General features: G+C 46.1%; 1 protein-coding gene and 1 long non-coding RNA gene across 3 annotated transcripts in view; both read right to left on the bottom strand.

The window, feature by feature from the left end:
* Positions 1–41,916: 41,916 nt before the first annotated feature.
* On the bottom strand, positions 41,917–46,886 carry LOC135739894 (uncharacterized). Its single transcript, XM_065257986.2, has 7 exons — positions 44,353–46,886; positions 44,072–44,246; positions 43,682–43,977; positions 43,432–43,595; positions 43,082–43,336; positions 42,669–42,992; positions 41,917–42,572 (listed from the first exon to the last, which is right to left on the bottom strand). Exons 1-7 carry the CDS (start codon positions 45,083–45,085, stop codon positions 42,306–42,308), a joined length of 2,214 nt encoding a protein of 737 aa, XP_065114058.1. The 5' UTR covers positions 45,086–46,886; the 3' UTR covers positions 41,917–42,305.
* A 24,889-nt stretch (positions 46,887–71,775) lies between these two features.
* LOC135739920 (uncharacterized) overlaps positions 71,776–72,089 on the bottom strand; it is a 1,994-nt gene continuing 1,680 nt past the window's right edge. For both annotated transcript variants that reach the window (XR_010529075.2, XR_010529074.2), the window contains one exon: positions 71,776–72,089. This exon is cut by the window's right edge and continues 228 nt beyond it. This is a non-coding gene — a long non-coding RNA (uncharacterized lncRNA).

Below are 72,089 nucleotides of genomic sequence, written 5' to 3' on the forward strand. Positions count from 1 at the left end.
CCAGCATCCGCATGTCCAGTATCCTAAACTCCAGTATCCTAAACTCCAGTATCCTAAACTCCAGTATCCTAAACTCCAGTATCCTAAACTCCAGTAACCTAAACTCCAGCATCCGCATGTCCAGTATCCTAAACTCCAGTATCCTAAACTCCAGTATCCTAAACTCCAGTATCCTAAACTCCAGTATCCTAAACTCCAGCATCCGCATGTCCAGTATCCTAAACTCCAGTATCCTAAACTCCAGTATCCTAAACTCCAGTATCCTAAACTCCAGCATCCGCATGTCCAGTATCCTAAACTCCAGTATCCTAAACTCCAGTATCCTAAACTCCAGTATCCTAAACTCCAGCATCCGCATGTCCAGTATCCTAAACTCCAGTATCCTAAACTCCAGCATCCGCATGTCCAGTATCCTAAACTCCAGTATCCTAAACTCCAGTATCCTAAACTCCAGCATCCGCATGTCCAGTATCCTAAACTCCAGTATCCTAAACTCCAGTATCCTAAACTCCAGCATCCGCATGTCCAGTATCCTAAACTCCAGTATCCTAAACTCCAGCATCCGCATGTCCAGTATCCTAAACTCCAGTATCCTAAACTCCAGTATCCTAAACTCCAGTATCCTAAACTCCAGTATCCTAAACTCCAGCATCCGCATGTCCAGTATCCTAAACTCTAGCATCCTAAACTCCAGCATCCTAAACTCCAGCATCCTAAACTCCAGCATCCTAAACTCCAGCATCCTAAACTCCAGCATCCGCATATCCAGTATCCTAAACTCCAGCATCCTAAACTCTAGCATCCTAAACTCCAGCATCCGCATGTCCAGTATCCTAAACTCCAGTATCCTAAACTCCAGTATCCTAAACTCCAGCATCCGCATGTCCAGTATCCTAAACTCCAGTATCCTAAACTCCAGTATCCTAAACTCCAGCATCCGCATGTCCAGTATCCTAAACTCCAGTATCCTAAACTCCAGCATCCGCATGTCCAGTATCCTAAACTCCAGTATCCTAAACTCCAGCATCCGCATGTCCAGTATCCTAAACTCCAGTATCCTAAACTCCAGCATCCGCCTGTCCAGTATCCTAAACTCCAGTATCCTAAACTCCAGCATCCTAAACTCCAGTATCCTAAACTCCAGCATCCGCATGTCCAGTATCCTAAACTCCAGCATCCGCCTGTCCAGTATCCTGAACTCCAGTATCCTAAACTCCAGCGTCCGCCTGTCCAGTATCCTAAACTCCAGTATCCTAAACTCCAGCATCCTAAACTCCAGCATCCTAAACTCCAGCATCCGCATGTCCAGTATCCTAAACTCCAGCATCCGCCTGTCCAGTATCCTAATCTCCAGTATCCTAAACTCCAGCGTCCGCCTGTCCAGTATCCTAAACTCCAGTATCCTAAACTCCAGTATCCTAAACTCCAGTATCCTAAACTCCAGCATCCGCATGTCCAGTATCCTAAACTCCAGTATCCTAAACTCCAGCATCCGCATGTCCAGTATCCTAAACTCCAGTATCCTAAACTCCAGCATCCGCATGTCCAGTATCCTAAACTCCAGTATCCTAAACTCCAGCGTCCGCCTGTCCAGTATCCTAAACTCCAGTATCCTAAACTCCAGCATCCTAAACTCCAGTATCCTAAACTCCAGCATCCGCATGTCCAGTATCCTAAACTCCAGCATCCGCCTGTCCAGTATCCTAATCTCCAGTATCCTAAACTCCAGCGTCCGCCTGTCCAGTATCCTAAACTCCAGTATCCTAAACTCCAGTATCCTAAACTCCAGCATCCGCATGTCCAGTATCCTAAACTCCAGTATCCTAAACTCCAGTATCCTAAACTCCAGAATCCGCATGTCCAGTATCCTAAACTCCAGTATCCTAAACTCCAGTATCCTAAACTCCAGCATCCGCATGTCCAGTATCCTAAACTCCAGTATCCTAAACTCCAGCATCCGCATGTCCAGTATCCTAAACTCCAGTATCCTAAACTCCAGCATCCGCCTGTCCAGTATCCTAAACTCCAGTATCCTAAACTCCAGCATCCTAAACTCCAGTATCCTAAACTCCAGCATCCGCATGTCCAGTATCCTAAACTCCAGCATCCGCCTGTCCAGTATCCTAAACTCCAGTATCCTAAACTCCAGCGTCCGCCTGTCCAGTATCCTAAACTCCAGTATCCTAAACTCCAGCATCCTAAACTCCAGCATCCTAAACTCCAGTATCCTAAACTCCAGCATCCTAAACTCCAGTATCCTAAACTCCAGCATCCGCATGTCCAGTATCCTAAACTCCAGCATCCTAAACTCCAGTATCCTAAACTCCAGTATCCTAAACTCCAGCATCCGCATGTCCAGTATCCTAAACTCCAGTATCCTAAACTCCAGTATCCTAAACTCCAGCATCCGCATGTCCAGTATCCTAAACTCCAGTATCCTAAACTCCAGCATCCGCATGTCCAGTATCCTAAACTCCAGTATCCTAAACTCCAGTATCCTAAACTCCAGCATCCGCATGTCCAGTATCCTAAACTCCAGTATCCTAAACTCCAGCATCCTAAACTCCAGCATCCTAAACTCCAGCATCCTAAACTCCAGCATCCTAAACTCCAGCATCCTAAACTCCAGCATCCTAAACTCCAGCATCCGCATATCCAGTATCCTAAACTCCAGCATCCTAAACTCCAATATCCTAAACTCCAGCATCCGCATGTCCAGTATCCTAAACTCCAGTATCCTAAACTCCAGTATCCTAAACTCCAGCATCCGCATGTCCAGTATCCTAAACTCCAGTATCCTAAACTCCAGTATCCTAAACTCCAGCATCCGCATGTCCAGTATCCTAAACTCCAGTATCCTAAACTCCAGCATCCGCATGTCCAGTATCCTAAACTCCAGTATCCTAAACTCCAGCATCCGCATGTCCAGTATCCTAAACTCCAGTATCCTAAACTCCAGCGTCCGCCTGTCCAGTATCCTAAACTCCAGTATCCTAAACTCCAGCATCCTAAACTCCAGTATCCTAAACTCCAGCATCCGCATGTCCAGTATCCTAAACTCCAGCATCCGCCTGTCCAGCATCCTAAACTCCAGTATCCTAAACTCCAGCGTCCGCCTGTCCAGTATCCTAAACTCCAGTATCCTAAACTCCAGCATCCTAAACTCCAGTATCCTAAACTCCAGCATCCGCATGTCCAGTATCCTAAACTCCAGCATCCGCCTGTCCAGTATCCTAATCTCCAGTATCCTAAACTCCAGCGTCCGCCTGTCCAGTATCCTAAACTCCAGTATCCTAAACTCCAGTATCCTAAACTCCAGTATCCTAAACTCCAGCATCCGCACGTCCAGTATCCTAAACTCCAGCATCCTAAACTCCAGTATCCTAAACTCCAGCATACGCATGTCCAGTATCCTAAACTCCAGTATCCTAAACTCCAGCGTCCGCCTGTCCAGTATCCTAAACTCCAGCATCCTAAACTCCAGCATCCTAAACTCCAGTATCCTAAACTCCAGCATCCGCATGTCCAGTATCCTAAACTCCAGCATCCTAAACTCCAGCGTCCGCCTGTCCAGTATCCTAAACTCCAGTATCCTAAACTCCAGCATCCGCATGTCCAGTATCCTAAACTCCAGCATCCTAAACTCCAGCGTCCGTCTGTCCAGTATCCTAAACTCCAGCATCCGCATGTCCAGTATCCTAAACTCCAGTATCCTAAACTCCAGCATCCGCATGTCCAGTATCCTAAACTCCAGTATCCTAAACTCCAGTATCCTAAACTCCAGCGTCCGCCTGTCCAGTATCCTAAACTCCAGTATCCTAAACTCCAGCATCCGCATGTCCAGTATCCTAAACTCCAGCATCCTAAACTCCAGCATCCGCCTGTCCAGTATCCTAAACTCCAGTATCCTAAACTCCAGTATCCTAAACTCCAGTATCCTAAACTCCAGCATCCGCATGTCCAGTATCCTAAACTCCAGTATCCTAAACTCCAGTATCCTAAACTCTAGCATCCGCATGTCCAGTATCCTAAACTCCAGCATCCGCATGTCCAGTATCCTAAACTCCAGTATCCTAAACTCCAGTATCCTAAACTCCAGCATCCGCATGTCCAGTATCCTAAACTCCAGTATCCTAAACTCCAGTATCCTAAACTCCAGTATCCTAAACTCCAGCATCCTAAACTCCAGTATCCTAAACTCCAGCATCCGCATGTCCAGTATCCTAAACTCCAGCATCCGCCTGTCCAGTATCCTAATCTCCAGTATCCTAAACTCCAGCGTCCGCCTGTCCAGTATCCTAAACTCCAGTATCCTAAACTCCAGTATCCTAAACTCCAGTATCCTAAACTCCAGCATCCGCACGTCCAGTATCCTAAACTCCAGTATCCTAAACTCCAGTATCCTAAACTCCAGCATACGCATGTCCAGTATCCTAAACTCCAGTATCCTAAACTCCAGCGTCCGCCTGTCCAGTATCCTAAACTCCAGCATCCTAAACTCCAGCATCCTAAACTCCAGTATCCTAAACTCCAGCATCCGCATGTCCAGTATCCTAAACTCCAGCATCCGCCTGTCCAGTATCCTAAACTCCAGCATCCGCCTGTCCAGTATCCTAAACTCCAGTATCCTAAACTCCAGTATCCTAAACTCCAGTATCCTAAACTCCAGCATCCGCATGTCCAGTATCCTAAACTCCAGTATCCTAAACTCCAGTATCCTAAACTCTAGCATCCGCATGTCCAGTATCCTAAACTCCAGCATCCGCATGTCCAGTATCCTAAACTCCAGTATCCTAAACTCCAGTATCCTAAACTCCAGTATCCTAAACTCCAGCATCCGCATGTCCAGTATCCTAAACTCCAGTATCCTAAACTCCAGTATCCTAAACTCCAGTATCCTAAACTCCAGCATCCTAAACTCCAGCATCCGCATGTCCAGTATCCTAAACTCCAGTATCCTAAAGTCCAGCATCCTAACTCCAGTATCCTAAACTCCAGCATCCGCATGTCCAGTATCCTAAACTCCAGCATCCGCCTGTCCAGTATCCTAAACTCCAGCATCCCCCTGTCCAGTATCCTAAACTCCAGTATCCTAAACTCCAGTATCCTAAACTCCAGTATCCTAAACTCCAGCATCCGCATGTCCAGTATCCTAAACTCCAGTATCATAAACTCCAGTATCCTAAACTCCAGTATCCTAATCTCCAGCATCCGCATGTCCAGTATCCTAAACTCCAGTATCCTAAACTCCAGTATCCTAAACTCCAGTATCCTAAACTCCAGTATCCTAAACTCCAGTATCCGCATGTCCAGCATCCGCATGTCCAGCATCCTAAACTCCAGTATCCCAAACTCCAGTATCCTAAACTCCAGTATCCTAAACTCCAGTATCCTAAACTCCAGTATCCTAAACTCCAGCATCCGCATGTCCAGTATCCTAAACTCCAGTATCCTAAACTCCAGTATCCTAAACTCCAGTATCCTAAACTCCAGTATCCTAAACTCCAGCATCCGCATGTCCAGTATCCTAAACTCCAGTATCCTAAACTCCAGTATCCTAAACTCCAGTATCCTAAACTCCAGTATCCTAAACTCCAGCATCCGCATGTCCAGTATCCTAAACTCCAGTATCCTAAACTCCAGTATCCTAAACTTCAGCATCCGCATGTCCAGTATCCTAAACTCCAGTATCCTAAACTCCAGTATCCTAAACTCCAGCATCCGCATGTCCAGTATCCTAAACTCCAGTATCCTAAACTCCAGCATCCGCATGTCCAGTATCCTAAACTCCAGTATCCTAAACTCCAGTATCCTAAACTCCAGCATCCGCATGTCCAGTATCCTAAACTCCAGTATCCTAAACTCCAGCATCCTAAACTCCAGCATCCTAAACTCCAGCATCCTAAACTCCAGCATCCGCATGTCCAGTATCCTAAACTCCAGCATCCTAAACTCCAGCATCCTAAACTCCAGCATCCGCATGTCCAGTATCCTAAACTCCAGTATCCTAAACTCCAGTATCCTAAACTCCAGCATCCGCATGTCCAGTATCCTAAACTCCAGCATCCGCCTGTCCAGTATCCTAAACTCCAGTATCCTAAACTCCAGCGTCCGCCTGTCCAGTATCCTAAACTCCAGTATCCTAAACTCCAGTATCCTAAACTCCAGTATCCTAAACTCCAGTATCCTAAACTCCAGTATCCTAAACTCCAGCATCCGCATGTCCAGTATCCTAAACTCCAGTATCCTAAACTCCAGCATCCGCATGTCCAGTATCCTAAACTCCAGTATCCTAAACTCCAGCATCCGCATGTCCAGTATCCTAAACTCCAGTATCCTAAACTCCAGCGTCCGCCTGTCCAGTATCCTAAACTCCAGTATCCTAAACTCCAGCATCCGCATGTCCAGTATCCTAAACTCCAGCATCCTAAACTCCAGCGTCCGTCTGTCCAGTATCCTAAACTCCAGTATCCTAAACTCCAGCATCCTAAACTCCAGTATCCTAAACTCCAGCATCCGCATGTCCAGTATCCTAAACTCCAGCATCCGCCTGTCCAGTATCCTAAACTCCAGTATCCTAAACTCCAGCATCCGCATGTCCAGTATCTTAAACTCCAGTATCCTAAACTCCAGTATCCTAAACTCCAGCATCCGCATGTCCAGTATCCTAAACTCCAGTATCCTAAACTCCAGTATCCTAAACTCCAGTATCCTAAACTCCAGCATCCGCATGTCCAGTATCCTAAACTCCAGTATCCTAAACTCCAGTATCCTAAACTCCAGTATCCTAAACTCCAGCATCCGCATGTCCAGTATCCTAAACTCCAGTATCCTAAACTCCAGCGTCCGCCTGTCCAGTATCCTAAACTCCAGTATCCTAAACTCCAGCATCCGCATGTCCAGTATCCTAAACTCCAGCATCCTAAACTCCAGCGTCCGTCTGTCCAGTATCCTAAACTCCAGCATCCGCATGTCCAGTATCCTAAACTCCAGTATCCTAAACTCCAGTATCCTAAACTCCAGTATCCTAAACTCCAGCATCCTAAACTCCAGTATCCTAAACTCCAGCATCCGCATGTCCAGTATCCTAAACTCCAGCATCCGCATGTCCAGTATCCTAATCTCCAGTATCCTAAACTCCAGTGTCCGCCTGTCCAGTATCCTAAACTCCAGTATCCTAAACTCCAGTATCCTAAACTCCAGTATCCTAAACTCCAGCATCCGCACGTCCAGTATCCTAAACTCCAGTATCCTAAACTCCAGTATCCTAAACTCCAGTATCCTAAACTCCAGTATCCTAAACTCCAGCGTCCGCCTGTCCAGTATCCTAAACTCCAGCATCCTAAACTCCAGCATCCTAAACTCCAGTATCCTAAACTCCAGCATCCGCATGTCCAGTATCCTAAACTCCAGCATCCGCCTGTCCAGTATCCTAAACTCCAGCATCCGCCTGTCCAGTATCCTAAACTCCAGTATCTTAAACTCCAGTATCCTAAACTCCAGTATCCTAAACTCCAGTATCCTAAACTCCAGCATCCGCATGTCCAGTATCCTAAACTCCAGTATCCTAAACTCCAGTATCCTAAACTCCAGTATCCTAAACTCCAGCATCCGCATGTCCAGTATCCTAAACTCCAGTATCCTAAACTCCAGTATCCTAAACTCCAGTATCCTAAACTCCAGTATCCTAAACTCCAGTATCCGCATGTCCAGCATCCGCATGTCCAGCATCCTAAACTCCTGTATCCTAAACTCCAGTATCCTAAACTCCAGTATCCTAAACTCCAGCATCCGCATGTCCAGTATCCTAAACTCCAGTATCCTAAACTCCAGTATCCTAAACTCCAGTATCCTAAACTCCAGCATCCGCATGTCCAGTATCCTAAACTCCAGTATCCTAAACTCCAGTATCCTAAACTCCAGTATCCTAAACTCCAGCATCCGCATGTCCAGTATCCTAAACTCCAGTATCCTAAACTCCAGTATCCTAAACTCCAGTATCCTAAACTCCAGTATCCTAAACTCCAGCATCCTAAACTCCAGCATCCGCATGTCCAGTATCCTAAACTCCAGTATCCTAAAGTCCAGCATCCTAACTCCAGTATCCTAAACTCCAGCATCCGCATGTCCAGTATCCTAAACTCCAGCATCCGCCTGTCCAGTATCCTAAACTCCAGCATCCCCCTGTCCAGTATCCTAAACTCCAGTATCCTAAACTCCAGTATCCTAAACTCCAGTATCCTAAACTCCAGCATCCGCATGTCCAGTATCCTAAACTCCAGTATCATAAACTCCAGTATCCTAAACTCCAGCATCCGCATGTCCAGTATCCTAAACTCCAGTATCCTAAACTCCAGCATCCGCATGTCCAGTATCCTAAACTCCAGTATCCTAAACTCCAGTATCCTAAACTCCAGCATCCGCATGTCCAGTATCCTAAACTCCAGTATCCTAAACTCCAGCATCCTAAACTCCAGCATCCTAAACTCCAGCATCCTAAACTCCAGCATCCGCATGTCCAGTATCCTAAACTCCAGCATCCTAAACTCCAGCATCCTAAACTCCAGCATCCGCATGTCCAGTATCCTAAACTCCAGTATCCTAAACTCCAGTATCCTAAACTCCAGCATCCGCATGTCCAGTATCCTAAACTCCAGCATCCGCCTGTCCAGTATCCTAAACTCCAGTATCCTAAACTCCAGCGTCCGCCTGTCCAGTATCCTAAACTCCAGTATCCTAAACTCCAGTATCCTAAACTCCAGTATCCTAAACTCCAGTATCCTAAACTCCAGTATCCTAAACTCCAGCATCCGCATGTCCAGTATCCTAAACTCCAGTATCCTAAACTCCAGCATCCGCATGTCCAGTATCCTAAACTCCAGTATCCTAAACTCCAGTATCCTAAACTCCAGCATCCGCATGTCCAGTATCCTAAACTCCAGTATCCTAAACTCCAGCGTCCGCCTGTCCAGTATCCTAAACTCCAGTATCCTAAACTCCAGCATCCGCATGTCCAGTATCCTAAACTCCAGCATCCTAAACTCCAGCGTCCGTCTGTCCAGTATCCTAAACTCCAGTATCCTAAACTCCAGCATCCTAAACTCCAGTATCCTAAACTCCAGCATCCGCATGTCCAGTATCCTAAACTCCAGCATCCGCCTGTCCAGTATCCTAAACTCCAGTATCCTAAACTCCAGCATCCGCATGTCCAGTATCTTAAACTCCAGTATCCTAAACTCCAGTATCCTAAACTCCAGCATCCGCATGTCCAGTATCCTAAACTCCAGTATCCTAAACTCCAGTATCCTAAACTCCAGTATCCTAAACTCCAGCATCCGCATGTCCAGTATCCTAAACTCCAGTATCCTAAACTCCAGTATCCTAAACTCCAGTATCCTAAACTCCAGCATCCGCATGTCCAGTATCCTAAACTCCAGTATCCTAAACTCCAGCGTCCGCCTGTCCAGTATCCTAAACTCCAGTATCCTAAACTCCAGCATCCGCATGTCCAGTATCCTAAACTCCAGCATCCTAAACTCCAGCGTCCGTCTGTCCAGTATCCTAAACTCCAGCATCCGCATGTCCAGTATCCTAAACTCCAGTATCCTAAACTCCAGTATCCTAAACTCCAGTATCCTAAACTCCAGCATCCTAAACTCCAGTATCCTAAACTCCAGCATCCGCATGTCCAGTATCCTAAACTCCAGCATCCGCCTGTCCAGTATCCTAATCTCCAGTATCCTAAACTCCAGTGTCCGCCTGTCCAGTATCCTAAACTCCAGTATCCTAAACTCCAGTATCCTAAACTCCAGTATCCTAAACTCCAGCATCCGCACGTCCAGTATCCTAAACTCCAGTATCCTAAACTCCAGTATCCTAAACTCCAGTATCCTAAACTCCAGTATCCTAAACTCCAGCGTCCGCCTGTCCAGTATCCTAAACTCCAGCATCCTAAACTCCAGCATCCTAAACTCCAGTATCCTAAACTCCAGCATCCGCATGTCCAGTATCCTAAACTCCAGCATCCGCCTGTCCAGTATCCTAAACTCCAGCATCCGCCTGTCCAGTATCCTAAACTCCAGTATCCTAAACTCCAGTATCCTAAACTCCAGTATCCTAAACTCCAGTATCCTAAACTCCAGCATCCGCATGTCCAGTATCCTAAACTCCAGTATCCTAAACTCCAGTATCCTAAACTCCAGTATCCTAAACTCCAGCATCCGCATGTCCAGTATCCTAAACTCCAGTATCCTAAACTCCAGTATCCTAAACTCCAGTATCCTAAACTCCAGTATCCTAAACTCCAGTATCCGCATGTCCAGCATCCGCATGTCCAGCATCCGCATGTCCAGCATCCTAAACTCCTGTATCCTAAACTCCAGTATCCTAAACTCCAGTATCCTAAACTCCAGCATCCGCATGTCCAGTATCCTAAACTCCAGTATCCTAAACTCCAGTATCCTAAACTCCAGTATCCTAAACTCCAGCATCCGCATGTCCAGTATCCTAAACTCCAGTATCCTAAACTCCAGTATCCTAAACTCCAGTATCCTAAACTCCAGCATCCGCATGTCCAGTATCCTAAACTCCAGTATCCTAAACTCCAGTATCCTAAACTCCAGTATCCTAAACTCCAGTATCCTAAACTCCAGTATCCTAAACTCCAGCATCCGCATGTCCAGTATCCTAAACTCCAGTATCCTAAACTCCAGTATCCTAAACTCCAGTATCCTAAACTCCAGCATCCGCATGTCCAGTATCCTAAACTCCAGTATCCTAAACTCCAGTATCCTAAACTCCAGTATCCTAAACTCCAGTATCCTAAACTCCAGTATCCTAAACTCCAGTATCCTAAACTCCAGTATCCTAAACTCCAGTATCCTAAACTCCAGTATCCTAAACTCCAGTATCCTAAACTCCAGTATCCTAAACTCCAGCATCCGCATGTCCAGTATCCTAAACTCCAGTATCCTAAACTCCAGTATCCTAAACTCCAGTATCCTAAACTCCAGTATCCTAAACTCCAGTATCCTAAACTCCAGTATCCTAAACTCCAGCATCCGCATGTCCAGTATCCTAAACTCCAGCATCCGCATGTCCAGTATCCTAAACTCCAGTATCCTAAAGTCCAGTATCCTAACTCCAGTATCCTAAACTCCAGCATCCGCATGTCCAGTATCCTAAACTCCAGCATCCGCCTGTCCAGTATCCTAAACTCCAGCATCCCCCTGTCCAGTATCCTAAACTCCAGTATCCTAAACTCCAGTATCCTAAACTCCAGTATCCTAAACTCCAGCATCCGCATGTCCAGTATCCTAAACTCCAGTATCATAAACTCCAGTATCCTAAACTCCAGTATCCTAATCTCCAGCATCCGCATGTCCAGTATCCTAAACTCCAGTATCCTAAACTCCAGTATCCTAAACTCCAGTATCCTAAACTCCAGTATCCTAAACTCCAGTATCCTAAACTCCAGTATCCGCATGTCCAGCATCCGCATGTCCAGCATCCTAAACTCCAGTATCCTAAACTCCAGTATCCTAAACTCCAGTATCCTAAACTCCAGTATCCTAAACTCCAGTATCCTAAACTCCAGCATCCGCATGTCCAGTATCCTAAACTCCAGTATCCTAAACTCCAGTATCCTAAACTCCAGTATCCTAAACTCCAGCATCCGCATGTCCAGTATCCTAAACTCCAGTATCCTAAACTCCAGTATCCTAAACTCCAGTATCCTAAACTCCAGTATCCTAAACTCCAGTATCCTAAACTCCAGTATCCTAAACTCCAGCATCCGCATGTCCAGTATCCTAAACTCCAGTATCCTAAACTCCAGTATCCTAAACTTCAGCATCCGCATGTCCAGTATCCTAAACTCCAGTATCCTAAACTCCAGTATCCTAAACTCCAGCATCCGCATGTCCAGTATCCTAAACTCCAGTATCCTAAACTCCAGCATCCGCATGTCCAGTATCCTAAACTCCAGTATCCTAAACTCCAGTATCCTAAACTCCAGCATCCGCATGTCCAGTATCCTAAACTCCAGTATCCTAAACTCCAGTATCCTAAACTCCAGTATCCTAAACTCCAGTATCCTAAACTCCAGCATCCTAAACTCCAGCATCCTAAACTCCAGCATCCTAAACTCCAGCATCCTAAACTCCAGCATCCGCATGTCCAGTATCCTAAACTCCAGCATCCTAAACTCCAGCATCCTAAACTCCAGCATCCGCATGTCCAGTATCCTAAACTCCAGTATCCTAAACTCCAGTATCCTAAACTCCAGCATCCGCATGTCCAGTATCCTAAACTCCAGCATCCGCCTGTCCAGTATCCTAAACTCCAGTATCCTAAACTCCAGCGTCCGCCTGTCCAGTATCCTAAACTCCAGTATCCTAAACTCCAGTATCCTAAACTCCAGTATCCTAAACTCCAGTATCCTAAACTCCAGTATCCTAAACTCCAGCATCCGCATGTCCAGTATCCTAAACTCCAGTATCCTAAACTCCAGCATCCGCATGTCCAGTATCCTAAACTCCAGTATCCTAAACTCCAGTATCCTAAACTCCAGCATCCGCATGTCCAGTATCCTAAACTCCAGTATCCTAAACTCCAGCGTCCGCCTGTCCAGTATCCTAAACTCCAGTATCCTAAACTCCAGCATCCGCATGTCCAGCATCCTAAACTCCAGCGTCCGTCTGTCCAGTATCCTAAACTCCAGTATCCTAAACTCCAGCATCCTAAACTCCAGTATCCTAAACTCCAGCATCCGCATGTCCAGTATCCTAAACTCCAGTATCCTAAACTCCAGTATCCTAAACTCCAGCATCCGCATGTCCAGTATCCTAAACTCCAGTATCCTAAACTCCAGCATCCGCATGTCCAGTATCCTAAACTCCAGTATCCTAAACTCCAGTATCCTAAACTCCAGCATCCGCATGTCCAGTATCCTAAACTCCAGTATCCTAAACTCCAGTATCCTAAACTCCAGTATCCTAAACTCCAGTATCCTAAACTCCAGCATCCTAAACTCCAGCATCCTAAACTCCAGCATCCTAAACTCCAGCATCCGCATGTCCAGTATCCTAAACTCCAGCATCCTAAACTCCAGCATCCTAAACTCCAGCATCCGCATGTCCAGTATCCTAAACTCCAGTATCCTAAACTCCAGTATCCTAAACTCCAGCATCCGCATGTCCAGTATCCTAAACTCCAGCATCCGCCTGTCCAGTATCCTAAACTCCAGTATCCTAAACTCCAGCGTCCGCCTGTCCAGTATCCTAAACTCCAGTATCCTAAACTCCAGTATCCTAAACTCCAGTATCCTAAACTCCAGTATCCTAAACTCCAGTATCCTAAACTCCAGCATCCGCATGTCCAGTATCCTAAACTCCAGTATCCTAAACTCCAGCATCCGCATGTCCAGTATCCTAAACTCCAGTATCCTAAACTCCAGTATCCTAAACTCCAGCATCCGCATGTCCAGTATCCTAAACTCCAGTATCCTAAACTCCAGCGTCCGCCTGTCCAGTATCCTAAACTCCAGTATCCTAAACTCCAGCATCCGCATGTCCAGCATCCTAAACTCCAGCGTCCGTCTGTCCAGTATCCTAAACTCCAGTATCCTAAACTCCAGCATCCTAAACTCCAGTATCCTAAACTCCAGCATCCGCATGTCCAGTATCCTAAACTCCAGCATCCGCCTGTCCAGTATCCTAAACTCCAGTATCCTAAACTCCAGCATCCGCATGTCCAGTATCTTAAACTCCAGTATCCTAAACTCCAGTATCCTAAACTCCAGCATCCGCATGTCCAGTATCCTAAACTCCAGTATCCTAAACTCCAGTATCCTAAACTCCAGCATCCGCATGTCCAGTATCCTAAACTCCAGTATCCTAAACTCCAGTATCCTAAACTCCAGTATCCTAAACTCCAGCATCCGCATGTCCAGTATCCTAAACTCCAGTATCCTAAACTCCAGTATCCTAAACTCCAGCATCCGCATGTCCAGTATCCTAAACTCCAGTATCCTAAACTCCAGTATCCTAAACTCCAGTATCCTAAACTCCAGCATCCGCATGTCCAGTATCCTAAACTCCAGTATCCTAAACTCCAGTATCCTAAACTCCAGTATCCTAAACTCCAGTATCCTAAACTCCAGTATCCTAAACTCCAGCATCCGCATGTCCAGTATCCTAAACTCCAGTATCCTAAACTCCAGTATCCTAAACTCCAGTATCCTAAACTCCAGCATCCGCATGTCCAGTATCCTAAACTCCAGTATCCTAAACTCCAGTATCCTAAACTCCAGTATCCTAAACTCCAGTATCCTAAACTCCAGTATCCTAAACTCCAGTATCCTAAACTCCAGTATCCTAAACTCCAGCATCCGCATGTCCAGTATCCTAAACTCCAGTATCCTAAACTCCAGTATCCTAAACTCCAGTATCCTAAACTCCAGTATCCTAAACTCCAGTATCCTAAACTCCAGTATCCTAAACTCCAGCATCCGCATGTCCAGTATCCTAAACTCCAGCATCCGCATGTCCAGTATCCTAAACTCCAGTATCCTAAACTCCAGTATCCTAAACTCCAGTATCCTAAACTCCAGCATCCGCATGTCCAGTATCCTAAACTCCAGTATCCTAAACTCCAGTATCCTAAACTCCAGTATCCTAAACTCCAGCATCCTAAACTCCAGCATCCGCATGTCCAGTATCCTAAACTCCAGTATCCTAAAGTCCAGCATCCTAACTCCAGTATCCTAAACTCCAGCATCCGCATGTCCAGTATCCTAAACTCCAGCATCCGCCTGTCCAGTATCCTAAACTCCAGCATCCCCCTGTCCAGTATCCTAAACTCCAGTATCCTAAACTCCAGTATCCTAAACTCCAGTATCCTAAACTCCAGCATCCGCATGTCCAGTATCCTAAACTCCAGTATCATAAACTCCAGTATCCTAAACTCCAGTATCCTAATCTCCAGCATCCGCATGTCCAGTATCCTAAACTCCAGTATTCTAAACTCCAGTATCCTAAACTCCAGTATCCTAAACTCCAGTATCCTAAACTCCAGTATCCGCATGTCCAGCATCCGCATGTCCAGCATCCTAAACTCCAGTATCCTAAACTCCAGTATCCTAAACTCCAGTATCCTAAACTCCAGTATCCTAAACTCCAGTATCCTAAACTCCAGTATCCTAAACTCCAGCATCCGCATGTCCAGTATCCTAAACTCCAGTATCCTAAACTCCAGTATCCTAAACTCCAGTATCCTAAACTCCAGCATCCGCATGTCCAGTATCCTAAACTCCAGTATCCTAAACTCCAGTATCCTAAACTCCAGTATCCTAAACTCCAGTATCCTAAACTCCAGTATCCTAAACTCCAGTATCCTAAACTCCAGCATCCGCATGTCCAGTATCCTAAACTCCAGTATCCTAAACTCCAGTATCCTAAACTTCAGCATCCGCATGTCCAGTATCCTAAACTCCAGTATCCTAAACTCCAGTATCCTAAACTCCAGCATCCGCATGTCCAGTATCCTAAACTCCAGTATCCTAAACTCCAGCATCCGCATGTCCAGTATCCTAAACTCCAGTATCCTAAACTCCAGTATCCTAAACTCCAGCATCCGCATGTCCAGTATCCTAAACTCCAGTATCCTAAACTCCAGTATCCTAAACTCCAGTATCCTAAACTCCAGTATCCTAAACTCCAGCATCCTAAACTCCAGCATCCTAAACTCCAGCATCCTAAACTCCAGCATCCTAAACTCCAGCATCCGCATGTCCAGTATCCTAAACTCCAGCATCCTAAACTCCAGCATCCTAAACTCCAGCATCCGCATGTCCAGTATCCTAAACTCCAGTATCCTAAACTCCAGTATCCTAAACTCCAGCATCCGCATGTCCAGTATCCTAAACTCCAGCATCCGCCTGTCCAGTATCCTAAACTCCAGTATCCTAAACTCCAGCGTCCGCCTGTCCAGTATCCTAAACTCCAGTATCCTAAACTCCAGTATCCTAAACTCCAGTATCCTAAACTCCAGTATCCTAAACTCCAGTATCCTAAACTCCAGCATCCGCATGTCCAGTATCCTAAACTCCAGTATCCTAAACTCCAGCATCCGCATGTCCAGTATCCTAAACTCCAGTATCCTAAACTCCAGTATCCTAAACTCCAGCATCCGCATGTCCAGTATCCTAAACTCCAGTATCCTAAACTCCAGCGTCCGCCTGTCCAGTATCCTAAACTCCAGTATCCTAAACTCCAGCATCCGCATGTCCAGCATCCTAAACTCCAGCGTCCGTCTGTCCAGTATCCTAAACTCCAGTATCCTAAACTCCAGCATCCTAAACTCCAGTATCCTAAACTCCAGCATCCGCATGTCCAGTATCCTAAACTCCAGTATCCTAAACTCCAGTATCCTAAACTCCAGCATCCGCATGTCCAGTATCCTAAACTCCAGTATCCTAAACTCCAGCATCCGCATGTCCAGTATCCTAAACTCCAGTATCCTAAACTCCAGTATCCTAAACTCCAGCATCCGCATGTCCAGTATCCTAAACTCCAGTATCCTAAACTCCAGTATCCTAAACTCCAGTATCCTAAACTCCAGTATCCTAAACTCCAGCATCCTAAACTCCAGCATCCTAAACTCCAGCATCCTAAACTCCAGCATCCGCATGTCCAGTATCCTAAACTCCAGCATCCTAAACTCCAGCATCCTAAACTCCAGCATCCGCATGTCCAGTATCCTAAACTCCAGTATCCTAAACTCCAGTATCCTAAACTCCAGCATCCGCATGTCCAGTATCCTAAACTCCAGCATCCGCCTGTCCAGTATCCTAAACTCCAGTATCCTAAACTCCAGCGTCCGCCTGTCCAGTATCCTAAACTCCAGTATCCTAAACTCCAGTATCCTAAACTCCAGTATCCTAAACTCCAGTATCCTAAACTCCAGTATCCTAAACTCCAGCATCCGCATGTCCAGTATCCTAAACTCCAGTATCCTAAACTCCAGCATCCGCATGTCCAGTATCCTAAACTCCAGTATCCTAAACTCCAGTATCCTAAACTCCAGCATCCGCATGTCCAGTATCCTAAACTCCAGTATCCTAAACTCCAGCGTCCGCCTGTCCAGTATCCTAAACTCCAGTATCCTAAACTCCAGCATCCGCATGTCCAGCATCCTAAACTCCAGCGTCCGTCTGTCCAGTATCCTAAACTCCAGTATCCTAAACTCCAGCATCCTAAACTCCAGTATCCTAAACTCCAGCATCCGCATGTCCAGTATCCTAAACTCCAGCATCCGCCTGTCCAGTATCCTAAACTCCAGTATCCTAAACTCCAGTATCCTAAACTCCAGCATCCGCATGTCCAGTATCCTAAACTCCAGTATCCTAAACTCCAGCATCCGCATGTCCAGTATCCTAAACTCCAGTATCCTAAACTCCAGTATCCTAAACTCCAGCATCCGCATGTCCAGTATCCTAAACTCCAGTATCCTAAACTCCAGCGTCCGCCTGTCCAGTATCCTAAACTCCAGTATCCTAAACTCCAGCATCCGCATGTCCAGCATCCTAAACTCCAGCGTCCGTCTGTCCAGTATCCTAAACTCCAGTATCCTAAACTCCAGCATCCTAAACTCCAGTATCCTAAACTCCAGCATCCGCATGTCCAGTATCCTAAACTCCAGTATCCTAAACTCCAGCATCCGCATGTCCAGTATCCTAAACTCCAGTATCCTAAACTCCAGCATCCGCATGTCCAGTATCCTAAACTCCAGTATCCTAAACTCCAGTATCCTAAACTCCAGCATCCGCATGTCCAGTATCCTAAACTCCAGTATCCTAAACTCCAGTATCCTAAACTCCAGTATCCTAAACTCCAGTATCCTAAACTCCAGCATCCTAAACTCCAGCATCCTAAACTCCAGCATCCTAAACTCCAGCATCCGCATGTCCAGTATCCTAAACTCCAGCATCCTAAACTCCAGCATCCTAAACTCCAGCATCCGCATGTCCAGTATCCTAAACTCCAGTATCCTAAACTCCAGTATCCTAAACTCCAGCATCCGCATGTCCAGTATCCTAAACTCCAGCATCCGCCTGTCCAGTATCCTAAACTCCAGTATCCTAAACTCCAGCGTCCGCCTGTCCAGTATCCTAAACTCCAGTATCCTAAACTCCAGTATCCTAAACTCCAGTATCCTAAACTCCAGTATCCTAAACTCCAGTATCCTAAACTCCAGCATCCGCATGTCCAGTATCCTAAACTCCAGTATCCTAAACTCCAGCATCCGCATGTCCAGTATCCTAAACTCCAGTATCCTAAACTCCAGTATCCTAAACTCCAGCATCCGCATGTCCAGTATCCTAAACTCCAGTATCCTAAACTCCAGCGTCCGCCTGTCCAGTATCCTAAACTCCAGTATCCTAAACTCCAGTATCCTAAACTCCAGTATCCTAAACTCCAGTATCCTAAACTCCAGTATCCTAAACTCCAGCATCCGCATGTCCAGTATCCTAAACTCCAGTATCCTAAACTCCAGCATCCGCATGTCCAGTATCCTAAACTCCAGTATCCTAAACTCCAGTATCCTAAACTCCAGCATCCGCATGTCCAGTATCCTAAACTCCAGTATCCTAAACTCCAGCGTCCGCCTGTCCAGTATCCTAAACTCCAGTATCCTAAACTCCAGCATCCGCATGTCCAGCATCCTAAACTCCAGCGTCCGTCTGTCCAGTATCCTAAACTCCAGTATCCTAAACTCCAGCATCCTAAACTCCAGTATCCTAAACTCCAGCATCCGCATGTCCAGTATCCTAAACTCCAGCATCCGCCTGTCCAGTATCCTAAACTCCAGTATCCTAAACTCCAGCATCCGCATGTCCAGTATCTTAAACTCCAGTATCCTAAACTCCAGTATCCTAAACTCCAGCATCCGCATGTCCAGTATCCTAAACTCCAGTATCCTAAACTCCAGTATCCTAAACTCCAGTATCCTAAACTCCAGCATCCGCATGTCCAGTATCCTAAACTCCAGTATCCTAAACTCCAGTATCCTAAACTCCAGTATCCTAAACTCCAGCATCCGCATGTCCAGTATCCTAAACTCCAGTATCCTAAACTCCAGCGTCCGCCTGTCCAGTATCCTAAACTCCAGTATCCTAAACTCCAGCATCCGCATGTCCAGTATCCTAAACTCCAGCATCCTAAACTCCAGCGTCCGTCTGTCCAGTATCCTAAACTCCAGTATCCTAAACTCCAGCATCCTAAACTCCAGTATCCTAAACTCCAGCATCCGCATGTCCAGTATCCTAAACTCCAGCATCCGCCTGTCCAGTATCCTAAACTCCAGTATCCTAAACTCCAGCATCCGCATGTCCAGTATCTTAAACTCCAGTATCCTAAACTCCAGTATCCTAAACTCCAGCATCCGCATGTCCAGTATCCTAAACTCCAGTATCCTAAACTCCAGTATCCTAAACTCCAGTATCCTAAACTCCAGCATCCGCATGTCCAGTCTCCTAAACTCCAGTATCCTAAACTCCAGTATCCTAAACTCCAGTATCCTAAACTCCAGCATCCGCATGTCCAGTATCCTAAACTCCAGCATCCGCCTGTCCAGTATCCTAAACTCCAGTATCCTAAACTCCAGCATCCGCATGTCCAGTTTCCTAAACTCCAGTATCCTAAACTCCAGTATCCTAAACTCCAGTATCCTAAACTCCAGCATCCGCATGTCCAGTATCCTAAACTCCAGCATCCGCCTGTCCAGTATCCTAAACTCCAGTATGCTAAACTCCAGCGTCCGCCTGTCCAGTATCCTAAACTCCAGTATCCTAAACTCCAGCATCCTAAACTCCAGTATCCTAAACTCCAGCATCCGCATGTCCAGTATCCTAAACTCCAGCATCCGCCTGTCCAGTATCCTAAACTCCATTATCCTAAACTCCAGCGTCCGCCTGTCCAGTATCCTAAACTCCAGTATCCTAAACTCCAGTATCCTAAACTCCAGCATCCGCATGTCCAGTATCCTAAACTCCAGTATCCTAAACTCCAGTATCCTAAACTCCAGCATCCGCATGTCCAGTATCCTAAACTCCAGTATCCTAAACTCCAGCGTCCGCCTGTCCAGTATCCTAAACTCCAGTATCCTAAACTCCAGCATCCGCATGTCCAGTATCCTAAACTCCAGCATCCGCCTGTCCAGTATCCTAAACTCCAGTATCCTAAACTCCAGTATCCTAAACTCCAGTATCCTAAACTCCAGTATCCTAAACTCCAGTATCCTAAACTCCAGTATCCTAAACTCCAGCATCCGCATGTCCAGTATCCTAAACTCCAGTATCCTAAACTCCAGTATCCTAAACTCCAGTATCCTAAACTCCAGTATCCTAAACTCCAGCATCCGCATGTCCAGTATCCTAAACTCCAGTATCCTTAACTCCAGTATCCTAAACTCCAGCATCCGCATGTCCAGTATTCTAAACTCCAGCATCCTAAACTCCAGCATCCGCATGTCCAGTATCCTAAACTCCAGTATCCTAAACTCCAGTATCCTAAACTCCAGCATCCGCATGTCCAGTATCCTAAACTCCAGTATCCTAAACTCCAGTATCCTAAACTCCAGTATCCTAAACTCCAGCATCCGCATGTCCAGTATCCTAAACTCCAGTATCCTAAACTCCAGTATCCTAAACTCCAGCATCCGCATGTCCAGTATCCTAAACTCCAGTATCCTAAACTCCAGTATCCTAAACTCCAGCATCCGCATGTCCAGTATCCTAAACTCCAGTCACGCCCGCCGACAGGGGGGGACAAACGGGTCTGTTGTCCCGGGCCCAGGGTGGGGTGGGGCCCAGAGGGGGGCCCAGAACTGGAACCTATGGAATAATTGATCAAAAATAAAGAAAATATTTTATTCATTTGATTTGAAGTTCAGTACGCTCAAAATGTCCGGTCAGACTCAGCACAAGTCCGGTGCTCAGAAAAGAAAAGAAAAGAAGAAAAATTAGGCCTTATAGAGGAAAATAGAATTCCTAATTATCCCCATTAGGAATCTGTGACCGCAGATATAGTCACTGCATCGCGTGTGTTTAGAAGTCTGTGCTGTTTGCTGTGAGGTTTTTATGAGAGAAAGCACAAACTATTTAATATTTAATATGTAAAACTTGAATTTGAAATAAAACTTACCGCGGAGAAGATAATGAATTCACTATCGTCTCTATTGCTAAGTGATGCGAAAATTATTTATTATTTCAAATCCGTTTACAAGATAAATATACATTGTGTTGTTAAACAGATGAAATTATCTTGATATAGGCTACATTAATTATGAGAAGCCTTTTCTTTTTAATGTTACACTGTAGACAGTAATATATGTAATTTATATAAAACTCTATGGTCGTGACAGCACATTGTCCATTATCTGTTGGTTCATGTTGGTCCAGTTTAATTCAGGGTAATCCTTTAATAAAATGTAATTATAAGATATTTTATTGTTTTGTAATATTCACAGCGCACATTCTCTCAGATCGTTTTAAAACATTTTTAATTATTCGGCAAAATTCCGCATAGATTTTGCAAAAGAAATCCGCAGAAATAGAAAAAATAACTCCTTACACAGATTCCTTACACAGCTGTACTACTCTTGCAGCAAATTAAAGCAGTTCAGATTTGTTTTAAATGGCAAAATAGTTATATTTCTTTTTTTATTTACATTTTAGAGTATTTTTGTTTGTTCAAGCGGTTCGCAGCCGACAGCAAGTTGACGACATGTTTGATGAATTGAACTCTCAAATCAACACTTCACTTGCCTATAATAACAACTATATAAAATATATATTTTCAGCATATCACAGTGTTAGTTTAAACGTTTATTATCAACACACACTATTTTTAAAAAGCGGAGGCAGGTTGCTCTGCTGCTCGCAGCTGCAACGGGTGCAGAAATAAAAAAATGAAAAGGGCTATAGCTACAAAACGAAACGAAATAAACATGAAACGAATAAACATGCAACATGCCTTATCTTACAACTTCGCTATGCATATATATATGTATTATAGATTATGTCTTGGATGCTGTTTGCATAGATTATGCGCAGCATCCAAGGTTTTAATCTAGTCCTCCATTAATATTTTTTCCCGGTGAGCTGAAGGTGCTGTTAAATAAGCAACAGCTGCATTGTAAATGTGTGTCTGGCTGTGCTTATAGCGGACTCGTGCTATAGGTTAAAAGTCTTATTACGTTTGTTTTGCAATCATCGTCTGTCAAAATGTTATTTTAATTAAATTGAAAAATATAAAAAGATGGAGAAGCCTAAATAGCCCGAGGTCCGCCCGCGTATCAGCTGTGACGTTAAAATTGGCCGAAACCCGACCTGAGGGGTGTAAAAAGGTCGGGTCGGGCTTGGGCTGAAATGCAGGGCTCTACCCTCAGTCGCATTCATTGAGAAAAATCTAATGCATGCTCATCATGAAAGCTCTTTACAAAATAATATCCCTCTGGGCTTTTGGTTCAAAGGCGTGCATGTTTGGAGAAATATTGATTGAGTTATATGTTTACTTCAAATTTCTAAAGAGAGGAGTAATATTTATTCAATTTTTAGTCCAAACACAGCATAATATTAGCTGAAGTTGTTTTACTGATTTTCCAATAGTCTGTTCATAATTCATACGTGATTATGATATTTTGTTTCAGTATACAGCGTCAGTACACTGAAAAAAATGATTCATTGAATTTAATCAATTTTTTTTTTAAGGTAAGTGGTTGCAATCAATTTATTTAAGCTACATTTAAACAAAAGTTTTATATTTTATTTTACTTTACTAATCTTTTTGTTTAAATGTAGCTTAAATAAATTGATTGCAACCACTTACCTTAAAAAATGTATTAAATTCAATGAATATTTTTTTTCAGTGTACTACATTTAAAGGTGCAGTGTGTAAATTTTAGAAGCATCTAGTGGTGAGGTTGCAAATTGCAACCAACTGCTCAATCCACTGCTCACCCCTCGCTTTTGAAACGCATAGATAAGCTACAGTAAAACATGTCATCGTCAGAGACAACTTAGTAAAAAAAGTTTGTCCGTTAAACGTTTCTGTAGAAACATGGCAGCACAAAATGGCGACCTCCACGTAAGGGGACCCTCTGTGTATGTAGATAAAAACGTCTCATTCTAATGTAATAAAAATATAACGGTTCATTATAAAAAGGTCTTTATACACCCCTGATAATATAGTTTAGTATATTATTTTGCATTTCTGTCAAGAGATCCTTCTAAAAATTACGAAAAGCACATTTAACTAAATGTTTTATACAATGTATAATATGCAATATTCGTGGGTCCTGAATCTGATAATGCCAAATCTCTTGTTACCAGTAAAAAGTAAGGGGTGGGGGGCCCTCTAAGATTATCTTGTCCCGGGCCCAGGCAAGACTGTCAGCTGGCCTGCTCCAGTATCCTAAACTCCAGCATCCGCATGTCCAGTATCCTAAACTCCAGTATCCTAAACTCCAGTATCCTAAACTCCAGCATCCGCATGTCCAGTATCCTAAACTCCAGTATCCTAAACTCCAGTATCCTAAACTCCAGTATCCTAAACTCCAGTATCCTAAACTCCAGTATCCTAAACTCCAGTATCCTAAACTCCAGTATCCTAAACTCCAGCATCCGCATGTCCAGTATCCTAAACTCCAGCATCCGCATGTCCAGTATCCTAAAGTCCAGTATCCTAAAGTCCAGTATCCTAAACTCCAGCATCCGCATGTCCAGTATCCTAAACTCCAGTATCCTAAACTCCAGTATCCTAAACTCCAGCATCCGCATGTCCAGTATCCTAAACTCCAGTATCCTAAACTCCAGCATCCGCATGTCCAGTATCCTAAACTCCAGTATCCTAAACTCCAGCATCCGCATGTCCAGTATCCTAAACTCGCCGTTAGGCCACTCGCATCTACATTCCAGTTAGGTAATGGGGAATCGGACGTCGGTTCGTGGACGTTGCGCGCCGGGCCCCCAAAATTTTTCGGGGGTCCGACGGCGGCGCGGGCGCGTCGGTGGGCCCTCCCCGCGAGGGGGAAAGGTCGCGCCGAGCCTCTCGGGCCCCGGGGGGCCGCGCGGGGCGGCGTTTTTGTAACACTTTATTTGAGGCCTGAGCTTGCATTTCAGGGGGGATCCACCAGGTGGTGCACCCACTGTCCAGTCCCAGTTTATTTGAATGGGCCAGAATCCCATTCGAGTAAATTGCCAGAGTACGCCGAAATATCCCACACCCCATTTAGATCATGTAAATGCTGGGCGTCACCCTGGGACGTGACAAACCACCCCTCCCACAGCCCAGAGACCAACTATTTTGCCCCCTGACCCACTAAATCCAAAAATTGTCCACGCCCTCTGGGGCGAATGGCCACACCCTCCCTGCCCGCAGAGCAACTATTCTGCCCCCTAACTTGCTATTTTGTCACTTAATGCACCAAAGGCCCCGGGACCCTGGGGGCCCCATGACCCCGCCCCCCCCCTGCCCACAGACCCTCTTTTCATCCCCCTAACCCATTATTTTGTCACAACATGGCCTGAGGGCCCCGGGCCCCCAGGGGCCAAAAGTCCCCACCCCCCCCGCCCACCAAACCATTATTCTTCCCCCTAACTCATTATTTTGTCAAAACATGGCCTGAGGGCCCCGGGCCCCCAGGGGCCAAAAGACCCCACCCCCCTCTGCCCACCAAACCATTATTCTGCCCCCTAACTCATTATTTTGTCACAACATGGCTTGAGGGCCCCGGGCCCCCGAGGGCCAAAAGACCCCACCCCCCTCTGCCCACCAAACAATTATTCTTCCCCCTAACTCATTATTTTGTCCCCCTGGGGGCCCCAAGTTATGTTGCCCGCTGACAGTTTATTTCACCCACAGCCAATTTATGCATTGACCATTTGCCCACTATTTTGCCCATTAGCACATTAAACTGCCCATCTGCCATTTATGCCTCTATGGGCCCCTGGGGGCCCCAAGTTATGTTGCCCACTGACAGTTTATTTTACCCACAGCCAACTTATGCATTGACCATTTGCCCACTATTTTGCCCATTAGCACATTAAACTGCCCATCTGCCATTTATGGCTCTGAGGGCCCCTGGGGGCCCCAAGTTATGTTGCCCACTGACAGTTTGTTTCACCCACAGCCAACTTATGGATTGACCATTTGACCACTATTTTGCCCATTAGCACATTAAACTGCCCATCTGTCATTTATGCCTCTATGGGCCCCTGGGGGCCCCAAGTTATGTTGCCCACTGACAGTTTATTTTACCCACAGCCAACTTATGCATTGACCATTTGCCCACTATTTTGCCCATTAGCACATTAAACTGCCCATCTGCCATTTATGGCTCTGAGGGCCCCTGGGGGCCAAATGACCTAGAGGGCCCCAAGCTCTGGGGGCCCCAAGTGCCAAAGTATTCCAGGCCCACTGGCTGCTCAATTACTTTGTCTGCAATTGAGGAAAACAACTTTTGGCCCCTGCGCTTGGCCCCCTTGGGGCCCCAAGTTATGTTGCCCACTGACAGTTTATTTTGCCCACTGCCAACTTATGTATTGACCATTAGCCCACTATTTTGCCCATTAGCACATTAAACTGCCCATCTGCCATTTATGCCTCTATGGGCCCCTGGGGGCCAAATGACCCAGAGGGTCCAGGCTCTGGGGCCCCAAGTGCCAAATTATTGTCTGCCATTGAGGAAAAGAACTTCTGGCCTCTGGGCTTGGCCCCCTTGGGGCCCCAAGTTATGTTGTCCACTGAGAGTTTATTTCACCCACTTCCAATTTATGCATTGACCATTTGCCCACTATTTTGCCCATTTGCACATTAAACTGCCCATCTGCCATTTATGCCTCTATGGGCCCCTGGGGGCCAAATGACCCAGAGGGCCCCAGGCTCTGGGGGCCTCAAGTGCCAAAGTATTTTCTGCCATTAAGGAAAACAACTTTTGGCCTCTGGGTTTGGCCCCCTTGGGGCCCCAAGTAATGTTGCCCACTTACAGTTTATTTCACCCACTTCCAATTTATGCATTGACCATTTGCCCACTATTTTGCCCATTAGCACATTAAACTGCCCATCTGCCATTTATGCCTCTGAGGGCCCCTGGGGGCCCCAAGTTTTGTTGCCCACTGACAGTATATTTCACCCACAGCCAACTTATGCATTGACCATTTGCCCACTATTTTGCCCATTAGCACATTAAACTGCCCATCTGCCATATATGGCTCTGAGGTCCCCTGGGGGCCAAATGACCTAGAGGGCGCCAAGCTCTGGGGGCCCCGAGTGCCAACGTATTACAGGCCCAATTACTTTGTCTGCAATTGAGGAAAACAACTTTTGGCCCCTGGGCTTGGCCCCCTTGGGGCCCCAAGTTATGTTGCCCACTGACAGTTTATTTTGCCCACTGCCAAATTATGTATTGACCATTTGCCCACTTTTCTGCCCACTAGCACATTAAACTGCCCATCTGCCATTTATGGCTCTGAGGGCCCCTGGGGGCCCCAAGTTATGTTGCCCACAGACAGTTTGTTTCACCCACAGCCAACTTATGCATTGACCATTTGCCCACTATTTTGCCCATTAGCACATTAAACTGCCCATCTGCCATTTATGCCTCTGAGGGCCCCTGGGGGCCCCAAGTTCTGTTGCCCACTGACAGTATATTTCACCCACAGCCAACTTATGCATTGAACATTTGCCCACTATTTTGCCCATTAGCACATTAAACTGCCCATCTGCCATTTATGGCTCTGAGGGCCCCTGAGTGCCAAATGACCTAGAGGGCCCCAAGCTCTGGGGGCCCCAAGTGCCAAAGTATTCCAGCACCACTGGCTGCCCAATTACTTTGTCTGCAATTGAGGAAAACAACTTTTGGCCCCTGGGCTTGGCCCCCTTGGGGCCCCAAGTTATGTTGCCCACTGACAGTTTATTTTGCCCACTGCCAAATTATGCATTGACCATTTGCCCACTATTTTGCCCATTAGCACATTAAACTGCCCATCTGCCATTTATGCCTCTATGGGCCCCTGGGGGCCAAATGACCCAGAGGGTCCAGGCTCTGGGGGCCCCAAGTGCCAAAGTATTTTCTGCCATTAAGGAAAACAACTTTTAGCCTCTGGGTTTGGCCCCCTTGGGGCCCCAAGTAATGTTGCCCACTGAGAGTTTATTTCACCCACTTCCAATTTATGCATTGACCATTTGCCCACTATTTTGCCCATTAGCACATTAAACTGCCCATCTGCCATTTATGCCTCTGAGGGCCCCTGGGGGCCCCAAGTTTTGTTGCCCACTGACAGTATATTTCACCGACCATTTGCCCACTATTTTGCCCATTAGCACATTAAACTGCCCATCTGCCATATATGGCTCTGAGGGCCCCTGGGGGCCAAATGACCTAGAGGGCCCCAAGCTCTGGGGGCCCCAAGTGCCAACGTATTCCAGGCCCACTGGCTGCCCAATTACTTTGTCTGCAATTGAGGAAAACAACTTTTGGCCCCTGGGCTTGGCCCCCTTGGGGCCCCAAGTTATGTTGCCCACTTACAGTTTATTTTGCCCACTGCCAACTTATGTATTGACCATTAGCCCACTTTTCTGCCCACTAGCACATTAAACTGCCCATCTGCCATTTATGGCTCTGAGGGCCCCTGGGGGCCCCAAGTTATGTTGCCCACTGACAGTTTATTTTACCCACAGCCAACTTATGCATTGACCATTTGCCCACTATTTTGCCCATTAGCACATTAAACTGCCCATCTGCCATTTATGCCTCTGAGGGCCCCTGGGGGCCCCGAGTTTTGTTGCCCACTGACAGTATATTTCACCCACAGCCAACTTATGCATTGACCATTTGCCCACTATTTTGCCCATTAGCACATTAAACTGCCCATCTGCCATATATGGCTCTGAGGGCCCCTGGGGGCCAAATGACCTAGAGGGCTCCAAGCTCTGGGGGCCCCAAGTGCCAACGTATTCCAGGCCCACTGGCTGCCCAATTACTTTGTCTGCAATTGAGGAAAAAACTTTTGGCCCCTGGGCTTGGCCCCCTTGGGGCCCCAAGTTATGTTGCCCACTGACAGTTTATTTTGCCCACTGCCAACTTATGTATTGACCATTAGCCCACTTTTCTGCCCACTAGCGCATTCAACTGCCCATCTGCCATTTATGGCTCTGAGGGCCCCTTGGGGCCCCAAGTTATGTTGTCCACTGAGAGTTTATTTCACCCACTACCAATTTATGCATTGACCATTTGCCCACTATTTTGCCCATTAGCACATTAAACTGCCCATCTGCCATTTATGCCTCTGAGGGCCCTTGGGTGCCCCAAGTTTTGTTGCCCACTGACAGTATATTTCACCCACAGCCAACTTATGCATTGACCATTTGCCCACTATTTTGCCCATTAGCACATTAAACTGCCCATCTGCCATTTATGCCTCTATGGGCCCCTGGGGGCCAAATGACCCAGAGGGTCCAGGCTCTGGGGGCCCCAAGTGCCAAAGTATTGTTTGCCATTAAGGAAAATAACTTCTGGCCTCTGGGCTTGGCCCCCTTGGGGCCCCAAGTTATGTTGTCCACAGAGAGTTTATTTCACCCACTTCCAATTTATGCATTGACCATTTGCCCACTATTTTGCCCATTAGCACATTAAACTGCCCATCTGCCATTTATGCCTCTAAGGGCCCTTGGGGGCCCCAAGTTTTGTTGCCCACTGACAGTATATTTCACCTACAGCCAACTTATGCATTGACCATTTGCCCACTATTTTGCCCATTAGCACATTAAACTGCCCATCTGCCATTTATGGCTCTGAGGGCCCCTGGGGGCCAAATGACCTAGAGGGCCCCAAGCTCTAGGGGCCCCAAGTGCCAAAGTATTCCAGGCCCACTGGCTGCCCAATTACTTTGTCTGCAATTGAGGAAAAAAACTTTTGGCCCTGGGCTTGGCCCCCTTGGGGCCCCAAGTTATGTTGCCCACTGACAGTTTATTTCACCCACTTCCAATTTATGCATTGACCATTTGCCCACTATTTTGCCCATTAGCACATTAAACTGCCCATCTGCCATTTATGCCTCTATGGGCCCCTGGGGGCCAAATGACCCAGAGGGTCCAGGCTCTGGGGGCCCCAAGTGCCAAAGTATTGTTTGCCATTAAGGAAAATAACTTCTGGCCTCTGGGCTTGGCCCCCTTGGGGCCCCAAGTTATGTTGTCCACAGAGAGTTTATTTCACCCACTTCCAATTTATGCATTGACCATTTGCCCACTATTTTGCCCATTAGCACATTAAACTGCCCATCTGCCATTTATGCCTCTGAGGGCCCTTGGGGGCCCAAAGTTTTGTTGCCCACTGACAGTATATTTCACCTACAGCCAACTTATGCATTGACCATTTGCCCACTATTTTGCCCATTAGCACATTAAACTGCCCATCTGCCATTTATGCCTCTATGGGCCCCTGGGGGCCAAATGACCCAGAGGGTCCAGGCTCTGGGGGCCCCAAGTGCCAAAGTATTTTCTGCCATTAAGGAAAACAACTTTTGGCCCCTGGGCTTGGCACCCTTGGGGCCCAAAGTTATGTTGCCCACTGATAGTTTATTTCACCCACTTCCAATTTATGCATTGACCATTTGCCCACTATTTTGCCCATTAGCACATTAAACTGCCCATCTGCCATTTATGGCTCTGAGGGCCCCTGGGGGCCAAATGACCTAGAGGGCCCCAAGCTCTGGGGGCCCCAAGTGCCAAAGTATTCCAGGCCCACTGGCTGCCCAATTACTTTGTCTGCAATTGAGGAAAAAAACTTTTGGCCCTGGGCTTGGCCCCCTTGGGGCCCCAAGTTATGTTGCCCACTGACAGTTTATTTTGCCCACTGCCAACTTATGTATTGACCATTAGCCCACTATTCTGCCCACTAGCACATTAAACTGCCCATCTGCCATTTATGGCTCTGAGGGCCCCTTGGGGCCCCAAGTTATGTTGTCCACTGAGAGTTTATTTCACCCACTACCAATTTATGCATTGACCATTTGCCCACTATTTTGCCCATTAGCACATTAAACTGCCCATCTGCCATTTATGCCTCTGACGGCCCTTGGGGGCCCCAAGTTTTGTTGCCCACTGACAGTATATTTCACCCACAGCCAACTTATGCATTGACCATTTGCCCACTATTTTGCCCATTAGCACATTAAACTGCCCATCTGCCATTTATGCCTCTATGGGTCCCTGGGGGCCAAATGACCCAGAGGGTCCAGGCTCTGGGGGCCCCAAGTGCCAAAGTATTGTCTGCCATTAAGTAAAACAACTTTTGGCCCCTGGGCTTGGCACCCTTGGGGCCCCAAGTTATGTTGCCCACTGATAGTTTATTTCACCCACTTCCAATTTATGCATTGACCATTTGCCCACTATTTTGCCCATTAGCACATTAAACTGCCCATCTGCCATTTATGGCTCTGAGGGCCCCTGGGGGCCAAATGACCTAGAGGGCCCCAAGCTCTGGGGGCCCCAAGTGCCAAAGTATTCCAGGCCCACTGGCTGCCCAATTACTTTGTCTGCAATTGAGGAAAAAAACTTTTGGCCCCTGGGCTTTGCCCCCTTGGGGCCCCAAGTTATGTTGCCCACTGACAGTTTATTTTGCCCACTGCCAACTTATGTATTGACCATTAGCCCACTTTTCTGCCCACTAGCACATTAAACTGCCCATCTGCCATTTATGGCTCTGAGGGCCCCTGGGGGCCCCAATTTATGTTGTCCACTGAGAGTTTATTTCACCCACTTCCAATTTATGCATTGACCATTTGCCCACTATTTTGCCCATTAGCACATTAAACTGCCCATCTGCCATTTATGCCTCTGAGGGCCCCCGGGGGCCAAATGACATAGAGGGCATAGGCCAAAGGTCAAAGTAAGCTCACATGGATGCAAGGCCTACATCAGATGGTTTAAAAAACTGCAAACACACATGCTTCAACATCTAAGACTGTTTCATTTGAATGAAACCTGCAAAACACTCAAGCACATTGTTACAATGCAAAGGCCAAAGGTCATAATCAGCTCACATGGATGCAAGGCCTACATCAGATGGTTTAAAAGACTGCAAACACACATGCTTCAACATCTAAGACTGTTTCATTTGAATGAAACCTGCAAAACACTCAAGCACATTGTTACAATGCAAAGGCCAAAGGTCATAATCAGCTCACATGGATGCAAGGCCTACATCAGATGGTTTAAAAGACTGCAAACACACATGCTTCAACATCTGAGAGTGTTAAATGTGAATGAAACATGTAAAACACACAAGCACATAGTTACAATGGAAAGGCCAAAGGTCATAATCAGCTCACATGGATGCAAGGCCTACATCAGATGGTTTAAAAGACTGCAAACACACATGCTTTAACATCTGAGACTGTTACATTTGAATGAAACCTGCAAATCACACAAGCACATAGTTACAATGCAAAGGCCAAAGGTCAAATTCAGCTCACATGGATGCAAGGCCTACATCAGAAGGTTTAAAAGACTGCAAACACACATGCTTTAACATCTGAGAGTGTTAAATGTGAATGAAACCTGTAAAAAACACAAGCACATAGCTACAATGCAAAGGCCAAAGGTTAAATTCAGCTCACATGGATGCAAGGCCTACATCAGATGGTTTAAAAGACTGCAAACACACATGCTTCAACATCTGAGAGTGTTAAATGTGAATGAAACATGTAAAACACACAAGCACATTGTTACAATGGAAAGGCCAAAGGTCAAATTCAGCTCACATGGATGCAAGGCCTACATCAGATGATTAAAAAGACTGCAAACACACATGCTTCAACATCTGAGAGTGTTAAATGTGAATGAAACCTGCCAAACACACAAGCACATTGTTACAATGCAAAGGCCAAAGGTCAAATTCATCTCACATGGATGCAAGGCCTACATCAGATGGTTTAAAAGACTGCAAACACACATGCTTTAACATCTGAGAGTGTTAAATGTGAATGAAACCTGTAAAAAACACAAGCACATAGCTACAATGCAAAGGCCAAAGGTTAAATTCAGCTCACATGGATGCAAGGCCTACATCAGATGGTTTAAAAGACTGCAAACACACATGCTTCAACATCTGAGAGTGTTAAATGTGAATAAAACATGCAAAACACACAAGCACATAGCTACAATGCAAAGGCCAAAGGTCAAATTCAGCTCACATGGATGCAAGGCCTACATCAGATGGTTTAAAAGACTGCAAACACACATGCTTCAACATCTGAGACTGTTACATTTGAATGAAACCTGCAAAACACACAAGCACATTGTTACAATGCAAAGGCCAAAGGTCAAATTCAGCTCACATGGATGCAAGGCCTACATCAGATGGTTTAAAAGACTGCAAACACACATGCTTCAACATCTGAGAGTGTTAAATGTGAATGAAACATGTAAAACACACAAGCACATAGTTACAATGCAAAGGCCAAAGGTCAAATTCAGCTCACATGGATGCAAGGCCTACATCAGATGGTTAAAAAGACTGCAAACACACATGCTTCAACATCTAAGACTGTTACATTTGAATCAAACCTGCAAAACACACAAGCACATAGCTACAATGCAAAGGCCAAAGGTCAAATTCAGCTCACATGGATGCAAGGCCTAGATCAGATGGTTTAAAAGACTGCAAACACACATGCTTCAACATCTGAGAGTGTTAAATGTGAATGAAACCTGCCAAGCACACAAGCACATTGTTACAATGCAAAGGTCAAAGGTCAAATTCAGCTCACATGGATGCAAGTCAATGGGCCCCATCTTTTAAGTGAACTGCTCTATTAAGATTCTGGCATGGTGACCATCTGGGAGCACTTTTCCAGTTTTCAACTTAGAAACTCCAGTTAAAACTATTTTCTTTGCTTCAATTTTTATGCAGAAGGCATGTTTGGCATCTTTATGGAAAGCTTACAAAGTGTGTAGATTAAAGTATGGTTTAAAACTATTTTAATTGTTTCTTTTAGTTTCACATGAGTTACAACAAAGTTAATGTGATTAAATCTTTGGAAATTGTACATAATGAGCTTCAGTTTGATATGATGCCTATCTGTTTTCATTGTAATAAAAATAATATGATGCCTATCTGTTTTCATTGTAATAAAATAATATGGTAAAGTCAATGGGCCCCATCTTTAAAGTGAACTACCCTATTAAGATTCTGGCCTGGTGACCATCTGGGAGCACTTTTACTGTTTTCAACTTTGAACCTCATGTTAAAACTATTATCTTTCATTCAACTTTTATGCAGCAGGCATGTTTGGCATGTCTCTGTAAAGCTTACAAAGTGTGTAGATTATATATATGCAGATTACTTATCACTTAAATGATAGTTCTATGAATGAGACAAGGCTTTCAAAAAGAACTCTCTTATTTATTTATTTGTTTAAAAAAAATTCAATTTGATAAAATTTGATTATAAAATTAATTTGATTATAAAAATTATTACAATATAAAAACTATTTACAAAATTTAATTAAGGTTAACACTAAAACAAGAATGAATAATTAATAAAACAAGAACATAAAAATAAGAACATAACAATATTAAAAACTATTTACAATCAAAAAACACAGATTAAAAAAAAATGTATTAAATTAAAATTCAAGATCAGTTAAAAAACTAAAACCTAAAGTTTTTTCAATTTCTGTCGCCATGTCTTGTTCTGAAAGGAAGAAGAAAATTTGGTTATGCAACTGAATTCTTCATGCAGCATAAACACAGAGTCCACAATTGAACACCTACGTGGTTGCTCCTCAATGTTCCCCACATCACAAGGGATTCCTTCAATAAAACAAAGCAATGGTTTAATTTTTGGAACATTGTACCCTCACTAAGATTACACTTGTCACGTAAGACTTACCCAACAGCTCCTCGATAAGTTCAGCCTCCTCCCTTGTTATAGGGGAGGGGGTCCTTTCCATATAAAAGTCACATGGTGACAAGTTGAAAGAGTCTGGGTTAAAGGGGGGGGTTGTAGGAGAAGGCGAGAAGGTGGGAAGGAATTCAGGGAAGGGGGAGAAAGACATGGGGAAATCAGGGCTAGTTGAGGTGGCAGGGGGGGAGGTGACAGTGGGGCTGAGGGAAAAGGTGGCAGGTGGGGAGGTGACTGTGGGGCTGAGGGAAAAGTTGGCAGGTGGGGAGGTGATTGTGGGGCTGAGGGAAAAGGTGGCAGGTGGGGAGGTGACTGCGGGGCTGAGGGAAAAGGTGGCAGGTGGGGAGGTGACATAAGGCGTGGCAGGGATTACACATGGAGGGGGAGATGGAGTGGTGGAGGCAGCGGAGGCAGCGGAGGCAGCGGAGGCATCATTTCGCTCAACTGGAAAAGCAAGAGAGAAACAGATCAGTTTAATTGCATGTGATAGGAGAGTTGTGGAGCAGCATTAAGACTTCAGTAAAAATCTAGGACCTACTTGCACTCTCCTGCAGCTCCACTAGGGTCACCATGGGGATGGCAGGTTTGCTGGCCGCCAGCTCTGCCAAGGCCCTCATGGTGACCCCCCACTCCATTTTTTTTATAATTTCAGCCTTCTCATTGGTCTGAAAAGGAAAAAAATAACCTTGTTAAGTAACAGTTTCATTGAGCACAAATAATTAATTAAATCTCTAACACAAATTACTTACAGACACGTCTTCGTGATATTTATAGAAATGTTTCTCAAAACATTTATAGAATTTGTTGCACAAGGGGCAGGTTTGTCCACCAAGGAGAACCCTGCCCCTTGCCAACTTTTGCCACAGCTGGCGCTCCTGAACATTATCAATTTTGTGGGTCACCCGCAGGTGCTGCTTAAAATTGACGATGCTCTTGTTGCACAGTGGGCACTCAGATTTAGGGGTCTGGTGGAGAAAACAAAAGAGAAAGGAAATCACTTGACATTGTCTATTAAGCATGTAAAAGCAGTACAAGGACAGTGTAGATACTTCTGCCTTAAAAATGCAAAGTTAAAAGGTCAAATTCAGCTCACAAGCACATAGGTACAATGCAAAGGCCAGAGGTCAAAGTCAGCTCATATGGATGCAGGCCTGCCACTGATGCTGTAAAATACAAAAGTGAGACTGCAAACACACATGCTTTAACCTCTGAGAGTGTTAAATGTGGATGGCACATGTAAAAGACAAAAGCACATAGGTACAATGCAAAGGCCAGAGGTCAAAGTCAGCTCACATGGATGCGAGGCCTATCACAGATGATGTAAAAGACAAGTGTGAGACTGCAAAACCACATGCTTTAACATCTGAGAGTGTTAAATGTGGATGGCACATGCAAAAGACACAAGCATATACTTACAATTCAAAGGTCAGTGGTCAAAGTAAGCTCACCTGGATGCAAGGCCTACCACAGATGACGTAAAAGACAAATGTGAGACTGTAAACCCACATGCTTTAACATCTGAGAGTGTTAAATGTGGATGGCACATGCAAAAGACACAAGCACATAGGTACAATGCAAAGGCCAGAGGTCAAAGTCAGTTAACATGGATGCGAGGCCTATCACAGATGATGTAAAAGACAAGTGTGAGACTGCAAAACCACATGCTTTAACATCTGAGAGTGTTAAATGTGGATGGCACATGCAAAAGACACAAGCATATACTTACAATTCAAAGGTCAGTGGTCAAAGTAAGCTCACCTGGATGCAAGGCCTACCACAGATGACGTAAAAGACAAATGTGAGACTGTAAACCCACATGCTTTAACATCTGAGAGTGTTAAATGTGGATGGCACATGCAAAAGACACAAGCACATAGGTACAATGCAAAGGCCAGAGGTCAAAGTCAGTTAACATGGATGCGAGGCCTATCACAGATGATGTAAAAGACAAGTGTGAGACTGCAAAACCACATGCTTTAACATCTGAGAGTGTTAAATGTGGATGGCACATGCAAAAGACACAAGCATATACTTACAATTCAAAGGTCAGTGGTCAAAGTAAGCTCACCTGGATGCAAGGCCTACCACAGATGACGTAAAAGACAAATGTGAGACTGTAAAACCACATGCTTTAACATCTGAGAGTGTTAAATGTGGATGGCACATGCAAAAGACACAAGCACATAGGTACAATGCAAAGGCCAGAGGTCAAAGTCAGCTCACATGGATGCGAGGCCTATCACAGATGATGTAAAAGACAAGTGTGAGACTGCAAAACCACATGCTTTAACATCTGAGAGTGTTAAATGTGAATGGCACATGCAAAAGACACAAGCATATACTTACAATTCAAAGGTCAGTGGTCAAAGTAAGCTCACCTGGATGCAAGGCCTACCACAGATGACGTAAAAGACAAATGTGAGACTGTAAACCCACATGCTTTAACATCTGAGAGTGTTAAATGTGGATGGCACATGCAAAAGACACAAGCACATAGGTACAATGCAAAGGCCAGAGGTCAAAGTCAGTTAACATGGATTCAGGCATGCCAACGATGCTGTAAAATACAAAGTGAGACTGCAAACACACATGCTTTAACATCTGAGAGCGTTAAATGTGAATGGCACATGCAAAAGACACAATTGTATACTTACAATGCAAAGGTCAGTGGTCAAATTCAGCTCACCTGGATGCAAGGCCTACCACAGATGACGTAAAAGACAAAAGTGAGACTGCAAACCCACATGCTTTAACATCTGAGAGTGTTAAATGTGGATGGCACATGCAAAAGACACAAGCACATAGGTACAATGCAAAGGCCAGAGGTCAAATTCAGCTCACATGGATGCAAGGCCTACCACAGATGATGTAAAAGACAAATGTGAGACTGCAAACCCACATGCTTTAACATCTGAGAGTGTTAAATGTGGATGGCACATGCAAAAGACACAAGCACATAGGTACAATGCAAAGGCCAGAGGTCAAATTCAGCTCACATGGATGCAAGGCCTACCACAGATGATGTAAAAGACAAATGTGAGACTGCAAACCCACATGCTTTAACATCTGAGAGTGTTAAATGTGGATGGCACATGCAAAAGACACAAGCACATAGGTACAATGCAAAGGCCAGAGGTCAAAGTCAGCTCACATGGATGCAAGGCCTACCACAGATGATGTAAAAGACAAATGTGAGACTGCAAACCCACAGGCTTTAACATCTGAGAGTGTTAAATGTGAATGGCACATGCAAAAGACACAATTGTATACTTACAATGCAAAGGTCAGTGGTCAAAGTCAGCTCACATGGATGCAAGGCCTACCACAGATGACGTAAAAGACAAAAGTGAGACTGCAAACCCACATGCTTTAACATCTGAGAGTGTTAAATGTGGATGGCACATGCAAAAGACACAAGCACATAGGTACAATGCAAAGGCCAGAGGTCAAAGTCAGCTCACATGGATGCAAGGCCTACCACAGATGACGTAAAAGACAAAAGTGAGACTGCAAACACACATGCTTTAACATCTGAGAGCGTTAAATGTGGACGGCACATGCAAAAGACACAAGCACATAGGTACAATGCAAAGGCCAGAGGTCAAAGTCAGCTCATATGGATGCAGGCCTGCCACTGATGCTGTAAAATACAAAAGTGAGACTGCAAACACACATGCATTAACCTCTGAGAGTGTTAAATGTGGATGGCACATGTAAAAGACAAAAGCACATAGGTACAATGCAAAGGCCAGAGGTCAAAGTCAGCTCACATGGATGCGAGGCCTATCACAGATGATGTAAAAGACAAGTGTGAGACTGCAAAACCACATGCTTTAACATCTGAGAGTGTTAAATGTGGATGGCACATGCAAAAGACACAAGCATATACTTACAATTCAAAGGTCAGTGGTCAAAGTAAGCTCACCTGGATGCAAGGCCTACCACAGATGATGTAAAAGACAAGTGTGAGACTGCAAAACCACATGCTTTAACATCTGAGAGTGTTAAATGTGGATGGCACATGCAAAAGACACAATTGTATACTTACAATGCAAAGGTCAGTGGTCAAATTCAGCTCACCTGGATGCAAGGCCTACCACAGATGACGTAAAAGACAAAAGTGAGACTGCAAAACCACATGCTTTAACATCTGAGAGTGTTAAATGTGAATTAAATCATGCAAAAAAAAAACAGAACCTGCAAAACACACAAGCACATAGGTACAATGCAAAGGTCAAAGGTAAAAGTCAGTTAACATGGATTCAGGCATGCCAACGATGCTGTAAAATACAAAGTGAGACTGCAAACACACATGCTTTAACATCTGAGAGCGTTAAATGTGAATTAAATCATGCAAAAAAAACAGAACCTGCAAAACACACAAGCACATAGGTACAATGCAAAGGTCAAAGGTAAAAGTCAGTTAACATGGATTCAGGCATGCCAACGATGCTGTAAAATACAAAGTGAGACTGCAAACACACATGCTTTAACATCTGAGAGCGTTAAATGTGAATTAAATCATGCAAAAAAAAACAGAACCTGCAAAACACACAAGCACATAGGTACAATGCAAAGGTCAAAGGTAAAAGTCAGTTAACATGGATTCAGGCCTGCCAACGATGCTGTAAAATACAAAAGTAAGACTGCAAACACACATGCATTAACATCTGAGAGCGTTAAATGTGAATGGCACATGTAAAAGACACAAGCACATAGTTAATTGTGGATGGCACATGTACATGCACATTACATGATGTAAAAAGACTATAATTAGTGCAAAATCAAACTATTAATCATCTAAGAACATTACATTTGAAAGAGATTTAAAAGAGACTTACATGTGGCATGACTGCAGCATTCAAATGACCATGTGCTTCTACACAAGTCTGTTACGTCTGCCAGAGGAGCCATATTTACAAACATCTTGCTCAGAGAAACTTTTAACTCTTTCCGGACTCTAGTGCATCAGAAAACCATGCATTTTACATGGGTTTATATATGTAATGTACTTTTCTAATGTCTTATGTCTAATCATAAAGTATTATAATGCACATATGACAAAGATTGTGTACACAGGCTTTGTATGCACATTATGCACACATGACACACATTAATAATGTTAATAATGTTATTACACATTGTTAAAGGTCACAGTGTGCTCACAGGCCCTGTCTGCACATTAACCACATATGACATATGACACACATGGTGAACACAGGCCCTGTCTGCACATTAAGCACATATGACACACAGTGTGAACACAGGCCCTGCATGCACATTGTGCACATATGACACACTTTAACCTCTATGACCTAAAGGGTTTAAAGCATTGTTAAAGGTCACAGTGTGCTCACAGGCCCTGTCTGCACATTAAGCACATATGACACACACTGTGAACACAGGCCCTGTCTGCACATTAACCACATATGACACACAGTGTGAACACAGGCGCTGCATGCACATTAAGCACATATGACACACAGTGTGAACACAGGCCCTGCATGCACATTGTGCACATATGACACACTTTAACCTCTATGACCTAAAGGGTTTAAAGCATTGTTAAAGGTCACAGTGTGCTCACAGGCCCTGTCTGCACATTAAGCACATATGACACACACTGTGAACACAGGCCCTGTCTGCACATTAACCACATATGACACACAGTGTGAACACAGGCGCTGCATGCACATTAAGCACATATGACACACAGTGTGAACACAGGCCCTGCATGCACATTGTGCACATATGACACACTTTAACCTCTATGACCTAAAGGGTTTAAAGCATTGTTAAAGGTCACAGTGTGTTCACAGGCCCTGTCTGCACATTAAGCACATATGACACACAGTGTGAACACAGGCCCTGCATGCACATTGTGCACATATGACACACTTTAACCTCTATGATCTAAAGGGATTAAAGCTTTATTTAAGGTCACAGTGTGTTCACAGGCCCTGTCTGCACATTAAGCACATATGACACACAGTGTGAACACAGGCCCTGCATGCACATTGTGCACATATGACACACTTTAACCTCTATGATCTAAAGGGATTAAAGCTTTATTAAAGGTCACAGTGTGCTCACAGGCCCTGTCTGCACATTAAGCACATATGACACACAGTGTGAACACAGGCCCTGCATGCACATATGACACACTTTAACCTCTATGATCTAAAGGGATTAAAGCTTTATTAAAGGTCACAGTGTGCTCACAGGCCCTGTCTGCACATTAAGCACATATGACACACAGTGTGAACACAGGCCCTGCATGCACATTGTGCACATATGACACACTTTAACCTCTATGACCTAAAGGGTTTAAAGCATTGTTAAAGGTCACAGTGTGCTCACAGGCCCTGTCTGCACATTAAGCACATATGACACACAGTGTGAACACAGGCCCTGCATGCACATTGTGCACATATGACACACTTTAACCTCTATGATCTAAAGGGATTAAAGCTTTATTAAAGGTCACAGTGTGCTCACAGGCCCTGTCTGCACATTAAGCACATATGACACACAGTGTGAACACAGGCCCTGCATGCACATATGACACACTTTAACCTCTATGATCTAAAGGGATTAAAGCTTTATTAAAGGTCACAGTGTGCTCACAGGCCCTGTCTGCACATTAAGCACATATGACACACAGTGTGAACACAGGCCCTGCATGCACATTGTGCACATATGACACACTTTAACCTCTATGACCTAAAGGGTTTAAAGCATTGTTAAAGGTCACAGTGTGCTCACAGGCCCTGTCTGCACATTAAGCACATATGACACACAGTGTGAACACAGGCCCTGCATGCACATTGTGCACATATGACACACTTTAACCTCTATGATCTAAAGGGATTAAAGCTTTATTAAAGGTCACAGTGTGCTCACAGGCCCTGTCTGCACATTAAGCACATATGACACACAGTGTGAACACAGGCCCTGCATGCACATATTACACACTTTAACCTCTATGATCTAAAGGGATTAAAGCTTTATTAAAGGTCACAGTGTGCTCACAGGCCCTGTCTGCACATTAAGCACATATGACACACAGTGTGAACACAGGCCCTGCATACACATTGTGCACATATGACACACTTTAACCTCTATGATCTAAAGGGATTAAAGCTTTATTAAAGGTCACAGTGTGCTCACAGGCCCTGTATGCACATTATGCACATATGACACACATTAATAATGTTTTTATCACTTTAGATCATGAAGGTTAAAGGTCACAGTGTGCATGCAGGCCCTGTATGCACATTATGCACATATTACACACATTAAGCCTTTTTAATGTTTGTCATCTGTGCATAATGTTCATGCACATCAAATTTGAAACTATTTATATTTTAAAAATTAGACTAGAAATTTAAGTTTACCTTAAAAAGTTAGACTAGAATTTTAAGTTTACCTTAAGTTTACCTTAAAATTTGAAACTATTTACATATTAAAAAGTTAGACTAGAATTTTAAGTTTACCTTAAAAAGTTAGACTAGAATTTTAAGTTTACCTTAAGTTTACCTTAAAATTTGAAACTATTTACATATTAAAAAGTTAGACTAGAATTTTAAGTTTACCTTAAAAAGTTAGACTAGAATTTTAAGTTTACCTTAAGTTTACCTTAAAATTTGAAACTATTTAAATATTAAATAGTTAGACTAGAATTTTAAGTTTACCTTAAAAAGTTAGACTAGAATTTTAAGTTTACCTTAAAAAGTTAGACTAGAATTTTAAGTTTACCTTAAGTTTACCTTAAAATTTAAAACTATTTACATATTAAAAAGTTAGACTAGAATTTTAAGTTTACCTTAAGTTTACCTTAAAATTTTGGGCTACCCAATAAACTTTCACCAGTAACATAGGAGAATAAAGCAACTCAGAGACAAGTTTCAACACTTAAGATTTCATTTATTAAAAAACACAACAGGAGGCAACAACAGCAACAGCATCATCAACAGCAACAATAAAAAAAAATGCAGAACGGGGCAAAATGGGGCAAAATGGGGCAAAACGGGGCAGAACGGGGCAGAACGGGGCACATTGGGGCAGAACGGGGCAGAACAGTTCACAAAGCAGAAAGAACGGGGCAAAACAGTTAACAACGGTGAAAGAACGATGCAGAACGGGGCACATTGGGGCAGAACGGGGCGGGGTAAGAACGGGGCAGAACGGGGCAGAACAGTTCGTAACGGGGGAAAGAACGGGGCAAAACAGTTAAGAACGACGAAAAAAAACGGGGCAGAACAGTTCAGAACGCAGATGGGTAAGAACGGGGCAGAACAGGGTAGAACAGTCCAAAAATCTTGGGGCAGGCCTGGGGATCACTTCTTTTTCTGTGAACGCTTCTTCAGCATTTTCTTCACCTTTTTCTGGGCCACCTTTGCCTTGGCGATGGCCTGTGGAGTGAAGACCTTTTGGACCTTTGGCCGTTTCGGTTTCCCTGGTGTCGATTTGGCGCTGGAGGGGCTTTTCATCACCTTCTGGATGCTCCTTTTATGTGGATTCCTTTTCAGTGGCGTCAGTGTCACCGTCAGCTTTCTACACTGCGCAATCGCCGATGGTCCAGCCCTGTGGTCTTCCGAGTTAGACTGTTGACGAGAGAGAGAGAGAGAGAGAGACAGGTTAGCAACTGACAGGATGTACAATTTACAATAGACAGGACAGGTGACAGGTGACAAACCCACCTCGTCAGACTCCAATGCAGACACGCCAGACTCCTGGAACACCGGCTCGTCTTCGTCCTCGGTCGTCGTCGCCGAGGACATCGACTCGGAGTCGGGCTGGACCGCTGCAGCAGGCCGCTTCCGGGACGCCTTTTTTGGACGGCTTTCGGTGTTCTTTTCGGGTGTGGCATCCGGCCCCTCCAGCGCCGTCTCAAAGAGCGTGCGGTGCTCCCACGCCTGCTTCGCCGTCAGATTGCAGGCATAAAATTTGTCCGCCGTGCGCGTGTCGTGGCACATGAAACGGGCCATCTTGGTACGGCTCTCCGTGTCGGCCGCGTTCCGTGCCTGCAAAGAGAAAATTAAGAAAAGAGGACGTTAGACATGTTAAGCACGCAAACAAACAGAAGCTCAAACCCAGGGGCCCCACAACTTACATGGGTCGCAATGGCGGACCGGAGGTCTGTGAACGTGGGGCTCCCTGGAAGCCCCATATCCGCCCACGCCGCTTGAAAATAGTTGTTGAGGTTTTTGCACGGTTTTTTGGATGAAGTGAAGAAGAAAAATGTTGCCCCAGGCCCGCCCACAAGGTCATCCTTGATTTCCAAGAATCGCGTGAACCATCCGTACTCCTCCTTGCTCAGGGCGATCTGAGCAGGCCCGAAGGCCTGGTTCGTCTTATGCATGTTGACCTGCAGACAAAACAAAACAAAACAAAACAGTTGTTTGAATTTCTGACGCGACAAGGAAAAACCTTAAGAGAGACGCACAGGCAGAGTCCACTTACATTTATCAGCCATGTGTCGGACGTATGGACGGCGTTCCTGACCTCCTCAATGGTCATGTTCTGGTAAACGCCGCACCTGTGGCCATAGATGGAGGCCAGGAACGCCGTCATGTACCCGTAAAGCAGGTACTGTGCCTTTTGGGACCTCTCAGACTTCAGCTGCTCTGGAAAAACACACAAAAACAGCGCAATTACTAAAGGTCAGTAAACCTTAACCAAAAAGTAATTGTGATAAGTGACGTCGACTTACCGAGTTTCTCGTTGATCCCCGCCTTTGAGCGCTCTCTGCAAAGCCCCAAGAGGGCCTTGCTGATGAGGCGCTCGTCTTTCTTGCGCTTCACCGACATCTGGTGCACCGTGACGGGGCGCCTCATGTACCTCAGCATCAACTTCACTTCCCTGCGGATGCCCAACATGGCCTTCTTTGAGAGGCGGCAGGTCGGAGGCGGGGTGGCGGCAATGTAGTCTAAAAATTGGGAAACATTTTTTAAATAGTGGTTCAAGGTTGTTTCTTTCATTGCCGTCACCCTCAGGCTCGACACCCACCTGCAGACAGAGAGAGAGAGAGAGAGAGAGACTCGATCAGAATCAAAACAAAGTGCCACTTTTCGTCACGTAAAGTCAACAGAACTGAACTTACTTGCGGAGCCGCTCCGAATTGTCAAGAAACTCGAGGGTCTGAAGCCTTCCACCCTCCATCGCCATGTACGCCATAAATTTTCGGATGCGGTAGATTTTACCGCTCACGTTCTCCCGGAGCTTCGGGGTGGGATCTGGCCCCTCTTGATGATCCCTGTACTGCTCCATCAGGACGTCTGGACAGAGAGAGAGAGAGAGAACAAAAAACAGACAAGTTAGCTCAAAGACACACAAAGCACAATGAGACTTACGAGGGGGCACGGGTGGTAGATTCAAACTCACTCAAGGCCGAGACGTGGTCGGGGAAGTGAGGGTTGGGGCTGGACTTGCCGGAGCGCCCAGGCGAATTTGGAATGGACTGCTGTGAGGAGGAGGACGCCGGGGGGGTGGATGGATGCTGCAGCGGGGTAGGCGGCACGAAATCTTCCTCGCCGTCGTGCTCCCTGTCATCCGAGAACGACCCCATTAACTTACGAGTCACTTGGTTCAAGTGCGCCGCAGGCCCCTTCTTCCACCGCCGCTGCATTTTTCGGAACCGACGGGTCAGTTCCCTTAACGTGCCAGAGAGGGTCTCAACCTGGCTGTTGAGGTCAGCCACCATCTCCCTCGCCTGCCGGCAAGCCCCCCGCTCACAGACTTCTTCATCGCCGCTCGCCATCTCCGCTCGGCCCTCCGCCTCCTCCAGGTCAAGCGTGGAAGCCATTGGAACCTCCGGTCCCGTGGCACGCAGGGCAGCCAAGTCCGACATGACTTTCTTCCTCTTCATCTCGGCCACGGCTGCCCTGCGAGCTGCCACCGTGAGCTCTGTGTGAGACTTTAGGTGCCGGTCCAGCCTCGACGTCTCCTTTTGGCAGGCCGGGACAGGGCAGTGTCCCTCACGGACACTGACCCTACCCGACTGCAGCGCGAGGAGCAGCTTCCTCTCGGTCAAGTTCTTTATCCCGTGGGTCACCCGGAGGTGCTGGCTCAATTGAGAAAAGCTTTTAAAGCAGATCGGGCAGCTATCGATTGCCATATTCAAAGAGCTATCACTAACGTTCACAAATCAGAAGTGGTACTGTGGTCTTCTATAAAGTAACTTGGCAATTTAAAGTATTATGAAATGGGATATGAAATTTGTGGACTATCTGCATTGATCCCTTGAGTTTGTAAACAACTCTGTAAACAAATATGTCTGATGCAGATTGTGGATCGCAAGCCTTTTTCCTGTGCAGTTTGTGGACTACACACACTTCCCTTTGCAGATTGTGGACTACACGCACTTTCCTTTGCAGTTTGTGGACTACGACAGCTAAATACCATTGAACTATACTAAGTAGTGTATACTTTATTAATTCTAAATCAATTTTTTATTAATTATATGAAATTTAGTGTGCACTTTGTTGAGTCACAGTATGCCCGCATGCCCTGTATGCACATTATGCACATATGACAAACATCAACGATGCTTTTATCACTTTAGCTCATGGAGGTTAAAGTGTGCACGCAGGTCTTCTGTGCACATAGGACACACATTGTGCACACAGGCCTTGTATGCACACTATACACATATCACACACATTAATAATGCATGCACATAGGTCCTGTATGCACATATGACACGCAGTGTGCACGCAGGCCTTGTATGCACGTTATGCACATATGACACACATTCATAAAGCTTTGTTCACTTTAGCTTGTGGAGGTTAAAGGTCACAGTGTGCACACAGACCTTGTCTGCACATTAAGCACACATGACACACATTATGCACACAGGCCTTGTATGCACATTATACACATATCACACACATTAATAAAGCATGCACATAGGCCCTGTATGCACATACGACACGCAGTGTGCACGCAGGCCTTGTATGCACATATGACACACATTAATAATGTTTTGTTCACTTTAGCTCATGGAGGTTAAAGGTCACAGTGTGCACACAGACCTTGGCTTGGACTTAGTGTTTTTATGTGAGTAAAACATGTGAAATAGGCTAAAGTTTAGGGCTCTTTTGCTCGACCGAAGACTTACTTTTGGGTTCGTTGGAAAGGCCCAAACCAGACCTTTCCAACAAGCCCAAGGTCAAGGACGTAGCCCTCTCTGGGGCGGAGCTACGGGTCTTTAAAATAGGGTGACAAAGGCTTGGACTTTGTGTTTTTTTTTAAGTATAACATGTGGAGTAGGCTAAAGTTTAGGGCTCTTTTGCTTGACCGAGGAAGGTCGGAGAGACTTGAACTTGGGTTCGTTGGAAAGGCCCGAACCAGACCTTTCCAACAAGCCCAAGGTCAAGGACGTGGCCCTCTCTGGGGCGGAGCTACGGGCATTGAAAGTTGTGAAAAAGTAAAATATCCAGGGCGCTATATCTTGGCCCAGCAAGATCGGAGAGACTTGAACTTGGATTCGTTGGAAAGGCCCGAACCAGACCTTTCCAACAAGCCCAAGGTCAAGGACGTAGCCCTCTCTGGGGCGGAGCTACGGGTCTTTGAAATAGGGTGAAAAAGGCTTGGACTTTGTGTTTTTTTTTGTGAGTAAAATATGTGAAATAGGCTAAAGTTTAGGACTCTTTTGCTTGGCCGAGGAAGGTCGGAGAGACTTGAACTTGGGTTCGTTGGAAAGGCCCGAACCATACCTTTCCAATAAGCCCAAGGTCAAGGACGTGGCCCTCTCCGGGGCGGAGCTACGGGCATTTGAATATATATGCTCATTTGTTATATCTCCGGAAGGGGAGGTCCTAGAGACCTGGGGGTGGGTGCGTTTTGAAGGGGCCCGAGGGAGCTTTCAAATGACACCAACCGCACGTCTCTACGACGTTCCTCGGCCGAGTTGGTGATTTCCACTTTAGAAAATTTGTGAAAAACGCTTGTATTCAGAGCTCATTTGCTCGGCCGTGGAAGGTCAGAGAGACTTACGTTTGGGTTCGTTGGAAAGGCCCGAACCAGACCTTTCCAACAAGCCCAAGGTTAAGGACGTGGCCCTCTCAGGGGCGGAGCTACGGGCATTGAAATTTGTGAAAAACGCTTGTATTCAGAGCTAGTTTTCTCGGCCGAGGAAGGTCGGAGAGACTTAGGTTTGGGTTCGTTGGAAAGGCCCGAACCAGACCTTTCCAACAAGCCCAAGGTCAAGGACGTGGCCCTCTCAGGGGCGGAGCTACGGGCATTTTAATATATAAGCTCATTTGTTATATCTCCGGAAGGGGAGGTCCTAGAGACCTGGGGGTGGGGGCGTTTTGAAGGGGGCCGAGGGAGCTTTCAAATGACACCAACCGCACGTCTCTACGACGTTCCTTGGCCGAGTTGGTGTTTTCCGAATTGGACGTGGGCTTCAAGCTAGGGTTAGGGCTAGGGTCGGCAACTCGGCTCGGGAAAACTCTGCGGCGACGCAATTTCAACACGTAGACAGTGGCGGGCCACGTAACGGGAGGGCGGAGTTTCGGAGTCGAGCGGCCTTTCTCGCCTGCGCGGGAGATCGCCCGGCTCTGATTTATCACAGTGTGCCTTCGCGGTCTTTGCCAATCTTTTTGGCCATAGCGCTGCGTAAACAATGTCGCAGGATAACGCCGTCGCATGGGGCGCGTCAGGGACTATTGACGACAAACATACTCAAAATTCGTAGCGATCGGGACACGTCAGCGTAGCCGCTACGGAAAAGAATTGCCGTAAATTGAACGTGGGCTTTTTCCGAAAAGGTTCCGCAGGCCCCAAATCGCACGACTCGGCACGTCCCGGGCCACCGGGCGACATATTGACACCGGGTGCCGAAAAGGGGTTCTTGCGACATTTGAGGCAAAAAACCTCTTCAAACCTTCTGGTGCACTTGCACTTCTAGACCATATCGGTGAGGTTCCGAAACGGAGCGACATGCGGTTCGGAATCACGTGGGACTGCGGAACGTCGCGCACCGACAGTGCCTCGCTAGCCGTGCGACATACTGAAAGCTCGGGCCCATCGGACTTTTCCTCACCGTGTCGGTTACGCCGCTATTCTGCCCGATCGCAATTTAGTAAGTGCAATTACTTGCAATACACACACCCCAAACTATGTCCTTTGCATGTCGGGACAGAGGCGGTACTCATACGTCGAGTTCAGCCTGACAGAACCCCCTTGAGCCGCACGGGGCACCGCCCACGAGCAACCGGAATAAAATGCCATTGAAGTGAATTGAGTGAAATAGGCTAAAGTTTAGGGCTCTTTTACTTGGCCGAGGAAGGTCGGAGAGACTTGAACTTGGGTTCGTTGGAAAGGCCCGAATCAGACCTTTCCAACAAGCCCAAGTTCAAGGACGTGTCCCATTCGGGGGCGGAGCTACGGGCATTTGAATATTTAAGCTCATTTGTTATATCTCTGGAAGGGGAGGTCCTAGAGACCTGGGGGTGGGGGCGTTTTGAAGGGGGCCGAGGGAGCTTTCAAATGACACCAACCGCACGTCTCTACGACGTTCCTTGGCCGAGTTGGTGTTTTCCGAATTGGACGTGGGCTTCAAGCTAGGGTTAGGGCTAGGGTCGGCAACTCGGCTCGGGAAAACTCTGCGGCGACGCAATTTCAACACGTAGACAGTGGCGGGCCACGTAACGGGAGGGCGGAGTTTCGGAGTCGAGCGGCCTTTCTCGCCTGCGCGGGAGATCGCCCGGCTCTGATTTATCACAGTGTGCCTTCGCGGTCTTTGCCAATCTTTTTGGCCATAGCGGTGCGTAAACAATGTCGCAGGATAACGCCGTCGCATGGGGCGCGTCAGGGACTATTGACGACAAACATACTCAAAATTCGTAACGATCGGGACACGTCAGCGTAGCCGCTACGGAAAAGAATTGCCGTAAATTGAACGTGGGCTTCTTCCGAAAAGGTTCCGCAGGCCCCAAATCGCACGACTCGTCACGTCCCGGGCCACCGGGCGACATATTGACACCGGGTGCCGAAAAGGGGATCTTGCGACATCTGAGGCAAAAAACCTCTTCAAACCTTCTGGTGCACTTGCGCCTCTAGACCGTATCGGTGAGGTTCCGAAACGGAGCGACATGCGGTTCCGAATCACGTGGGACTGCGGAACGTCGCGCACCGACAGTGCCTCGCTAGCCGTGCGACATACTGAAAGCTCGGGCCCATCGGACTTTTCCTCACCGCGTCGGTTACGCCGCTATTCTGCCCGATCGCAATTTAGTACGTGCAATTAATTGCAGTACACCCCAAACTATGTCCTTTGCATGTCGGGACAGAGGCGGTACTCATACGTCGAGCTCAGCCTGACAGAACCCCCTTGAGCCGCACGGGGCACCGCCCACGCGCAATCGGAATAAAATGCCATTGAAGTGAATTGAGTGCCATTGGAGTAGGCCACAAAAAAGAATAATGGACATAAACTGCAAATGGGCATTTCCCCGCGTGGCCTTAGAAAGTCCCCGGGACCCCAAAAATGAACACTGTCATGCCCCCGGGTCCCCCGATTCATACCCTTGACGCGCAAGTGCATGCGTCGCTGCGCTGCTTTTAGAGCCTCCCCCAAAAAACTCCTCATTCTTGTCATGCATGGACTCTGCCATTATTGCATTTTCAACAAAAATCAGATTTCCATCTTAAATTGCATTTCACTTTGGAGCAGAGCGGTTTTGGGGGCCGCATCGCAGGCCCCTGACGTTCCCGCTCATGCGATTTCATACAGCTATCACGAAGCGGGCCCGTACGGGAGCTGTCCCATTTCCCCATTAAACCAATGCATTTTTCAAAATGGGTAGGCCACAAAAAGGACAAAGAGATAAATTGGACGTGGGCTTAAAGCTAGGGTTAGGGCTAGGGTTGGCAACTCGGCTCGGGAAAACTCTGCGGCGACGCAATTTCAACACTTAGACAGTGGCGGGCCACGTAACGGGAGGGCGGAGTTTCGGAGTCGAGCGGCCTTTCTCGCCTGCGCGGGAGATCGCCCGGCTCTGATTTATCACAGTGTGCCTTCGCGGTCTTTGCCAATCTTTTTGGCCATAGCGGTGCGTAAACAATGTCGCAGGATAACGCCGTCGCATGGGGCGCGTCAGGGACTATTGACGACAAACATACTCAAAATTCGTAACGATCGGGACACGTCAGCGTAGCCGCTACGGAAAAGAATTGCCGTAAATTGAACGTGGGCTTCTTCCGAAAAGGTTCCGCAGGCCCCAAATCGCACGAGTCGGCACGTCCCGGGCCACCGGGCGACATATTGACACCGGGTGCCGAAAAGGGGATCTTGCGACATCTGAGGCAAAAAACCTCTTCAAACCTTCTGGTGCACTTGCGCCTCTAGACCGTATCGGTGATGTTCCGAAACGGAGCGACATGCGGTTCCGAATCACGTGGGACTGCGGAACGTCGCGCACCGACAGTGCCTCGCTAGCCGTGCGACATACTGAAAGCTCGGGTCCATCGGACTTTTCCTCACCGTGTCAGTTACGCCGCTATTCTGCCCGATCGCAATTTAGTACATGCAACTAATATGATTTTGTTGCGCTGTTCCCGAAAGGCTTCCCGGGCACCAAAACGGATACACGGGTATCTATCGACCCCCGTAACGACCAGCCAAAGGCGTTCGGCTCCCGTATCGCGTCCTGCCAAACTTGGCCCCGGAATGACCCACGGGCCCGTGCTCTGGGGCGACGAAATACGAGCCTCGGCACATCGCGAAAAGCAAAGTCCCGAACCCGAGACACGTTCCCGGGGTGTACGGGAGATCGAACACTTTCCCATTAAATCAATGTTATTTTTGTACAGGCCCCGTGGTCATCGAGGAATGCAATTGTCTTGCGCTGCTCCAGAAGGCTTCCCGGGCACCGAAACGGACGCAAGAGTGTCTTTCGACCCCCTAAACGACCAGCCAAAGGCGTTCGGCTCCCGTTGCGCGTCCCGCCAAACTTGGCCCCAGACAGACCCGCGGGCCCGTGCTCCGGGGCGATGAAACAGGAGCCTGAGGACGTCACAAAAAGCAAAGTCCCGAACCCGGGGCACGTTGCCGGCGCGTACGGGAGATCGAACAGTTTCCCATTAAATCAATGTTATTTTTGTACAGGCCCCGCGGTCATAGCACGAGCGTGCCCGCCAAAGTGGCATTTCGGCGCGCCGTCGGTCAGGGGGCATAATACGTTGTTCGTGGATGCGGGGGAGGGGCATTGGTGAGGGATAGTGGGTAAGTGGGCATGATAATGCTTCTATGGGAGGCGAGGAAGACCACTGAGTAAGCATAAATGGCAAGTGGGCTGAATAATTGCTCTGTGGGCATGATGAAGACCTGTAAGTGGTCAGGGGGCATAATAGTTGTTTAATGGGAGGTGAGGAAGACCACTTAGTAAGGATAAATGGCTAGTGGGCAGAATAATTGCTCTGTGGGCATGATGAAGACCTGTAAGTGGTCAGGGGGCATAATAGTCGTTTAATGGGAGGTGAGGAAGACTACTGAGTAATATTAAATGGCAAGTGGGCAGAATACTTGCTCCGCGGGCAAGAGGAAGACCCCCTAATGGGTCAGTGGGCACATTAAAAAGTTGATGGGACATGAGGAGGAAATCCACATTGAGTTTGATGCCAAGCGGGCAAGATAATGGCTCGACGGGAGTCCAGGTGGTCCGCCCCAGCACGAGGGCGCCCCATGTGGTGTCCGTTTCGTCATTAGTGGTGAAATTGGGCCATTACCAGGGGGTAAGGGGAAAAGTGCCAAACCGTCATTTGGTTACATGGCGATCGGGCGTCCATTTGGAGGTTACGATCCATTCGCCCCTGTAAGTTGCCAAATGGCAATTTATTAGAATAGGCGAAAATCCCACGAACCCACTAGATTCCCTTACTCCAGTATCCTAAACTCCAGTATCCTAAACTCCAGCATCCTAAACTCCAGTATCCTAAACTCCAGTATCCTAAACTCCAGCATCCGCATGTCCAGTATCCTAAACTCCAGCATCCGCATGTCCAGTATCCTAAACTCCAGCATCCGCATGTCCAGTATCCTAACCTCCAGTATCCTAAACTCCAGCATCCGCATGTCCAGTATCCTAATCTCCAGTATCCTAATCTCCAGTATCCTAAACTCCAGTATCCTAAACTCCAGCATCCGCATGTCCAGTATCCTAAACTCCAGTATCCTAAACTCCAGCATCCGCATGTCCAGTATCCTAAACTCCAGTATCCTAAACTCCAGTATCCTAAACTCCAGCGTCCGCCTGTCCAGTATCCTAAACTCCAGTATCCTAAACTCCAGCATCCGCATGTCCAGTATCCTAAACTCCAGTATCCTAAACTCCAGCATCCGCATGTCCAGTATCCTAAACTCCAGTATCCTAAACTCCAGTATCCTAAACTCCAGTATCCTAAACTCCAGTATCCTAAACTCCAGTATCCTAAACTCCAGTATCCTAAACTCCAGCGTCCGCCTGTCCAGCATCCTAAACTCCAGCATCCTAAACTCCAGTATCCTAAACTCCAGCATCCGCATGTCCAGTATCCTAAACTCCAGCATCCGCCTGTCCAGTATCCTAAACTCCAGAATCCTAAACTCCAGCGTCCGCCTGTCCAGTATCCTAAACTCCAGTATCCTAAACTCCAGTATCCTAAACTCCAGCATCCGCATGTCCAGTATCCTAAACTCCAGTATCCTAAACTCCAGTATCCTAAACTCCAGCATCCGCATGTCCAGTATCCTAAACTCCAGTATCCTAAACTCCAGCGTCCGCCTGTCCAGTATCCTAAACTCCAGTATCCTAAACTCCAGCATCCTAAACTCCAGTATCCTAAACTCCAGCATCCGCATGTCCAGTATCCTAAACTCCAGCATCCGCCTGTCCAGTATCCTAAACTCCAGCATCCGCCTGTCCAGTATCCTAAACTCCAGTATCCTAAACTCCAGTATCCTAAACTCCAGTATCCTAAACTCCAGTATCCTAAACTCCAGTATCCTAAACTCCAGTATCCGCATGTCCAGTATCCGCATGTCCAGTATCCGCATGTCCAGTATCCGCATGTCCAGTATCCGCATGTCCAGTATCCTAAACTCCAGTATCCGCATGTCCAGTATCCTAAACTCCAGTATCCTAAACTCGCCGTTAGGCCACTCGCATCTACATTCCAGTTAGCTAATGGGGAATCGGACGTCGGTTCATGGACGGTGCCCGCCGGGCCCCCAAAATTTTTCGGGGGTCCGACGGCGGCGCGGGCGCGTCGGTGGGCCCTCCCCGCGAGGGGGAAAGGTCGCGTTGAGCCTCTCAGGCCCCGGGGGGCCGCGCGGGGCGGTGTTTTTGTAACACTTTATTTGAGGCCTGAGCTTGCAGTTCAGGGGGGATCCACCCGGTGGTGCACCCACTGTCCAGTCCCAGTTTATTTGAATGGCAATTTACTCGAATGGGATTCTGGCCCAGAGTACGCCGAAATATCGCACACCCCATTTAGATCATGTAAATGCTGGGCGTCACCCTGGGACGTGACAAACCACCCCCCCACAGCCCAGAGACCAACTATTTTACCCCCTGACCCACTAAATCCAAAAATTGTCCACGCCCCCGGGCCCCCAGGGGCCAAAAGACCCCACCCCCCTCTGCCCACCAAACCATTATTCTGCCCCCTAACTCATTATTTTGTCACAATATGGCTTGAGGGCCCCGGGCCCCGAGGGCCAAAAGACCCCACCCCCCCTCTGCCCACCAAACAATTATTCTTCCCCCTAACTCATTATTTTGTCCCCCTGGGGGCCCCAAGTTATGTTGCCCGCTGACAGTTTATTTCACCCACAGCCAATTTATGCATTGACCATTTGCCCACTATTTTGCCCATTAGCACATTAAACTGCCCATCTACCATTTATGCCTCTATGGGCCCCTGGGGGCCAAATGACCCAGAGGGCTCCAGGCTCTGGGGGCCCAAAGTGCCAAAGTATTTTCTGCCATTGAGGAAAACAACTTTTGGCATCTGAGCTTGGCCCCCTTGGGGCCCCAAGTTATGTTGCCCACTGACAGTTTATTTTACCCACAGCCAACTTATGCATTGACCATTTGCCCACTATTTTGCCCATTAGCACATTAAACTGCCCATCTGCCATTTATGCCTCTGAGGGCCCCTGGGGGCCCCAAGTTTTGTTGCCCACTGACAGTTTATTTTACCCACAGCCAACTTATGCATTGACCATTTGCCCACTATTTTGCCCATTAGCACATTAAACTGCCCATCTGCCATTTATGGCTCTGAGGGCCCCTGGGGGCCAAATGACCTAGAGGGCCCCAAGCTCTGGGGGCCCCAAGTGCCAAAGTATTCCAGGCCCACTGGCTGCCCAATTACTTTGTCTGCAATTGAGGAAAACAACTTTTGGCCCCTGGGCTTGGCCCCCTTGGGGCCCCAAGTTATGTTGCCCACTGACAGTTTATTTTGCCCACTGCCAACTTATGTATTGACCATTAGCCCACTTTTCTGCCCACTAGCACATTAAACTGCCCATCTGCCATTTATGGCTCTGAGGGCCCCTGGGGGCCCCAAGTTTTGTTGCCCACTGACAGTATATTTCACCCACAGCCAACTTATGCATTGACTATTTGCCCACTATTTTGCCCATTAGCACATTAAACTGCCCATCTGCCATATATGGCTCTGAGGGCCCCTGGGGGCCAAATGACCTAGAGGGCCCCAAGCTCTGGGGGCCCCAAGTGCCAACGTATTCCAGGCCCACTGGCTGCCCAATTACTTTGTCTGCAATTGAGGAAAACAACTTTTGGCCCCTGGGCTTGGCCCCCTTGGGGCCCCAAGTTATGTTGCCCTCTTACAGTTTATTTTGCCCACTGCCAACTTATGTATTGACCATTAGCCCACTTTTCTGCCCACTAGCACATTAAACTGCCCATCTGTCATTTATGGCTCTGAGGGCCCCTGGGGGCCCCAAGTTATGTTGCCCACTGACAGTTTATGTTGCCCACTGCCAACTTATGTATTGACCATTAGCCCACTTTTCTGCCCACTAGCACATTAAACTGCCCATCTGCCATTTATGTTGCCCACAGACAGTTTGTTTCACCCACAGCCAACTTATGCATTGACCATTTGCCCACTATTTTGCCCATTAGCACATTAAACTGCCCATCTGCCATTTATGCCTCTGAGGGCCCCTGGGGGCCCCAAGTTTTGTTGCCCACTGACAGTATATTTCACCTACAGCCAACTTATGCATTGACCATTTGCCCACTATTTTGCCAATTAGCACATTAAACTGCCCATCTGCCATTTATGGCTCTGAGGGCCCCTGGGGGCCAAATGACCTAGAGGGCCTCAAGCTCTGGGGGCCCCAAGTGCCAAAGTATTCCAGGCCCATTGGCTGCCCAATTACTTTGTCTGCAATTGAGGAAAAAAACTTTTGGCCCCTGGGCTTGGCCCCCTTGGGGCCCCAAGTTATGTTGCCCACTGACAGTTTATTTTGCCCACTGCCAACTTATGTATTGACCATTAGCCCACTTTTCTGCCCACTAGCACATTAAACTGCCCATCTGCCATTTATGGCTCTGAGGGCCCCTGGGGGCCCCAAGTTATGTTGCCCACTGACAGTTTATTTTGCCCACTGCCAACTTATGCATTGACCATTTGCCCACTTTTTTGCCCATTAGCACATTAAACTGCCCATCTGCCATTTATGCCTCTATGGGTCCCTGGGGGCCAAATGACCCAGAGGGTCCAGGCTCTGGGGGACCCAAGTGCCAAAGTATTGTCTGCCATTGAGGAAAACAACTTTTGGCCTCTGGGCTTGGCCCCCTTGGGGCCCCAAGTAATGTTGCCCACTGATAGTTTATTTTGCCCACTGCCAACTTATGCATTGACCATGTGCCCACTTTTCTTCACATTAGCACATTAAACTGCCCATCTGCCATTTATGCCTCTGAGGGCCCCTGGGGGCCAAATGACCTAAAGAGCCCCAAGCTCTGGGGGCCCCAAGTGCCAAATGATTACAGGCCCACTGGGTGCCCATTTTACTTTGTCTGCAATTAAGGAAAACAACTTTTGGCCCCTGGGCTTGGCCCCTTGGGGCCCCAAGCTATGTTGCCCACTGATAGTTTATTTTGCCCACTGCCAACTTATGCATTGACCATGTGCCCACTTTTCTTCACATTAGCACATTAAACTGCCCATCTGCCATTTATGGCTCTGAGGGCCCCTGGGGACCAAATTACATAGAGGGCATAGGCCAAAGGTCAAAGTAAGCTCACATGGATGCAAGGCCTACATCAGATGGTTTAAAAGAATGCAAACACACATGCTTCAACATCTGAGAGTGTTAAATGTGAATAAAACCTGCAAAACACACAAGCACATTGTTACAATGCAAAGGCCAAAGGTCAAATTCAGCTCACATGGATGCAAGGCCTACATCAGATGGTTTAAAAGACTGCAAACACACATGCTTTAACATCTGAGACTGTTACATTTGAATGAAACCTGCAAAACACACAAGCACATTGTTACAATGCAAAGGCCAAAGGTCAAATTCAGCTCACATGGATGCAAGGCCTACATCAGATGGTTTAAAAGAATGCAAACACACATGCTTTAACATCTGAGACTGTTACATTTGAATGAAACCTGCAAAACACACAAGCACATTGTTACAGTGCAAAGGCCAAAGGTCAAAGTAAACTCACATGGATGCAAGGCCTACATCAGATGGTTTAAAAGACTGCAAACACACATGCTTCAACATCTAAGACTGTTACATTTGAATGAAACCTGCAAAACACACAAGCACATTGTTACAATGCAAAGGCCAAAGGTCAAATTCAGCTCACATGGATGCAAGGCCTACATCAGATGGTTTAAAAGAATGCAAACACACATGCTTTAACATCTGAGACTGTTACATTTGAATGAAACCTGCAAAACACACAAGCACATTGTTACAATGCAAAGGCCAAAGGTCAAAGTAAGCTCACATGGATGCAAGGCCTACATCAGATGGTTTAAAAGAATGCAAACACACATGCTTCAACATCTAAGACTGTTACATTTGAATGAAACCTGCAAAACACACAAGCACATTGTTCCAATGCAAAGGCCAAAGGTCAAATTCATCTCACATGGATGCAAGGCCTACATCAGATGGTTAAAAAGACTGCAAACACACATGCTTCAACATCTAAAACTGTTACATTTGAATGAAACCTGCAAAACACACAAGCACAGGGACGTGCACAGACATTTTGAGGGGGATGGGCTCAAGTGAAATAAAGGGCACTTCTCATAATTATGTATATATTTTTCTTTTTTTAAAACAAAAAGTATATATATTAGCGCAATTCTGACTTCCTTTTTAAAAAAAAAATATTAAAAAAGTTAATTAATTTTATCTTCCTCAAACTCACGCAATTGTTTAATTTTCAAAATATGTCTACAAAATAATCAGTTCACACAGACATCATGGTCTCCTTAGTAGTAGGTTTATAGAGCAGCAAAGGAAGCCATTACACAATGTGCATGTTTTGAAAACATTAAATTACACATTAATTACAAATTTGTTAAAATGCTAAAAACAAAGTTATGACTGCTGAGTTAGCGCTACAGGCCAATAAATGTAAATGCTATATTATATGCTAGCATTTAGCTGATTAGTTGTTAGTTGTTACTCAAAATGTATTTTTGTCTGATAAGGGCTCAAAATATAAGGTCTGTTTACTAATGTGAGCTTCTGGCATGAGCCTCAGAGCAGAGCAATCAGAGCAGAGCTCAACATTATTATTCATGACCCTTTCAAATAGGGCAAAAATAAAACTTTTTGAACCATTTCATTCAAATGACAAATTCTAGGGTTGTAAATGGACATGTAAAAACGTTTCTGGATAATGTTTGCACTTAATAAAGCAACATACCTTCTATGTAATTGTCAAAGAACAATTTAACATATTATGACAACACATCCTATGGCACCTTTAACCTTAGGTTTCATATTTATTAGGGTTACACATGTCAGAAACAACAAATATAGATTAGGCCTATTTTATTTGTATTTTATATTTTACTTTTTTGTGATGTCAGTGAAAATTCAGACTGGGCAAGTAAAATACTGAACCATCAGATTTCTTCCCAATCTACTCCAGCACTCCAGTATAACACATTATACTTATTTAACAGCCATTACAAAAAACGCAAACAAAAAAGCTGTAGTTAGCAATTATTTTATTGTTTGTGCTTTATTATTTTACTGTTTAAACTACATACACTATACGGATACAAGTTTGCAACTCTTCAGGTAAATATGGGATTGCCATGGAAAACAATGTCCCTGCCTGAATCATTATGTGTAACAACGTGTCCCATATTTTGTGCATGAAACTGTTAATATAAGAATGCTTTATTTCTCACACACTTACCGGTAGCTGCCTGCATAATCATGCACATGATCGCGTCTCGTTCAGGCTGAGCTTTGGCGCTTGAAGTGCGAATGATGCAGCACGAGTGTAGCCAAACCAATCATAAAGCGAAGTAAGTTAGAGAGGCGGGACTAAGGAAAGGTAAAGCCAATCATATTAGCGATGTGAATTTTGAAGGCGGGACTCATCTGTTAACCGTTTGTGTGCCACAAATAGCGCTATTTTTCTTTATATAAGAGTTTAAATATAATTTAAATGATTCCTGAATAAATTAATGTTAAATTAAATAAGCAACAAGTAGAAAACACAAGAAACAGACAGACATCAGTTGTTATATGAATAAAGATCATATTATTATTTTTTTTAAAGCCCCCCAGAAAAAAAGGGCACTTTCTCTCCAGGAATAAAAAGGGCAGGTGCTCAAGCCCCCTTTGATGTCTATGTGTGCACGTGCCTGCACAAGCACATAGTTACAATGCAAAGGCCAAAGGTCAAAGTAAGCTCACATGGATGCAAGGCCTACATCAGATGGTTTAAAAGACTGCAAACACACATGCTTCAACATCTGAGACTGTTACATTTGAATGAAACCTGCAAAACACACAAGCACATAGTTACAATGCAAAGGCCAAAGGTCAAATTCAGCTCACATGGATGCAAGGCCTACATCAGATGGTTTAAAAGAATGCAAACCCACATGCTTCAACATCTAAGACTGTTACATTTGAATGAAACCTGCAAAACACTCAAGCACATTGTTACAATGCAAAGGCCAAAGGTCAAAGTAAACTCACATGGATGCAAGGCCTACATCAGATGGTTTAAAAGACTGCAAACCCACATGCTTCAACATCTAAGACTGTTACATTTGAATGAAACCTGCAAAACACACAAGCACATTGTAACAATGCAAAGGCCAAAGGTCATAATCACCTCACATGGATGCAAGGCCTACATCAGATGGTTTAAAAGACTGCAAACACACATGCTTCAACATCTGAGACTGTTACATTTGAATGAAACCTGCAAAACACACAAGCACATTGTTACAATGCAAAAGCCAAAGGTCAAATTCAGCTCACATGGATGCAAGGCCTACATCAGATGGTTTAAAAGACTGCAAACACAAATGCTTCAACATCTAAGACTGTTACATTTGAATGAAACCTGCAAAACACACAAGCACATTGTTACAATGGAAAGGCCAAAGGTCAAATTCAGCTCACATGGATGCAAGGCCTACATCAGATGGTTTAAAAGAATGCAAACACACATGCTTCAACATCTAAGACTGTTACATTTGAATGAAACCTGCAAAACACACAAGCACATTGTTACAATGCAAAGGCCAAAGGTCAAATTCAGCTCACATGGATGCAAGGCCTACATCAGATGGTTTAAAAGACTGCAAACCCACATGCTTCAACATCTAAGACTGTTACATTTGAATGAAACCTGCAAAACACACAAGCACATAGCTACAATGCAAAGGCCAAAGGTCAAAGTAAGCTCACATGGATGCAAGGCCTACATCAGATGGTTTAAAAGACTGCAAACACACATGCTTCAACATCTAAGACTGTTACATTTGAATGAAACCTGCAAAACACACAAGCACATTGTTACAATGCAAAGGCCAAAGGTCAAATTCAGCTCACATGGATGCAAGGCCTACATCAGATGGTTTAAAAGAATGCAAACACACATGCTTCAACATCTAAGACTGTTACATTTGAATGAAACCTGCAAAACACACAAGCACATTGTTACAATGCAAAGGCCAAAGGTCAAATTCAGCTCACATGGATGCAAGGCCTACACCAGATGGTTTAAAAGAATGCAAACACACATGCTTCAACATCTAAGACTGTTACATTTGAATGAAACCTGCAAAACACACAAGCACATTGTTACAATGCAAAGGCCAAAGGTCAAATTCAGCTCACATGGATGCAAGGCCTACATCAGATGGTTTAAAAGAATGCAAACACACATGCTTCAACATCTAAGACTGTTACATTTGAATGAAACCTGCAAAACACACAAGCACATTGTTACAATGCAAAGGCCAAAGGTCAAATTCATCTCACATGGATGCAAGGCCTACATCAGATGGTTTAAAAGAATGCAAACACACATGCTTCAACATCTAAGACTGTTACATTTGAATCAAACCTGCAAAACACTCAAGCACATTGTTACAATGCAAAGGCCAAAGGTCAAAGTAAGCTCACATGGATGCAAGGCCTACATCAGATGGTTTAAAAGACTGCAAACACACATGCTTCAACATCTAAGACTGTTACATTTGAATGAAACCTGCAAAACACTCAAGCACATTGTTACAATGCAAAGGCCAAAGGTCAAAGTAAGCTCACATGGATGCAAGGCCTACATCAGATGGTTTAAAAGACTGCAAACACACATGCTTCAACATCTAAGACTGTTACATTTGAATGAAACCTGCAAAACACTCAAGCACATTGTTACAATGCAAAGGCCAAAGGTCATAATCACCTCACATGGATGCAAGGCCTACATCAGATGGTTTAAAAGACTGCAAACACACATGCTTCAACATCTGAGAGTGTTAAATGTGAATGAAACATGCAAAACACACAAGCACAAAGTTCCAATGCAAAGGCCAAAGGTCAAATTCATCTCACATGGATGCAAGGCCTACATCAGATGGTTAAAAAGACTGCAAACACACATGCTTCAACATCTAAAACTGTTACATTTGAATGAAACCTGCAAAACACACAAGCACATAGTTACAATGCAAAGGCCAAATGTCAAAGTAAGCTCACATGGATGCAAGGCCTACATCAGATGGTTTAAAAGACTGCAAACACACATGCTTCAACATCTAAGACTGTTACATTTGAAAAAAACATGCAAAACACACAAGCACATTGTTACAATTCAAAGGCCAAAGGTCAAAGTAAGCTCACATGGATGCAAGGCCTACATCAGATGGTTTAAAAGACTGCAAACACACATGCTTCAACATCTGAGAGTGTTAAATGTGAATGAAACCTGTAAAACACACAAGCACATAGCTACAATGCAAAGGCCAAAGGTTAAATGCAGCTCACATGGATGCAAGGCCTACATCAGATGGTTTAAAAGACTGCAAACACACATGCTTCAACATCTAAGACTGTTACATTTGAATGAAACCTGCAAAACACACAAGCACATAGTTACAATGCAAAGGCCAAAGGTCAAAGTAAGCTCACATGGATGCAAGGCCTACATCAGATGGTTTAAAAGACTGCAAACACACATGCTTCAACATCTAAGACTGTTACATTTGAATGAAACCTGCCAAACACACAAGCACATTGTTACAATGCAAAGGCCAAAGGTCAAATTCAGCTCACATGGAAGCAAGGCCTACATCAGATGGTTTAAAAGAATGCAAACACACATGCTTTAACATCTGAGACTGTTACATTTGAATGAAACCTGCAAAACACACAAGCACATTGTTACAATGCAAAGGCCAAAGGTCAAATTCAGCTCACAATGCACTTTAACCTCTATGACCTAAAGGGATTAAAGCATTATTAAAGGTCACAGTGTGCTCATAGGCCCTGTCTGCACATTAAGCACAAATGACACACAGTGTGAACAGAGGCCCTGCATGCACATTATACATATATCACACACATTAATAATGCATGCACATAGGCCCTGTATGCACATATGACACGCAGTGTGCACGCAGGCGTTGTATACACATTATGCACATATGACACACATTAATAATGCTTTGTTCACTTTAGCTCATGAAGGTTAAAGGTCACAGTGGGCACACAGACCTTGGCTTGGACTTAGTGTTTTTTGTAAAACACGTGAAATAGGCTAAAGTTTAGGGCTCTTTGCTTGGGCGAGGAAGGTCGGAGAGACTTGAACTTGGGTTCGTTGGAAAGGCCCGAATCAGACCTTTCCAACAAGCCCAAGGTCAAGGACGTGTCCCTTTCGGGGGCGGAGCTACGGGCATTTGAATATTTAAGCTCATTTGTTATATCTCCGGAAGGGGAGGTCCTAGAGACATGGGGGTGGGGGCGTTTTGAAGGGGGCCGAGGGAGCTTTCAAATGACACCAACCGCACTTCTCTATGACGTTCCTTGGCCGAGTTGGTGTTTTCTGAATTGAACGTGGGCTTAAAGCTAGGGTTAGGGCTAGGGTTGGCAACTCGGCTCAGGAAAACTCTGCGGTGACGCAATTTCAACACGTAGACAGTGGCAGGCCACGTAACGGGAGGGCGGAGTTTCGGAGTCGAGCGGCCTTTCTAGCCTGCGCGGGAGATCGCCTGACTCTGATTTATCACAGTGTGCCTTCGCGGTCTTTGCCAATCTTTTTGGCCATAACGGTGCGTAAACAATGTTGCAGGATAACGCCGTCGCATAGGGCGCGTCAGGGACTATTGACGACAAACATACTCAAAATTCGTAACGATCGGGACACGTCAGCGTAGCCGCTACGGAAAAGAATTGCCGTAAATTGAACGTGGGCTTCTTCCGAAAAAGTTCCGCAGGCCCCAAATCGCACGACTCGGCACATCCCGGGCCACCGAGAGACATGTTGACACCGGGTGCCGAAAAGGGGATCTTGCGACATCTGAGGCAAAAAACCTCTTCAAACCTTCTGGTGCACCTGCGCCTCTAGACCGTATCGGTGAGGTTCCGAAACGGAGCGACATGCGGTTCCGAATCACGTGGGACTGCGGAAAGTCGCGCACCGACAGTGCCTCGCTAGCCGTGCGACATACTGAAAGCTCGGGCCCATCGGACTTTTCCTCACCGCGTCGGTTACGCCGCTATTCTGCCCGATCGCAATTTAGTACATGCAACTAATACGATTTTGTTGCGCTGTTCCCGAAAGGCTTACCGGGCACCAAAACGGATACACGGGTATCTATCGACCCCCGGAACGACCAGCCAAAGGCGTTCGGCTCCCGTATCGCGTCCTGCCAAACTTGGCCCCAGACAGACCCGCGGGCCCGTGCTCCGGGGCGATGAAACAGGAGCCTGAGGACGTCACGAAAAGCAAAGTCCCGAACCCGGGGCACGTTGCCGGCGCGTACGGGAGATCGAACAGTTTCCCATTAAATCAATGTTATTTTGTACAGGCCCCGCGGTCATAGCATGAGCATGCCCGCCAAAGTGGCATTTCGGCGCGCCGTCGGTCAGGGGGCATAATACGTTGTTCGTGGATGCGGGGGAGGGGCATTGGTGAGGGATAGTGGGTAAGTGGGCATGATAATGCTTCTATGGGAGGCGAGGAAGACCACTGAGTAAGCATAAATGGCAAGTGGGCAGAATAATTGCTCTGTGGGCATGATGAAGACCTGTAAGTGGTCAGGGGGCATAATAGTTGTTTAATGGGAGGTGAGGAAGACCGGCGAGTAAGGATAAATGGCAAGTGGGCAGAATAATTGCTCTGTGGGCATGATGAAGACCTGTAAGTGGTCAGGGGGCATAATAGTTGTTTAATGGGAGGTGAGGAAGACTACTGAGTAATATTAAATGGCAAGTGGGCAGAATACTTGCTCCGCGGGCACGACGAAGACCCCCTAATGGGTCAGTGGGCACATTAACAAGTTGACGGGACATGAGGAGGAAATCCAGATTGAGTTTGATGCCAAGCAGGCAAAATAATGGCTCGACTGGAGTCCAGGTGGTCCTCCCCAGCACATGAGCGCCCCATGTGGTCATTATTGGTCATTAGTGGTGGAATAGGGTCATTACCAGGGGGTAAGGGGAAAAGTGCCAAACCGTCATTTTTTTTTCAGGCCACAAGGCCTGTGAATCACAATGGTAAAGTTTCATGTACAAATTTCTTAATTTTTAATTAAAACAAAGTCCAATCAGATTGTGTGATACATCATTGTAATGCTTGTGTTTTGCAGTTTCACATGAACCCAAGCTCATTGTTGTATGTTACTCACAGCTCGAGATAACAGGGGTCAAATCGGCCTTGTTGAGGTCATTGCAAAAGGCCAGTAAATTATTTGGTAAATTGCCTGTACAAAAATCTGTGTATATCAGTCAAATCTGAAGCTATTGTCTTTTGTTTTATATCAAATTAAAGGTGTGTATGTGTGGTTTACAGACATATGAGTGACTTTACTGTGTGTTGTTCCTAACAGGAAGGAGAAGAGTTACAGTTGAGCCTGTTTTAGGCCACAAGGCCTGTGAATCACAATGGTAAAGTTGCATGTACAAATTTCTTAATTTTTAATTAAAACAAAGTCCAATCAGATTGTGTGATACATCATTGTAATGCTTGTGTTTTAAAGTTTCACATGAACCCAAGCTCATTGTTGTATGTTACTCACAGCTCGAGATAACAGGGGTCAAATCGGCCTTGTTGAGGTCATTGCAAAAGGCCAGTAAATTATTTGATAAACTGCCTGTACAAAAATCTGTGTATATCAGTCAAATCTGAAGCTATTGTCTTTTGTTTTATATCAAATTAAAGGTGTGTATGTGTAGTTTACAGACATATGAGTGACTTTACTGTGTGTTGTTCCTAACAGGAAGGAGAAGAGTTACAGTTGAGCCTGTTTTAGGCCACAAGGCCTGTGAATCACAATGGTAAAGTTGCATGTACAAATTTCTTAATTTTTAATCAAAACAAAGTCCAATCAGACTGTGTGATACATCATTGTAAAGCTTGTGTTTTGCAGTTTCACATGAACCCAACTGTAGTCTGGTAAGTAAATAAATGCTTTGCTTTAAACAAATGCATCTATTTTTAAACGTTTTTAAATGCTATCTTACGTATTTATTGCCGCTCCAGAACCTAAGTCGATGGGGTTGACCAACGGCTGGAGAAACTTTCGGGTTGACCAACTGCTGGAAGTACTTTCGGGTTGACCAACGGTTGGAGATCGTTTCGGGTTGACCAACGGTTTGGTTCTCCAGAGGGGCCGGGAGTATGGGGCTTAGGCCGGGGGGGAGTGCTTAAGAGTGGGTGCCCAGGACCGAACGGTGCGCCGGGTACGGGCTCCAGAGTGTCCGTGGCGGGTTCCGAGGCCGGCCTCGGGTGCACTGTGGTCGGGTAGAGGGGCCACCGTCCTCGGGGGTCCGAGGCCGGCCTCGGGTGCACTGTGGTCGGGTAGAGGGGCCACCGTCCTCGGGGTCGTATCTCGGCCGGGGAAAGGGTTAGAGAGGCGCGGGTTGGCTCGTTGGAAAGGTCCCTCCGCGGGGCGTCCGAGGGTGGGTGTCCCGAAGGGCTGCGGCGAAGGGCTCCGGAGCTACGGTCGTGGGAATATCTCGGCCGGGCTTAGAGAAGCGGGTTGGCTCGTTGGAAAGGGCCGCTCAGGTAGAGCAACCGACCCGAGGGACGAGTTTATCCGAGCAAAGGCGCCCGAGTTACGGCCGTTTAAAGGTCAGGCGGTGGTACCCCGTATCTCGGCCGGGCTTAGGGTTAGAGAGAAGCGGGTTGGCTCGTTGGAAAGGGCCGCTCCGGTAGAGCAACCGACCCGAGGGACGAGTTCATCCGAGCAAAGGCGCCCGAGTTACGGGCGTTTAAAGGTCAGGCGGTGGTACGCCGTATCTCGCCCGGGCTTAGGGTTAGAGAGAAGCGGGTTGGCTCGTTGGAAAGGTGCCCTCCAGTGGAGCAACCGACCCAAAGGGCGAGTCGATCCGAGCAAAGGCGCCCGAGCTACGGCCGTTTAAAGTTCAAGAGGTGGTACCCCGTATCTCGGCCGGGCTTAGGGTTAGAGAGAAGCGTTTTGGCTCGTTGGATAGGGCCGCTCCGGTAGAGCAACCGACCCAAAGGGCGAGTCGATCCGAGCAAAGGCGCTTGAGCTACGGCCGTTTAAAGTTCAAGCGGTGGCACCTTGTATCTCGGCCGGGCTTAGGGTTAGAGAGAAGCGGGTTGGCTCGTTGGAAAGGGCCGCTCAGGTAGAGCAACCGACCCGAGGGACGAGTTTATCCGAGCAAAGGCGCCCGAGTTACGGCCGTTTAAAGGTCAGGCGGTGGTACCCCGTATCTCGGCCGGGCTTAGGGTTAGAGAGAAGCGGGTTGGCTCGTTGGAAAGGGCCGCTCCGGTAGAGCAACCGACCCGAGGGACGAGTTCATCCGAGCAAAGGCGCCCGAGTTACGGGCGTTTAAAGGTCAGGCGGTGGTACGCCGTATCTCGCCCGGGCTTAGGGTTAGAGAGAAGCGGGTTGGCTCGTTGGAAAGGTGCCCTCCAGTGGAGCAACCGACCCAAAGGGCGAGTCGATCCGAGCAAAGGCGCCCGAGCTACGGCCGTTTAAAGTTCAAGAGGTGGTACCCCGTATCTCGGCCGGGCTTAGGGTTAGAGAGAAGCGTTTTGGCTCGTTGGATAGGGCCGCTCCGGTAGAGCAACCGACCCAAAGGGCGAGTCGATCCGAGCAAAGGCGCTTGAGCTACGGCCGTTTAAAGTTCAAGCGGTGGCACCTTGTATCTCGGCCGGGCTTAGGGTTAGAGAGAAGCGGGTTGGCTCGTTGGATAGGGCCGCTGCGGTAGAGCAAGCGACCCAAAGGGCGAGTCGATCCGAGCAAAGGCGCCCGAGCTGCGGCCGTGGGAAAATCCGCGGAGGGACCGCCGTATCTCTGCCGGGCTTGGGGTTAGAGAGACGCAGGTCGGCTCGTTGGAAAGGTCCCCTCCGGTGGAGCAACCGACCCAAAGGGCGAGTCGATCCGAGCAAAGGCGCCCGAGCTGCGGCCGTGGGAAAATCCGGGGGGGGACCGTTGTATCTCGGCCGGGGAAAGGGCTAGAGGCTCGCGGGTAGGCTCGTTCGAAAGGTCCCCTCGCGTGGAGCAACCGACCCAAAGGGCGAGTCGATCGGAGCAAAGGCGCTCGAGCTGCGCCCCTGGGAAAATCCGGGAAGGGACCGCCGTATCTCGGCCGGGGAAAGGGCTAGAGGGTCGCGGGTAGGCTCGTTCGAAAGCTCCCCTCCGGCAGAGCGACCGACCCGAAGGGCGAAGGCCCCGGACCCGGGGCGCCCGAGATACGGCCGTCGGAATCTCCGCGAGCTTCGACCAGACGTATCTCCAGCGGGCGGGGTCGCACGGACTCGAGGCCGAGCTCGTCGGAAAGCCCCGGGACGGACCTTTCGAACGAGACCGGCCGTGTGACCTCCGAGGTGGACGCTAGGGGCGTCGGAGCTCCGGACGAGCGAAAATTCCGCGACGATCCACTGTATCTCGGTCCGGGAAAGGGCCAGAGACTCGAGGGAGGGCTCCTCGGAAAGGGCCCCTCAGGCGGAGCCGCCGACCCGAAGGGCGAAGGCCCCGGACCCGAGGCGCCCGAGAAACGGCCGTGGGAAAATACCGCGGGGGGCGGCCGTATCTCGGCCCCGGAAAGGGCTAGCGTCGCGCGGGTGGGCTCGTTCGAAAGGCCCCCCGCGGCGGAGCCACCCACCCGAAGGGCGAAGGCCCCGGACCCGGGGCGCCGGAGCAGCGCGGTAACGAAATTCGAATTTTCGGTAACGAAATTCGAATTTTCGACCGGAAGTATCTCGGGCCCCCGGGGTCGCACGGACCTTCCCCGGCCGATATACGGCGCCCGGCAGTTCATTGGCCGATATCTCGGAAACGGGGGATCGTAGACCCCGGTCGGGTGGCTCGCGCACTTCCACGATGCCCACTCGCGCACCTCCAGGCACCCCGACCCACTCGCCGAGGCCGACCGAGGTGCCCCGTCCCGGCCGCGGACCGGTCGGGGTCCCCTCTCAGAAGGGACAGTAGTGTGAACAGGTGCCATCGGGTATATAGGGGAAGGGGTCCTCTCGAACCCGCGCGAGCCTAGCCCGGCAAGGCTCACCCTCCCCGGCCTAGGGGTCGGCCTCCGTCCCCCTGGAGGTCCAGGGTCCCCGACCCTGCCTCCCCTGCCCGAGGGGCGGCCTCCGAGGCGGGCCCGACAGGGCGGCCCTCCCACCCGGTAGTCCGGTTCCTCCAGGGTCCCCGACCCTGCCTCCCCTGCCCGAGGGGAGGCCTCCGAGGCGGGCCTGACAGGGCGGCCCTCCCTCCTGGAAGTCTGGTTCCTCCAGGGCACACGTCCCTACCTCCGTAGCCCAGAGAGGTGACTCCGAGGCGGGCCTGACAGGGCAGCCCTCCCTCCTGGAAGTCCGGTTCCTCCAGGGCACACGTCCCTACCTCCGTAGCCCAGAGAGGTGACTCCGAGGCGGGCCTGACAGGGCGGCCCTCCCTCCTGGAAGTCCGGTTCCTCCAGTAGTTTACAGACATATGAGTGACTTTCTTGAGTGTGTTGTTCCTAACAGGAAGGAGAAGAGTTACAGTTGAGCCTGTTTTAGGCCACAAGGCCTGTGAATCACAATGGTAAAGTTGCATGTACAAATTTCTTAATTTTTAATCAAAACAAAGTCCAATCAGACTGTGTGATACATCATTGTAAATCTTGTGTTTTGCAGTTTCACATGAACCCAACTGTAGTCTGGTAAGTAAATAAATGCTTTGCTTTAAACAAATGCATCTATTTTTAAATGTTTTTAAATGCTATCTTACGTATTTATTGCCGCTCCAGAAGTCGATGGGGTTGACCAACGGCTGGAGAAGTGAACGCTCCAGAACTTAAGTCGATGGGGTTGACCAACGGCTGGAGAAACTTTCGGGTTGACCAATGTTGTGGTTTTCCTTTTCCTCAAATGAAACAATCTTCAGTCTTGGGTTTTGATTTCAAGAGATAGACTTTTATTATCCGGACAAATAAAAAGCCGAGACCACCCTGGTGAAACCCCCCCCAGAACCAGAGTGTGATCCTAGGAGGGTCCTCCAAAATCAGTCTGGCCCTCTGAGCCATGGCCTGGTAATATATAGGTTTTGGTTCCCTCCCCTCCTCCATGCTTAAAACAATATGTTTCTGTTCAGGCAAAAACCACATGACATCCCTCAGACCAGTGTCTCCTTTCCTTGACCTATTTGACCCTTGATATTTGCTAATACTAAAACCCTTTGTGCCCTGAAACATGAATACACACATCTGTTCCACACAGATGGCTTTTACAACTCCTACAACATAAGGCCCATGTTTTTAAACTCCTGACTGACCCACCCCCAGCATAACACCTGACATAATGCATAACTTCATGGTAAACAAATTGCATGTGATTATAATGGTAAACTCATATTCATGTAAATTGGGATTAAAATAAACTTCTTCATAATCCCCGCTCTGAGGCTTAATTTAGCCTCACTTTTCAAGTTTATTTTAATCCGGAGTGCAGTTTCATAATTCTCAGTTATTACTAACTTGTGACTAAAGAAAGCCACCATACATTACCATTTACCAAATTATGCCACAGCACTTCGAACTATGGACAATAAGAACAAACATCTTTCCATTCTCATTTTTTCCTGAATGTAAAAGTAAAAGAACTTAAGTCTATAAACAATTTGTGCGCAGTTGGTTCCGCTCCTGCTATTGGTCATCACCATTATGTAGAATATATAATACAATAAAGTAAAATTAATCAAAATAAAGACAAAGAAACCCAAAAAGCAAATAAAACAAAAAATTTCTAAGAATAAAAACAAAAAGTAAATCATTCATAATACGAAATATTTGTTTCAATACAATACAGCTTATTCCTCTTCTTCGTCATCATCATCATCATCAAAGGTACTTGAATATTATCTACCAGTTGTAAATTCAATACTATTTTGTAACGTAAGTTCTGATACCATTCTTGTTGATTTAAAATTAATTTTTCCATCCTCCTAATATTTTAACTTTTGTTAGATTTTTCTAAAAAGATACCTACACCTTATTTACCCACTAACTTCTGATTAAAATGTATTCAGAATATGTCTTGTATTTCTACTGGCTTCATCTAGTTGTTTTCCTAAGATAAATTAATGCCTTATTGGTAAACTTAATAATCTACTTTTGATTGTAGTACCGTACATAATTCATTTATTCTGTATTTTTATTCTGACAAAACTTTACTAAATTCCGTATTTAGCTTAATCCCATACCTTAATCTAATTTGGTACCCATTTGGTTGATTGACAGAATCTACCACTGCATGAAAAGAGGTGTATCCGTACTAGGAAACTACTGTAAACACCACTGATTTTCGGAGGTATCTACTAGTTCCACTGAGGGTAAACTTCTAATTCCACCAAGTTAGGAAACTCCCGTAATGATACCAATTCGGATGTATCTTGCTGATGGGATATTCCTGTGGTATATGCAGCCATTTGTTGCCATGGCAAATAATCCCATTGAAGATTTTGTCAGGGGACATTTTCACACCTGCAGAGGTACTGGGATTTCACACCTTTGCACAATTCTAGTGTCCACATTGGTGTTTAATCTCAACACTGATTGGTTGCTTTTAAAAACCCCTCCCAAAACTCTGACAACTATTGGGACACAACTTTGAAACTTTCCAGTTGAGATTATTTGATTGGTTACACTTTCTATTAAGCCCAACCCAAGCCCTCATAGCTTAGTGACTTGATTGGTTATTTGCCTGCTATGCAGATAGACTACAATCCCCCCCACTATATATATATATATTCATATTCATCCCAAAACCCTTAAAAAAAAAAAACTTGAATTGAGTTTGAAATGTTTATTTAATAAAAAAACTGAACAATTCACAATTGTCACAATCACAAAATAATATTATACACAAATATTAAAAGTTGCATACATAAACAATACTATTTAAACTCATAAATATACAGACAGAGAAAGCAATATTAGAGTAAAATAAAACAAAATAAAAGCGACAATGAAAACTACATTCAAAGCAGTACAATGTAAAGTAGCAGTGGCGGCTCGTGACTGCTCATCCGAGGGGTGCAAATTCAAAATAAGTGTTCGGAGTGTCATGTGTGTTGCTTGTGTTTTTAAAATGTGTTTGTTGCTTCATGTAAACCATGTGCATCACGTGTTTAGTCAAAACACGTGATGCACATACACGCAGAACACATATTTTGAAATTGGGAACCACACAAATGACTGGCTATATACATGTTGTGACAGACTTTGCATCGAGTGCTCACAAAAAAAGAAATCACCAGCTGCCACTGTAATGTAGTAAATATCTAAATAAAATGAACAACAACTATATTGATCTTGCTTTAAGAAATCAGTCCTACACTGCAAAAAAATGACTCTCTTACATAATATTTTTGTCTCGTTTTCAGTAGAAATATTATTTAAATAAAATGCTTTTTCTTGATGAACAAAATGACCTAAGAAAATAAGTCTAGTTTTAGACAAAATAAATAAATGCACACAATTTAAGTGAATTTGTGCTTAAAACAAGCAAAAATATCTGCCAATGGTATGAGAAAAAATCTTAAGTTTTCTTTTTTCTTAAAAACTTAATTCAAGCACAATTTTCTCACCCCATTGTTATATATTTTTGCTTGTTCAGGCACAAATTTACTTAAATTGTATATTTTTGTCTAAAAACTAGACATTTTCTTTAATGATTTAAGAATTTTTAGTTTTTCTACTGAAAACAAGATAAAAATCCTAAGTTAGAAACTGATTTTTTGCAGTGTTGATTCAATTGCAGAGCTCTGTCTTGGAATTATTCAAGAATTTCTCACTGTAAAACCTAAAAGTTAACTAAACTCAAACCATTTAAGAAAACCGGTTGCATTAAACCATTTAAGTTTTAAAACACATAGATTTGAGTACTGTGAACTTAAACAAATTGAGTCACATGCAGTTA

The sequence above is a fragment of the Paramisgurnus dabryanus genome, chromosome 14, assembly GCF_030506205.2.
Source record: "Paramisgurnus dabryanus chromosome 14, PD_genome_1.1, whole genome shotgun sequence".
In the NCBI taxonomy this organism is placed as follows: Eukaryota; Metazoa; Chordata; class Actinopteri; order Cypriniformes; family Cobitidae; genus Paramisgurnus; species Paramisgurnus dabryanus.

Bases quoted from the DNA above. Each gene is read 5' to 3' on its own strand.
- LOC135739894 (XM_065257986.2), bottom strand. From the start codon at position 45,085: ATGGCAATCGATAGCTGCCCGATCTGCTTTAAAAGCTTTTCTCAATTG. The intron at 43,978-44,071 runs GTAAGTTCAGTT...CTCTGTCTGCAG, and splicing joins AATTCGGAGCGGCTCCGCAA to GTGGGTGTCGAGCCTGAGGG. The intron at 42,573-42,668 runs GTGGGTTTGTCA...TCTCGTCAACAG, and splicing joins CTGCATTGGAGTCTGACGAG to TCTAACTCGGAAGACCACAG.